We start from the raw sequence: 65,435 nt of genomic DNA, 5'->3' as shown, positions 1-65,435 counted from the left end.
TAAAATAGATAACTAATAAGAACCTGCTATATAAAAAATAAATAAAATAAAATTCAGAAATTCAAAAACAAAACAAAACAAAAAGCGCCAAGAAACAGAAAGCAGTAGAGCACACACCGGAGCACTCACATTCTCAAATTAGCAAATATTCTTGTTTTGTTCTTTGTTTTTTCTCCTGTTTTTAGTACACTAAAAATATTTTTTTCAAGTAAAAACGGTTTTTGGTTTTTGTTTTTTTTAAGTGAAGCTTGTAGGTGAAGGGGAAAGCCCCTGGAGGTGGCACACCTAGGCAGGTCTGTCCTTGCGGCCTCTTGTTCCATCCCAGTTTAATGCATCCCCTGAGGCCGGATGTTTGCTTTAATCAATGTTCTAATCTCTTCCCCTCCCATCCATCATTGGTCCTCTGGGGCTAGGATTTCCTGGCACCCTGGCACAGGGGCCCAGTACAGCCTTTTCTACTTCTTTTTTTTTTCTTAAACTCCTTTTTTTTTTTTTTTAATTTACTTATTTTTGGCTGTGTTGGGTCTTCGTTGCTGTGTGCAGGCTTTTCTCTAGTTGCCGCGAGCAGGGGCTGCTCTTCGTTGCAGTCTGCGGGCTTCTCATTGCGGTGGCTTCTCTTTGTTGAGGAGCACAGGCTCTAGGCACGCGGGCTTCAGTAGCTGTGGCACACGGACTCAGTAGTTGTGGCTCGCAGGCTCAGTAGTTGTGGCGCATGGGCTTAGTTGCTCTGCGGCACGTGGGATGCTCCCGGACCAGGGCACGAACCCGTGTCCCCTGCATCGGCAGGTGGACTCTCAACCACTGACATCTTTTTAATTTTATTTTTACCTTATTTTTAAAAATTTTTATTTATTTATCTATCTATTTATTTATTTATTTAGACTGTGCTGGGTCTTAGTTGCGGCATGTGGACTTCTTAGTTGCGACATGCATGTGGGATCTAGTTCCCTGACCAGGGATCGAACCTGGGACCTCTGCATTGGGAGCGCAGAGTTTTGCCCACCGGACCTCCAGGGAAGTCCCTGTACCACATCTTCTTTATCCATTCATCTGTTGATGGACATTTAGGTTGTTTCCATGTCTTGGCTATTGTAAATAGTGCTGCTGTGAACGCTGGGGTGCATGTATCTTTTTTTTTCTTTCTTTTTTTTGTTGGCCTTGCTGTGAGGCATGTGGGATCTTAGTTCCCTGACCAGGGATTGAACTTGTGTCCCCTGCATTGGAAAGCGGAGTCTTAACCACTGGACTGCCAGGGAAGTCCCTGCGTGTATCTTTTTGAATTGTAGTTTTTTTTAAATTATTTTTTTTGGCTGCGTTGGGTCTTCGTTGCTGTGCACGGGCTTTCTCTAGTTGTGGCTGGGGCCACTCTTCATTGCAGTGCGCATGCTTCTTATCGCGGTGGCTTCTCTTGTTGCGGAGCATGGGCTCTAGGCACGCAGGCTCAGTAGTTGTGGCACATGGGCTTAGTTGCTCCGTGGCATGTGGGATCTTCCCGGACCAGGGATCAAACCCGTGTCCCCTCCATTGGCAGGCGGATTCTTATCCACTGCGCCACCAGGGAAGCCCTGAATTATAGTTTTATCCAGATATATGCCCAGGAGTGAGATTGCTGGATCATATGGCAACTCTATTTTTAGTTTTTTAAGGAACCCCCATATGTTTTCCATAGTGACTGTATCAATTTACATTCTCACCAACAGTGTAGGAGCATTCACTTTTCTCCACACCCTCTCCAGCATTTATTATTTGTAGACTTTTTAATGATGGCCACTCTGACGAGTGTGAGGTGGTACCTCACTGTAGTTTTCATTTGCAGTTCTCTCATCATTAGCGATGTTGAGCATCTTTTCATGTGCCTGTTGGCCATCCTTATGTCGTCTTTGGTTAGTTCTTTTAACCTCAGGATTCGTCCTTTAAAAACAAGGAGGTTTCCTAGTTGCCCGTCTTTGGAAGCTCCCTTAACTCCTTAGCATGTCTAGTCCACATCTCCACGTCACCAGCTGTCTACAAACAGGCCCTGATGGCTGGTTTGTCCCTGCCCAGGACCCATTCTGGATCGCTCAAGTCCTTTGCTCCCTATTGATCTGGAAGCCTCACCTCTCCTTTTAAAATTAAGGTGATTCACATAACACAAAAATTAACCATTTTAATTATTTATATTTAACCATTTTAAAGTGAACAATTCAGTGGATTTTATTTTTTGTTTGTTTGTATTTTTTTTTTTTTTTTGGCTGTGCCACGTGGCATGTGAACTTCCCCAACCAGGGATCAATCCTGTGCCCCCTGCATGGGAAGCATGGAGTCCTAACCGCTGGACCGCCAGGGAAGTCCTCTGTGGATTTTGGTATAGTTGCAATGTGGTGTAACCACCACCTGCATTTAGTTCCAAAACATTTTCCTCACTCCAGTAGCTCCTCATTTTCCCCTCCCTCCAGCCCCTGGCAATGAATAATCTCTATGTCTCTATGAATTTGCATATTCTGGATATTTCATAAAAATAGAATCATACAATATGTGGTCCTTTGTGTCTGAGTTTTTCACTTAGCATAATGTTTTCAAGGTTCATGTATGTTGTAGCACATACCAGTGCTTTGTTCTTTTTTATGGCTAAGACTCCATTGTATGGAAATACCACATTTATTTTTCCATTCATCAATTGGTGGACATTTGGGTTGTTTCCACCTTTGGCTATTGTGAATACTGCTGCTGTGAACAGTCCTGTACCAGGATTTGTTTGAACACCTTTTTCAATTCCTTTGGATACATACCTAGGAATTAATTGCTAGATCAAAAATTTAAATCTAGGGCTTCCCTGGTGGCACAGTGGTTGAGAGTCCGCCTGCTGATGCAGGGGACACGGGTTCGTGCGCCGGTTCGGGAAGATCCCACATGCCGCGGAGCGGCTGAGCCCGTGAGCCATGGCCGCTGGGCCTGTGCGTCCGGAGCCTGTGCTCCGCAACGGGAGAGGAGAGGCCACAACAGTGAGAGGCCCGCGTACCGCAAAAAAAAAAAAAAAAAAAAAAAAAAAAAAGTTAAATCTATGTTTCGCCATTTGAGGAACTGCCAAACTTTTTTCCAGGATGGCTGCACTATTTTACTTTCCCACCAGCAATGTAGGAGGGTTCCAATTTCTCCACATCCCTGCCAACACTTGTTTTTTTCATTTTTTTTTTTTGAAGCCATCCTAAGTGGGTGTGAATCAGTCCTTCACTGTGGTTTGGTTCGCATTTCCCTAATGACTAATGATGCGGAATGTCTTTTCATGTGCTTATTGTCCAGGCCATTTGTATATCTTCTTTGGACCTGCCCTCCTTTTTCAACAGTTGTATTGAAGTAGAATTTATATGCCATAACATACACCCATAGCAGGTACCCTTCAAGGATTTGTAGTAAATTAATATTTATATCGTGCAGCCATCGCCACTGTTCAGTTTTAGAGCATTTCCCTCTACCTTAAAACTTCCTTTGTGTGGTCTGTGTCCATTTCTGCTCCAGCCCCAGCAGCAACTGCTTCAACGTCTGGCTAGAGACACAGCCCCTCAGTGAGGACTGGGCGGGGACAGTGGATGCTGGCTTCTAGCAGGACACGCCCCATCCAGATGGCCTCTCTCCCTCCCCCCAACATCCCCTTTAGCTCCCACGGATGGAAAATTAGATCTAAAGACTCGCTGGGCTTTGGGCCAAATATTGTTGGCTAGAACCCCTCACAGGGGGTGTTAGATGGGCACCATTGCATCCCATGCAGGACCTCGGTGCTGCTGACCCTAACAAGAGGGCAGTGACAGCCTGACTCTGCTCACTCATGTGTCCCCACCCCCAGATGTCCACATTGACACCCCACCCTCCATTCACCTCATAGCATGTACACCAGATAATCCTAGCCTGCTCAGGAATCTCATTACCGCTTGGGAGGTGATGTTTTCCAAACTCTAGCATTTAATTATCTCATCAAGGACTGGGGCCATGTGTTCCCCTGAAATACAGGTTCCTTTGGGGAGGCAGAATCGGTGCTGAATTCTCAGAGTGAGGAGCTGCCTTAAAAGCAGTACCATGGGGGCTTCCCTGGTGGCGCAGTGGTTGGGAGTCCGCCTGCTGATGCAGGGGACACAGGTTCATGCCCCGGTCTGGGAAGATCCCACATGCCGCGGAGCGGCTGGGCCCGTGAGCCATGGCCGCTGAGCCTGCGCGTCCGGAGCCTGTGCTCCGCAACGGGAGAGGCCACAGCAGTGAGAGGCCCGCGTACCGCAAAAAAAAAAAAAAAAAAAAAAAAAAAAAGCAGCACCATGGGGACTTCCCTGGTGGTGCAGTGGTTAAGAATCTGCCTGCCAAGGCAGGGGACATGGGTTCAAGCCCTGGTCCAGGAGGATCCCACATGCCACGGAGCAACTAAGCCCGTGCGCCACAACTACTGAGCCCGCGTGCCACAACTACTGAAGCCCACACGCCTAGAGCCCGCTCTCTGCAACAAGAGAAGCCACCTCAATGAGAAGCCTGCACACCGCAACAAAGAGCAGCCCCCCGCTCGCGGCAACTAGAGAAAGCCTGCGTGCAGCAGCAAAGACCCAACACAGCCAAAAATAAATAAATATACTAAAAAAGAAAAAAAAAAGCAGTACCATGTGGTGACAGATGGGCTTATTTTTCGACTCTTCCTTTTGAGAACCCTTAACTCATGGATAGGGTGGATTCATTTTGTGTCAGTCAATGACAGTCATTGTTTTTTCTGATGCTTGAGTCGTATCATCATGTATGGCTTTTGTGTCCTTTTAACAGGTTTCTTTCGTGCTCCTGGGGCTCACCTGGGGCTTTCCCTGGAATGCTTTCTCCCAGGAGCCCTGGTTCCTAACTGCAGGGAAAGGGTTGAAACTCTGGGCTCTGGTTGTCTCCTGCTCTTTCCCTCCCTGCTCTCCCTGGGGGCCAGAGATTCCCCAGAACTGGGTTGAACTCATGCAGGCTGTGCGGCCCTGGATGACACCTTCTACTCTCTGGGGACCAGTTTTCCCATCCGTGAAATGTGGGCTGCAGTAGGCAAAAAGGTGGCTCCAAAGATACACACATCCTAATCCTCAGAACCCGGAAGTGTTACCTTATCAGGAAAGAGAATCTTGGCAATTGTGATTAAGGATCTGGAAACGGGGAAGTCATTCTGTGTTATTTGGGTGGGCTCTAAACGTAAATTCACATGCATCCTTACAAGAGCGGCAGAGGGAAATTTGTCAACTGTCTTAGTTGGGCTTGGCTGCCATAACAAAATACTATAGACTAGGTGACTCAAAGGACAGAAATTTACTTCTCACAATTCTGGAGGCTGGGAAGTCCAAGATCAAAGTGCCGGCAAGGTATGTTTCATTCTGAAGCCCCTTGTCTTGGCTTGGAGAAGCCTGCTGTATTGTGTCCGCTCACGTGACCTCTTCTTTGTGACCACAGCAAACTCTCTGGTGTCTCCCCATCTTTTTTTTAAATTTATTTATTTTTGGCTGCACCATGCGGCTTGCAGGATCTCAGTCCCCCGACCAGGAGCTGAACCCTGGCCACGGCAGTGGAAGCCTGGAATCCTAACCACTAGGACACCAGGGAACTCCCTGGTGCCTCTTCTTAATGGGACACTAATCCCATTATCAGAGCTCCTCTCTCACGATATCATCTAACCCTAATTACTTCCCAAAGACCCCAGGACCAAATACTATCACATTGTATTTTGGGGTGGACACACTTCTGTCCATAGAAGGACAAACAGAGGAAAAGGCAGTATGAAGCTGGAACAGAGAGTGATTTGAAGATGTGGACCTTGAAGACTGATGTGATGCAGCCACAAGCCTAGGTACCCCTGGAGCCACCAGAAACTGGAAGTGGTGAGGAAGGATTCACCCCTAGAGGCTTCAGAGGAAGTGTGGCCCTAACACTTAGCTTTCATAATTTTGGCCTCCAGAACTGTGAATTAAATTCTTCTAAATATAAATTTATTTATTTTTGGCTGCACTGCGTCTTTGTTGCTGCACACGGGCTTTCTCTAGTTGCAGCAAGCAGGGGCTACTCTTTGTCGTGGTGTGAGGGCATCTCACTGTGGTGGCTTCTCTTTGTTGAGGAGCACAGGCTCTAGGTGTGCGGGCTTTAGTAGTTGTGGCCCGCGGGCTCAGTAGTTGTGGCACATGCGCTTAGTTGCTTCATGGCATGTGGGATCTTCCCGGACCAGGGTTCGAACCCGTGTCCCCTGTGTTGGCACATGGATTCTCAACCACTGCGCCACCAGGGAAATCCCTGAAGTTTTCTTTTAAGGTACCAAGTTTGTGGTAATGTGTTACAGTAGCCACAGGAAACTAATGGAGGAACCATAGTTGTTTAATTAAATTAATTAACTAATTAATTTTATTTATTTATTTTTGACCGCGCCAGGCGTCTTGTGGGATCAACCAGGGATCAAACCCGTGCCCCCTGCAGTGGAAGCGCAGGGTCCTAACCACTGGACCACCAGAGAACTCCCGAACCATAGTTACTTTAAAGCGTGATTTTAGGGGATCTAGTGCCTTCTCTGCCTGGCCGGCATGGACGCTTCTCTTCTGCTTTCCACCTCCTACCATCCGTTCCCGGCTTAGAACACTTAAAATGGGCATCCGATCCTGCCATATTCTAAATCCTTCTGTTAGCTCCTTATAGTGAAATAAAAGCCCAGCCAAAAGCCATGAATTGGGAGTTCCCTGGTGGTCCAGTGGTTCGGACTCAGCACCTCCACTGCTGTGGCCCAGGTTCAGTCTCTGGTTGATCCTGCAAGCCGCCTGGCGACGGAAAGAAAAAAAAGCCACTTATGGTGCTGCTGCAGCCCTACTGTGCTTGCAGCACAAGCAGGATGGAGACCCAAGCGCCGCCAAGAGGAGAACATGTAAACCAACTGTAGGATATTTGTGGGCACGGAGGGAATCAAGGCCACACACAGCCACGTGAATGTGAACGTGGGGAAGAAGGCGTGTGAACACACGGTGTGGACATGCAAATTGTGTGTGGTTCCATATGTATACCGGGAAAGCCTGTCCGGGGTGGGAGAAGTCAGGATGGCGGCGGCTGCCAGGGGCATGGAAGGCTTCTGAGAGCCAGAGACATTCTGTGTTTTGCTATCAGAGCTGGTTACCAAGGGTGCTCACTGTACGTACACTGTGTAGGCTTTTCTCTATATATCATAAGCCTCCATCAAAAGGTTTAAAAGTCCATAGAAACAGAAAGCAGAGTAGTCACTGCTGGGGGCCGGTGGAAGCGGGAATGGGGGGTAAGTGCTGATGGATACTGGGTTTCCTTTTGGGGTGATGAAAATGTTCTGGAATTAGATGAACTGGTGGTTGCACAACATTGTGAATGTATGAAATAACACTGAACTTACACTTCAAAATAGTTAAATTGATGGATTTGATATTACGTGAGTTTTAACACAATTTTAAAAAAAGCTTAAAAAGTAATAGAACTCAAACCTTATCTTGTAGCCTACAAAACTGGCCGGGTAGAGACAGTCATCATCTTCATGCATTTGTTTGTCCTTTTACTCACTGACTGAGTGCCCACTGTGGAGCAGGCCCCGAGCAAGACATGGCAGACGCAGCAGTGACGTAAAGAGCTTGGAGCTCACTTCCTTGTGATTCTCACTAGTTGAAATGTGAAGGAAGAGAAGGAGCCAGCCAGAGAGGGAGGTGGGAAGAACGTTCTGGCTAGAAGGAACGGCAAGTGCCAAGGCTGTGAGGTGGGGACACCAGGTCAGCCTGTACGGCCGGAGCCAGGCCGTGAGGTCAGAGGTCAGAAGGGACAGACGCACCAAGCTCTGGTATTTACGTGTGTAAACACACATGACAGTGCCATGTCAGGGGCTTCCCTGGTGGCGCAGTGGTTAAGAAGCCGCCTGCCAACGCAGGGGACACGGGTTCGAGCCCTGGTCCAGGAAGATCCCACATGCCTCGGAGCAACTAAGCCCGTGTGCCACAACTCCTGACCCTGCGCTCTAGAACCAGCGAGCCACAACTACTGAGCCTGCGTGCCTAGAGCCCGTGCTCCGCAATAAGAGGAGCCACCGCAATGAGAAGGCCGCTAGCCACAACTAGAGAAAGTCCGCGTGCAGCAACGAAGACCCAACGCAGCCAAAAAAAATTAAAAAAAAAAATTGCCATTTCAACGCTTTGTAAGTGTACAGTTCAGTGGCAGTAAGTACATTCATGATGTTGTGCACCTATCACAATTGCCTAGTTCCCAAATGAAACCTGTGAAGACAGAGAAGAAGAGCAGAGTGATGCAGCTACAAGGCTTCCCCAGGAAGTGGCTTTCGGGGTGACACCTGAAGGTCAGAGGGAGAATCGGGAGCAAGCGCGGAGTTTGGGAAGTGAAGCGGCGGTAAGGATGGCTGTCTGCAGGCGGGTGCCTGCAAGGGGTGGTGGTCTGGCTGGACCTCCTACACACTGCTTCACCCCTTGAGCCCTGTCTGCAAAGCCAGGATATAGGCAGTTTCCAGTGGTCCAGGATTGGAAAGGGTGAGATGCCGTGAAGGGTGGACAAGGAACCCAGGGGATGACGCTGGCCCACTGGGAGGCAGAGTCAGGATGTGCCCCTGTCCTGCCACTCACCTCCGGACAGGCTGGCTCCTTGGAGAGGGCCTCGAGGAAGGGTTCTGGCCTGGCCTTGCCCTCCTGTATGCCCACTCTGGCCCGGCCAGTCCCAGGATGCTCCCGTGCACTTCCCTGAGTTTGCCTGAGCCTGATTTCCAGGTGAACCTGCCCGCACAGATGCTGTTCTGAAACAGTTGCCAGGGTCTAGTGAAGGGACCATACCAGGGGCAACCGGAGGACCCAACCCATCCCGAGCAAGCTGTCCAGCAACCTCTAGGCATCTCCCACCACTCTTCCTGTCACTTCTCCCGGTGTGTCTGTCTGCCTCCGGGCCTTTGCACTTGTTTCTGCCCTGAACGGTTCTTCCCTCAGGTGTTTGGGGGCAGCCCCGAGGCAAGTCCACTCCTACACTCTTTACCATCACCTACTTGCTGTGACTGTCTGGCCCTCGACAGCCCCGCGTCTGCCCGGGCAGGGGTGGGCGGCCAGGGTAGGTATGGATCATCTCTACCCCACACAACCCAGTGATTTTGGGGCCCAGCGCAGAGAGCGGGAGGGGGCATGGAAAGTACTCAACAAACATCACTAAAGGGTTCCGCACCTCAGCTTGGGCGCTGCCAGCCACCAACTTTCCCTCCCAATTGTCGGAGGAAGGAGGCGAGGGTCTGCAGCCCAGGCCTCGGGGGGAGGGGCTGAGCCGGGGCGGGCCAGTCAGTGGCGGGGAGGGGCATCGCGCGGTCCGGGCGGGGGGCGCTCCGGCGGCTGAAGGGGCGGGGCGGGGCGGGGCCCGGATTTGGGGGCCGCACTCGAGCTGGAACAAAGGCAGGCGCGGAGACAATAGGCCCGAGTTCCCCCAGGCCCTGCGGGAACTAGAGCAGCGCCGGACGCACTTCCACCACGGCCACCTACACCGCGTGTGGGCGCCTAGGGGAGCTGGGGTGGGGGAGGCTGCGCCCCGCTCCCCTGAAGCTTTTGCGCGGTCGAGCCAGCGGGAGGCGGAGTGGGGCCTGGGGGCTGGACGTGCCGGCCCTCCAGATTCTCTGCATCCTCTCAAAGCTGCCGCCCAAGCCTCCCCCTGGACTGGCAACCGCAGGACTGAGGAGCCCTGTACAGGGACGAAGGACCACCCCAGGCAGAGGCTCCAAGGCACCCATGCCTCAAGTATTCTCTGTGCCTAGTGACTTCAGAGAGGATCCCCTCCCACAGGCCCCACTCCCACCTCCGACGGGATCCCCTCCCACTGATCCTGCTTTCCTCTCCGTCAGGACCCCTCCTCCGCCAGCTCCAGCCTTAGGCCCTGCTTCCCTCCTTCTCAGCTCAGGACTCCTCTCTCCCCACGGACCCTGCCCCACCCCCAGGATTCTCCTCACAGACTCTGCTTCTCCCTCAGACAGGATTCCCACAAATAGACCGTGTTTCTCTCGGATAGGATTCCTCCTCCAGGCCTAGCTTCCCCCATCTGACAGAATTCTCACCAGACACTCTACGTCCTTCCTCAGACGGGAACACCCTCCCCGCACGCAGATCCTGCTCCCCACTGAGGCAGGCTTCCCCTCCCTACAGATCCTGCCTCCGCCCACAGATGGATCGCCCCACGCAGACCCTGCTTCCGCCTCAGAATTTCCCCACTGTTGCGGTTCAGTTCGCCCGCTTGAAGAGCATTAAGGGCAGCGCATTGGCGGGCTAAAAGATGGCAAGGAGCGCTTGCAGGGCCAGGCGGGATTTCAGTCTCGGTGTTCTGAACCCCGTGGGATCTATTTGATTTAGTCAGGTTTCAATGTTTCTCATGTTAAACAATAAAAAGGTTAAAACCCCAAAGTCAGCGTCTCGGTTTAGAAGAGTACTTCCTCCACGGGATGGGGACCCTTCGCCCCTCTCCCCGGGCCCAGCATCTTCCCTAGCTCTCGGCCCCGCCCCCTCTAGGGAACGCTAGTCGACGCAGCAACTGGAGACCTCCCCAGGCGGCCAAAGGGGCGGGGATCGAGGTGGAAGAACGGACTGCCGGCGCGCGTGCGGAGTAAGCGGCCTGGAGCAGGGACTACAATAACGGGCGCGAGCCCGGCCGGTGACCAGGCTGCGGCGGCGGCGACGCAGATGCCCCGCCCCTGCCGCACGAGCGGCGCTGCGGGTGGTGGAGGCGAGGGTGGGAGGAGCCCGCTCAGGCGCGTGCGTACTCATGGCCTCCCCCGCCGCGGCCCGCCCCGGCCCCGCCCCCGGGCGAGAGGCGCCCAGTGCGCGTGCGCGACGGCGTCGGCGCCAGTTATTTCTGTCCCGCCCCCCAGCCGCGGCTCTTTCTGCGAGCGGGCGCGCGGTCGAGCTGTTGTGTGCGTGCCGCGTGGCGCTGGTCTCGGTCCCCGCTGAGAAGGAAGCGCGGGCGGCGGCGGAGGCAGGAGAGCGGGCAGCGGCCGGCCGGGCCTCGGCAGCGCCCCGCGCGCAGCGGGCGGCGACCTAGGCGGCGCGTGGCGGCGCTAGGCCTCGCGGCGGCAGCGGCCCAGCCTTTGGCGGCGAGCGCGTCTGCGCCTGCGCGGCGGGCCCCGCGCCCCTCCTCCCCCCCTGGGCGCCCCCGGCGGCGTGTGAATGGCGGCCTCGGCGGCGGCGGCCTCGGCGGCGGCAGCGGCTGCCTCTGGCAGCCCGGGCCCGGGAGAGGGCTCGGCGGGCGCCGAGAAGCGCGCCGCCGCCTCCTCGGCCACGGCCTCGGCCGCGGCCTCGGCCGCGGCGTCCGCATCGGCATCGTCGCCCGCGGGGGGCGGCGGCGAGGCGCTGGAACTGCTGGAGCACTGCGGCGTGTGCCGGGAGCGCCTGCGGCCCGAGAGGGAACCGCGCCTGTTACCCTGCCTGCACTCGGCCTGCAGCGCCTGCCTCGGGCCCGCGGCGCCTGCCGCCGCCAACAGCTCAGGGGACGGAGGTGCGGCGGGCGACGGCGCTGGTGAGTGCGGTGGGGCCGGGGGCGGCCCCTCCCCCACCCGCAGCCTTTGCTCCTGACGAGGCTCGGGGACTGGGGGTCTGTTCCCAGCGTGACGATGGCGGGGGTCGCCTGGGCGAGAGGATGGGGACCCGAAGAGTGGCCGGAACGTGTGTGGGCAGTGGGCTGTGGGCCGGGCACTGAGATGGGGCGACTGTTTAAAGTTCGGTAAAAGAAGGGTTTGGTTCTTCCTCCGGAGGGTCGGGTCGGCTCGGCTTGGCACGGGATGGAGTTTGGGGCCCAGTGGGGGGATGCGCTCACCACGCGTTGGTTTTGTTTCTTCGTGTTCTTCGTAGTGGTGGACTGTCCAGTATGTAAGCAGCAGTGTTTCTCCAAAGATATTGTGGAGAATTACTTCATGCGCGACAGTGGCAGCAAGGCTGCCACCGATTCCCAGGATGCGAATCAGGTATGTCTCGCCCAAGCAAGCCCCAGGAGGTGTCTGGCCATGAGTAGGGGTCACTAGCCCAGAGCGTGGTACCAGCTCCAGGCTTTACTCTCCCCGTAGTAGAAAGCTTAGGGCAGGTTGTCTGGGCTAAGTAAAGGCCCCGCCTTTCTTCATGTCGTATTTCCTGGTTCTAAATGCACATTTGTTTGGTGGTTCTGTCTCTTCTGACTCTGCCTTTGCTCAGCAGTGCTGCACTAGCTGTGAGGATAATGCCCCGGCCACCAGTTACTGTGTGGAGTGCTCTGAGCCGCTGTGTGAGACGTGTGTGGAGGCGCACCAGCGGGTGAAGTACACCAAGGACCACACTGTGCGTTCCACTGGTACGCAGCGTGCCGGGGGCTGCGCTTGCTGGTCTTCTCTGTGTGCCTTCAGTTGGTTATGGTGGTACTTGCAGATGGTGGGAGGGTCTCAGGGAGTTTCTCTACGGGGTACCAGCTGAAGGGCCTGAGGGCAGAACTCAAAACGGGGGAGGCTGGGGCCCTGGTGGGCAGTCTCTGCAGGTCCAGTGGCCGGGGAAAAGCCACAGGCAGGGAGTCGGGGGAGTTCACAGGGGATCTCATGGTGCCGCAGCGGGTGTATAGAGGGCTTGAGGAAGCTCATCAGGGACCCCCCACCCCCACCCACCCAGGCAGGGGATAGGCCTCCAATGGTAGAGAGATCGGCATGTATGGACGGGGAAATGCAGGGTGTTTGGGGAATGATGTGAGGGACCTCCTGGACCAGAGGTTCCCTGGCACCTGTTTTAAGCCTTTGTAGGGGAAAGTGAGGTCTTTGGGCCTTTGTGTCTTAACAAGCTGGTAGGGTCATCAGACTATCACCAGTGAGTGCTGGGAGTGTTCTTATCGTTGGGTCCCAGGTATTTCACAGCCTAGCTCGGTATTTCCAGCCTTTGCTGTGGAAGTGCTGGAAGTGCTGTGGAGAGGGCCTTGCGCTTGGTTTTTGGCCCAGAACTCCCCATGAGTGGCGTTTTGGTAGTCACGCTGTGGCTCCGCCAGCCCAGAGAACAGTTTTGATGGGAAAACTTGGATAGAGATAGAGCTGGTTCCTGTGGGGCATGAGGAGCCAGGAGAGAAGGGCAGGGGTCTCCAGGGGGTCCCGGGTTCCAGGCAAAGGTCAGGGTGCAAGAGCGGGCAATATTTAGAGGAGCTGAGGCTCGGCTCCTTTGTATCAAAATGTTCCTGTGTCTCACACTGGGCTGGTGTAGTAACGAGACATGATAGGGCTCGGGGAGGAGCGAAGGAAGGATGTTCCCGGTTTTCTAGTGGCAGCAGCCTCGGCGGGTGCTGGGGGGTCAGCGTGGGGTATTAGCCTTTGGGGAGTGTTGCTCTGAGCAGTAGGACCCTTTTCCCGGCACAGGGGCCTGACACCTCTCTGAGGGTCCTGGTCTGATATCGCATCTCTCCAGCCTGAGAAGGCTTTGCAGGTTCCCCCGTGGGTTGTTAAGATGGTGGGGTCTCCTTTTACCAGAGAAGAGAGGGGAGGTCACCAGGCATGGCTTATGAGGAAGAAGTATCTGACGGCCTCTTGAAGCCCTGATTTGCTTTTTGTCTGAGCCGGAAAGCAAATGTGTGTGCTGGGATGCCCCAGTAGCCAGAATCCACTCCCCTGCTGGACAGAATCCTCTGTGAGTGGAGGAGAAAGGGACCCCAGTGGTGGATGGGGGCAGGGCTTCAGAGGTGGAGGAGCTTTCTTGAGTGTCCACCTGGCGGAAGTTTCAGCAGAGGGAACAGCGGGGAGGTCTCTCCTGGCAGAGGCCGTCAGTCTTAGGCTTTAAGCTGTCACCTCCAGAAGCTGAAGGGAGAGGGTTGCGACCCTCTTGGTCAGGCTGAGGGCAGAGGGTTTTGAGAGCAAGGATCTTGGCTCCTCCCTGTCCACTGCTGTAGGCCCTCTGGGTTCTTCCGGCACATAGCCCAGCCCAGGGTTGCAGGACAGGCAGGAAGTGAGGCCCTGATCTCTGTCTGCTCCTCCAGTTGGAGGTGGTGAGGATGAGCTCCCGCTTCATATATTCCCATTCCCCAGGACCAGCCAAGTCGAGGGACGGTGAGCGCACGGTGTATTGCAACGTGCACAAGCATGAGCCCCTTGTGCTGTTTTGCGAGAGTTGCGACACCCTCACCTGCAGGGACTGCCAGCTCAACGCCCACAAGGACCACCAGTGAGTCCTGAGGCTTGGTGGGTGGGTGCTGCCTGTTCCCACGCCGGGCGCCCGGGTCCACCTCTGTCTGCCCTCAGGTACCAGTTCCTGGAGGATGCTGTGAGGAACCAGCGCAAGCTCCTGGCCTCGCTGGTGAAGCGCCTCGGGGACAAGCACGCGACCTTGCAGAAGAACACCAAGGAGGTTCGCAGCTCGTAAGTGTGGATGCCCGTGCTGTGCTGGGGCGGGGCTGGGGGTGGCCCTGGGTGAGTACCTGCCTGAGTGGCCCTGACCTCACTCTGCTACCCAGGATCCGCCAAGTGTCTGACGTACAGAAGCGCGTGCAGGTGGACGTGAAGATGGCCATCCTGCAGATCATGAAGGAACTGAACAAGCGGGGCCGTGTGCTGGTTAACGACGCCCAGGTACCCCCTGCGTGGTCCTCCTCCGTTGGCAGCTCACTGGGCCTCAAGTGGAATCGTCCTGGGGTTTGGCGCCCTCTGCTGGCTGCTGGCGCCTTCCTGGGCGGGGAGAGGTTCTGGTGGCTGTCCTCCCTGACCCCACGTGCCCTCCGCCTGCAGAAGGTGACCGAGGGGCAGCAGGAGCGCCTGGAGCGCCAGCACTGGACCATGACCAAGATCCAGAAGCACCAGGAACACATCCTGCGCTTTGCCTCATGGGCTCTGGAGAGTGACAACACCACTGCTCTGCTGCTGTCCAAGAAGCTGGTGTGTGCTGGTGGGCACCCAGGTGGTGGGTTCCAGGTAGGCGCCTCCCAAGACCCTGCAGCCCTGTTCGCTGCCCGTGTGCTCATGTACTGCCCACCCCCAGATCTACTTCCAGCTGCACCGGGCCCTCAAGATGATCGTGGACCCCGTGGAGCCCCACGGTGAGATGAAGTTCCAGTGGGACCTCAATGCCTGGACCAAGAGCGCAGAGGCCTTTGGTGGGTTTTTGTCTTTCTCTTGCTGCACCCTGCCATCCCAGGCACTGCACTTTCTTACACTGTTTTACTTCTTTACTGCAGGCAAGATCGTGGCAGAACGTCCTGGCACCAACTCCACAGGCCCTGCACCCATGGCCCCTCCTCGGGCTCCAGGGCCTTTGAGCAAGCAGGGCTCTGGCAGCAGCCAGGTGAGCCAGGGAGGGGACCATAGTGGGAGAAAAGAGGCACAGGGTCCTGTGGGAAACCTGTCCACTGAGGTCTGCTTGCTCTGCCCACAGCCCATGGAGGTGCAGGAAGGCTATGGCTTCGGGTCAGGTGAGTGATTCTGCCCCCCCAGTAGGTGGGAGAGCTGCAGTGCCCTCGGTCCACCCCAACCTGTTTTCTGTGTTCCGAGCAGATGACCCTTACTCGAGTGCAGAGCCCCACGTGTCAGGGGTGAAGCGGTGAGTGTGGCTGCCCCTTGGTGGTTATAGGGACAGGGTGGCCATAGGGGTGGGGTGCTCACACCAAGCCACGCCCACAGGTCCCGCTCAAGTGATGGTGAGGTGAGTGGCCTCATGCGTAAGGTGCCACGGGTGAGCCTCGAACGCCTGGACTTGGACCTCACGGCTGACAGCCAGCCACCAGTCTTCAAGGTCTTCCCGGGCAGCACCACTGAGGATTACAACCTCATCGTCATTGAGCGAGGTGCTGCGGCTGTTGCTGCTGGACAGCCTGGGACTGCGCCCCCAGGGGCCCCTGGTGCCCCGCCCCTGCCTGGCATGGCCATCGTCAAGGTGAGCCTGCCCAAGTGGCTGTGGCTGGGAAATGAAGATCTACTGCCCAGGCCGGCACCCCACTGAACACCCCTCACCTCCTCACAGGAGGAAGAAACAGAGGCTGCTATTGGAGCCCCGCCTGCTGCCACCGAGGGCCCCGAGACCAAACCTGTGTTGGTGGCCCTGGCGGAGGGCCCCGGTGCCGAGGGCCCCCGCCTGGCTTCACCCAGCGGCAGCACAAGCTCAGGCCTGGAGGTGGTGGCTCCAGAGGGCACCTCAGCCCCAGCTGGTGGCCCAGGTGCCCTGGATGACAGTGCCACCATCTGCCGTGTCTGCCAGAAGCCAGGTGACCTGGTCATGTGCAACCAGTGCGAGTTCTGCTTCCACCTGGACTGCCACCTGCCTGCCCTGCAGGATGTGCCAGGGTGCGCGGCTGTGTGGGGCCTGTGGGGTGGAGGGCCGGGCCAGGTCCCGTGCAGCCCCTCACGGTCCGTTCCCTCAGGGAGGAGTGGAGCTGCTCTCTCTGCCACGTGCTGCCCGACCTGAAGGAGGAGGATGGCAGCCTCAACCTGGACGGGGGTGACGGCGCTGGCGTGGTGGCCAAGCTCTCGCCAGCCAACCAGCAGGTGAGCGTGGGGCCCACTCCCTTGGTTTGGCCAGCAGCACCCCAAGTCCCGTATGACTCTGATGTTCCCGTAATGCCTGCAGAAGTGTGAGCGAGTCCTGCTGGCCCTCTTCTGCCATGAGCCCTGCCGGCCCCTGCACCAGCTGGCTACTGACTCCACCTTCTCCCTGGTGAGTTCTGGGACTTGGGAGGGTGGGAGGTGCAGGGGCTGTTGGGCCTCACCTTCAGCCTGTGGCCTCCGCTTGAAGGATCAGCCCGGCGGCACCCTGGACTTGACGCTGATTCGAGCCCGTCTCCAGGAGAAGCTGTCGCCCCCCTACAGCTCCCCCCAGGAGTTTGCCCAGGATGTGGGCCGCATGTTCAAGCAATTCAACAAGCTGACAGAGGTGAGCCTGTTGGGGTGGGGATGGGTTGGGGAGGGGAGGCTGGGGGCAGAGAGGTGGGCGACCTAGGACCCATCCACGGTAATATGCCCGGCAGGACAAGGCCGACGTGCAGTCCATCATTGGCCTGCAGCGCTTCTTTGAGACTCGCATGAACGAAGCCTTTGGTGACACCAAGTTCTCCGCTGTTCTGGTGGAGCCCCCGCCGCTGAGCCTGCCCGGTGCTGGCCTGAGCGCCCAGGACCTGTCCAGTGGCCCTGGTGACGGCCCCTGAGGCTGGGCAGCCCCCGAGCCGCTCCAACCTGGCTCTGTTCTCTGTTCTGTCCTGTCACCCCCTCTTCTCTTCCCTCTTCTCCTCCCTCCGGTGGCCTGGTCCCCACTCCTTGGTGGCCCACACCCCAGCCCCTCACGATATGGTTTTTACTTCTGTGGATTTAATAAAAACTTCACCCGTTACTCAGGCCTTGGTTGGTGGCGGCAGTGGTCCTGGGGGCCTGGTCTCTGGCTGTTACCGATCCCTCACCAAGCCCTGTTGGGCCAGATCGGGGTGGGGCACTTGTCTCCAGCCACCTGGGTGTGCAGGGAGTGGGGAGCAGCATCCCTCCTGGGCCCTTTGCGAGCTGGGGAGTGTCTGGTGGGTAGGAGGGTCACCTGGTAGGTAGGCAGACCTAGGCTAATCTGCGGGCAGGCAGGGTGAATCCCCAGGTAGGTGCTGCACTGCAGCTCATTCTCCCCGAGAGCTTCCTGGGCTGGTATGGAACCGTTTCTCGCAACCAGCTCATCGGAGTGAGCTGGGTGGGCTGGGCTAAGCGGAGTTGGGCACCGTATTCCTGGGGGACAGGCCTGGACTCCTGGGATGCTACCAGTGTGTCTGGGGAGCCTGCCGCCTTGGGGGTGCTGGACCAGTGTCTGCTGCTCGTTTTCACGTCCCAAGCCCTGAAGACGGGTGGGCTTGGTCTGTCCACTCGCGCCAAAACGAGAAAACCTCCAGCCCTCTGTCTTATACCCCAACTAATCTGGCACGCGTTACCAAGCCCTGCCTGAGCAACTCCTGTCAGCCCTGTCACTGGACGACTCCCTAACCCAGCCTGCCTCACGTCAGGCCACTCACACAGGCCCAAGACTAGTGGCCAACTTCTTTTATTGCAGAAGGTACAATGAAAATGCCGGGCCCTCCGCTGGCTCCCTAGGGTGGCCGGGGGCGTGCGTGTGTGCGTGCGCAGTCAGTCCCTTCGAAGGTTCTTGAGCCGCTCCTCCAGGTCTGCGTCTGCATCGACTAGGGCGGAGGCTGCGGCCTCTGCTTTCTTCCCGCTGGCGGCCACACTGAGGGAGCCTCCGGTGGAGGGGAGGTCTGCAGAGAAGGGGGGTTAGGAAGAGAGCCCCTGCGGAAAGGAGTCATGCTGGGAGAGGGAGGGTCTGCGCGGTGGCTGAGCTGCGCGCAGGACAGGGCCCAGGGTCTGGACACTCACTTGACAGCTCATCCGTCAGGCTCAACCCCAGCTCGTCCAGGACCTGGGCTACAACAGCGTCACTAGGTTAAAAAAAAAAAGAACTATGAGGGCCAGGCACCCGGAGGGCCAGGCATCCGCCCCCGCCCTCCCTCCTGCCTCCTGTCTCCAAACCTCTCCTCTTCATCGTCCTCGTCACCCATGGCGTCATCAATGGCGTCGTTCATCATCTCCTCCTTCATGTCCATAATCTCCGCCTGCCGCTCGAACTCCATCATGATCTTCTGGATCTGGGGCAGCTTCAGCTGGAAGTGGGAGGAGGGTGAGTCTGGCCCCTGCGGTTAGCGGGGTAGCGGGGGGGGGGGGGGTCGGGAGAGGCGCACCTGTCTGTTCATGGTGCCCATGGCCTTGGTGACGCCCTTCATGGCTTGTGCCATCGAGTTGTTGGACTTGAGTGTCTGGATCTTGAGGGACACAGCCTGGATGTTGGCCCGCATCAACACAAACTTTCGCACGTACCGCCTCGTGCGCACCAGGTCTCTTGCCATGATACGCACAGCGTCCTGCGAAGGGGACAGAGGTGGCAGGGAGCCAGCGTTGGGAGTATGCTCACTGCCACTCCACCATGCCCACTGAGGCTTTCAGGGGCTCCTATGTGCCTGCCCCCAGTGGACCCTGTTCCCTCTCGCCCTCGTGCCTCTTGGGTCACCACTCCTCCGCGGAGTGGAGTGCACAGACGCCTCCGCGGGCAGAAATGAGAGGAAGAAAGGTGGGGCCACCTTTGAGGGGTTCTTTTCTCTCCACGTCTGTAGAGTCAACACCCATTCCTGAATTTCTCTCCTGGCCAAAGAACGTGTGTCTTCCTCCACCTCACACAGGCCCTCACCTCAAGAACAGAATCCTGATTCACACAGGAACACATCCAAACCTCACCGTTTCACTTCCTCCCCAGAGCTCTTCCTTGCTTTGCCCAGCCCAGGAAATGGCACGTCAACCCAGCTGCTCAGGCCAAAACTCTTGCACGTCGAAGGTGCTGCTCCCCAGCAGTTCAGGCTGTGCCCATCTCTTTGCTCACTTGCCCCCAGGGCCAGTGCATCCCATGCCACGTGGGCTCCCACGGTGGCCCACGATTCCCAGCGCTCTGGCCCACGTCCACTCCTCTGAGCTCACCCGTCGCTCTCTCGTGGAGCATCTGCTGTTCTACCTGCCACTTGCATCTTCACGGGCTCACCCTCTTCGTTACTCAACGTTTGGCTCTGATACCACCTCCACAGAGGCAGCCTTTTGGACCCTGAAACTAGGGAAAGCCCCACTCAACCCTTCGTTTCCCTAGAAGCACTTCCCTGTTGGTGCTCAGCCTGTCCAGTTCGCTGCAGCCCCAGTGTCTGAACGAGCAACAGCACTGGCCTGTGTCCCAGGCTGTGCCCAATCGAGCTTACCATCTGGCCCTGCTTGGCCATTTTCTTGATGTCTGCAATGATTTTCTTCTCCTGGGTCTCTAGCTTCTGTCGCTCACGGTCCAGCTCTCGCATGGCGCGGTTCAGGGCGCGCTGGTTCTGCCGCAGCAGCTCCTCCGGTGTCTTCCGGCGCCCAAACAGCAGGTCCATGGCCGCAGGAGCCCACCGGCAGGTCTGGGGCAAGTGCAGAGTGGTGTGAGGCCCAACACGAGGGCATGAGGCAGAGTGGGGTCACACTGTGCGTGGGCAGGGACAGGTGGGGGCTCCCAAGACGGAAGGGGCTGAGCAGGGAGAAAAGGCGTGAACGGAAGGCCACGAGAGTGGAGTCCGGAACTTGGGTAGCCCCAGGGACGTGAGTGGGGACGACGTGCCCACCCCAACCCCTCCTCCATCGCAGTGCCCCCACAGAGGTTCAAGGCTTCCATCTCGTCCTGCAGACCCTGCGATGAGGCCCTAGCGTGTCCGGTGGACTGAGACTGGAGATGGCCGTGTGTGGGCGGACGGGGGTAGGGGGCACTTGGAACCCTGAGCGCCAAGGACAGGGCACTTGGGGGGGGGGTCCCTGACAGGAGGAGGTGGAGGCTGTGAGTGCTAGAAACAGGGTGGATGGGAAGCTGACAGCGTATGGGTGGAATTCGGTTTGGGGCGGGGGTCCTAAATGCTGAGGGAATCTGGGTGCGGAGAATAAGGTTGGGGGGCGTTGTGGACTACTGTACAGAGGGAGGGATGCTAAGTGTTGGGGTGCCTTGTTCACGCAGGAAAGCCTGGGGGGCCATTCGGGGTGTTGACCACTGAAGGCAAGACAGCATGGGGTCCTCTGATGATAAGGCCGGGTCCCAGGGAGGGGCGAGGCCCTCGTACGCCGCCGCCCACGCGCCCACCCGGGGCCCGCGCCCCAGTAGGGGCCACTCACCGGAGTTGCGACAGGGACTCGCTTCCGTTTCCGGGTCACCCTCTTCTCGCTGGGAGCCCCGGAGCGCCCACCAACGACAGGCCCTCGGTTCTGTCGCGTCGGCGGTCGCCGCCGTTTCCGGATTAAACCACCCGACGTCACACGCCCCGCCGGCGCCCGGAATGCTGGGCGGGGACAAGAGCGCGCGTGCGCACGCGCCGGGGGAACCAGGCCGGCCCCAGGCGCATGCGCACCAGCTTCCGTGTCCCTGCCGCAGACTCGGTGTTCCACAGGTTCAAGTCCAGCCTAAGGGAGCCGAGCCACGGCCGGAGTCCTGGTCCTTGCGGGGTTGGCGCCCTTCCGGGCGCCTTCCGCGCAGCCACCCGGAGGCCCTGCACCCCACCGCGTCACCCACTGTAGGGCCCAGCTCATCTCAGGGACCCAGAACTCTCCTTGATGTTTCTGGACCTCAGGCACCCGGTGGCACCAGGCAGCATTCTCCTCGTAAGGCCCTCCCATGGCAGAAGGGGGCAGAACAGGAGATGGATGGTGCGGACTTTCTTGTATGTTGACTTACTGGCCAGGAAGCCTGTGGTTACTGGATCCTGCCCCTCCTTTGTTCCGGAGTGGGATTCATCCCACCCTGCCCGAGGCCTGGGGCTTGGTCCCCTCACGACTCCCAGGGCTGCCCCAGGCACTGGGCAGCCTGCTGACGCGGGGGCGGGGGGGCCCCTAATGCCACCTGTGAGCACACAACTCCTACCACGCTTGCCGCAGGAGCCCTGGTGGACATCACCTGCCCCTCCCACCCCACAAAAGGAAGAGGCAGAGGCCGTGCGGTAACATTCCCCTTTAATAGCCTGGCGGGACCTCCAGTGGTGCAGGGGTGGGGTGCCGGGTACCCAGCCACCCCTGGCCTCCCACCCCAGAGCCCAGATTAGGGGGGCTGGATAGCACTCAGCGTGGGGCTAGACAAGCCAATTCATTTCCCATCGCTGAGCGGGTCGGGGGAGGCAGCGCCGACCTCAATCACATGGTGGTTTAAAAAAAAAAAAAACTAGGAGCGGGTGGCAGGGAGGGGTGGCAGGTCAGGGCATGGGATTCCCCCACCGGCTGCCCCATGCCCCCCCCACCTGTGGCCCCCAATAAATATTTGCAGGGGACGCCGGGGCTGGTGGCCCTGGCAGGGGTGGGTATGCGCCGACCCTATTTCAGGCAGCGCTCGAAGTAGGTGGAGCCGATGTAGCCACCCCGCATGGAGCGCTGCACGTTCTGCTCAAACAGCCTCCGGTTGTTCTGCAGGACCTCGGCGGCTTCCTTGTTCAGTGGGTCTTCAGGGTTGGGCTCCTGTGGCCGGTATGGGTGGGGGTCAACAAGCCCCAGGGGCAGAAGGCCAACCTCCCCCGGCCCCAGCGCCCCCGTCCCTACTCACCAAGAAGAGATACTGCAGGCCATAAATTATGGAGTTTATCGTAAGGACTGGCTTCCAGTCCTCTCTGTGGGCAGAGAACATCACGATCAGGGGCTGGTGAGTGGGCAGCCGCCACAGGCCCTGCTGGGACTGGACAGGTCAGGGCCAGGGCACGGGACAGTGCGGATGGGAGACGCTAGCGGGAGGGTGCAGAGGAGGACAGACCATGGAGAAAGCCAAGGTCAAGCCACGAGGAACACACACCACAAGGGGTGAGGAATGGACAGAGACCGGTGTAGTGCAAGGCCATGAAGGGTGCCTGGCAGGCAGGGCTGGGGAGAGCTGTGGAGGGCTAGTGCCCTCACCTGAGGATGTTGAGGCAGACGTTGCCCTCGAGGTCAATGTTGGGGTGATAAACCATCGTCTCACACTTCACCTTGGGGGGGTCATGCGGGTAACCCTGGCCCACCTGGCTCCAGGAAAAGAGAGGGGAGGTGGATAGGTGCCCCAGCAGTGCCTGGCCGGGGCCTCAGCTGTTGCTTCCTCAGCCCAGAGAGCCACCCCGGCCCACCGAGACTCACCTTAAAACTGAACACAAACTTCCCGCTCTTGTAGAAGCCCTGTGAAGGAAGAAAAGAGGAGTTGGGATCCCATCCAGCAAGGCCTGGCAGGTGAACCAGGTATCCCTACTTGAGGTGGGGCCATCCGCTGTGCCTGGGAGTCCAGCTGAGTGTGCCCTCACCTCATCAGGACAGATAACCAGCTTGAAGTTGAGGAGGTCGTCTGGATCTGAGAAGCTGATGTCGCACGTCTTGGGCAGATTAAGCTCGTTTATGTCTAGGTTTTCACAGCAGAAAAGGGAAACAGAGAGAAAGGAAGAGGGAGAGAGAGGAGGGTGTTCAGAGCAGGTGCAGGTACCAGCAGAGCCTCCAAAGCCTCCTCCAGGACCCCGGCTCTGTCCTGGGCAGTGGGACACATCCCCAACCCTCTCCCTGCTCTTTCTGCTCCCCAGTCTCCAGGCAGGCTCTTCTCGATCTACAGAACACCACAAACACACATGTTCAATTGTGACTGTGCTTGAGCTCCTGGCCCAGGGTAAGTTCCAACTCTTCTGAATCCACAGCCCTAAGTCCCAGCACCCAACAACAGCGGGGTCCCCCCCAACCCAGCTCCTAAATGCCCCCACTCCCATGTGCCCTCCAAGAGCCTCCGACTACCCCACACCCAGGATCCCTGGCCATAACCCCCACCTTCTAGAGGAGTCCCCAATTATCTGCCCAAACTCAAAGACCTTATTCCCCCTCCACACCCTAAATCATCCCCCCACCAATCCCTGGTCCCCACGATCCATATAGTCCTCTTCCTGCCTATCATCCCAAACCCAGGTTCCCATCTGACCCCCAGATCTGTTAGTTCCCAGCCCTCCTACCTTACGCTGTTCTGACTATAAGATTTCCAGCATCTCCAGCACCATGGCCTAAACCCAATCCTACTCCTATCTCTAATCTCTGGCACCCACTGTCCCTCCCTCCTCCTCCTGTCACCCTAAACCCCAAATTGCCATGTGACGCCCCCCCCAGACCCACGAAACCCAGGCCCACGCCTGACTCTGATTCCCACTGACCCCAGCATAATACACTAAATCTCCCACTCGGATTCTCAATCCTCGGCCCCCACTATCCATCTCTCCTCTGCCTTTCACCCAGGCTCCCGTCTGACCCCCCAGGCTCTCGAGTTCCCGATCCCCCCACTACACTGCCACCCTCAGGTTCTCAGGCCCTAATGTCAGACATCTGGCTTTCCAAATACCTTCAGTGCGCCATCCTCGGCCCCGCACTTGACCACTTCAGTGACTACTCCTCCACCCCTGATCCCTCAATCCCCAGGCCCTGATCTCCGATCCCCACATCCGCGGCCCCCCCCATTTCTGACACCTCTGACCCCTGGCGACCGCACTACCCCAAGCCAGGCCCTGACCTCCGACCTCCACCCCCATCCCGACTCCTTACCCTTCTGGATCCGCAGCTGCGCCGCCGACGCCTTCTTGCTGCTGCCCTTGGTGCCGCCCGCCGACTCCTCCTCCTTCTTCTGCTGCTTCAGCGAGAACAGCTTGATCATCCTGCCGCCGCCGCCGCTGCCGCCCCTGCGGGGCCCGGGACCCCGGCCACCCGGCCCCCTGCCGCCGCCGCCCTTGCCGCCTCCGCCACTCGGACCCGCCGCCGCGGCCTCTTCGGCTGGTGCCGCCGCCCGCCCGGCCTGCCGCGCCGCTCCGCGCCCACCGCGCGGCCCGCGTCGGCTCCCGTAGTCGGCTCCGGCCTGGCCCGGCGCCTCGGGCTCGCTCGGCAGCGCTCGGGCCCACTCGGCTGTTCTCGTGTCCGCTCGGCCCCGCCCCCACCCGCCGCTCCCTCCTCCCCCTCGCCCGCTCCGGTGTCCTCAGGCCCAGCTGCGGCTGCGGGCGCGGGGTCCTTAGGCCGCGCCACTGGCCCGTTCACTCGCTCCCTTCCCGAGGGGGCTGCGGCTCGGGTCGGAAGAGGGAGGCGGGGGCTGCGGTGGCGACGGCCGTGTACTGGAGGAGGGTCGGCTTCCGCGGCAGCAGCGGCTTCGGCGCGGAGGTCCGCAACGGCCTCGGGCGCCCCACCTCTTCGGATATTTCCGTCGCCTGCCCGCTTCGGCTCTTTCCGCCCGGCCTGCGCTGTGCGCCTGCGCAGCCGCCGACGCCACCGCCCCGCGTTGCTCCGCGATGGGACTTGGGGATCGGGCTCCTTCGGCTAGGCTCGGGTATTTCCGTTCGTGCAGGCCGGGCCGGGCCGGTCACTTCCGGGGACGCCCGCGGGTCCAGGGAGGGGGGCGTTGTTGCCGCCATCTTTAAGTGGGGCAGATGCGGGCAGCTTCGTTTGCGGTCCAGCCATTCCCACTTGCACTCGTGCAGACGGCGGCGTAGGCGGGCCAAACGAAGTACTTGGCCCCGGGGGTCACAGACTGAGGCTGGGTCAGGTCAGAGCCTGAGCAAGGCAGGGGCGTTGCCCAGAGGGTGCGTGGTCCAGCACTTTCGGTGTCCCACGGCAAACCCAAAGAACCCTCTCGCAGAGAGTCTGGTTGAGGAAACTAACAAATAAAACGTGTATTGTGTCAGAGAGTAGTAAGCACTGTCGAGGTTTACACAGGCTGACACACTTCGGAAGCGGAACGTGGGAAGGGCCGCGCTCTGCACGAGTCTACGGTTCCAGCGGAGGTGCCCTACGACCATCCGTCGGCTGCGCGTGAGATGTGGGCGGGGCCCATCTCCCCTCCAATCACAGCTCAGCGTGCCTCGGGGGGGTGGGGGCGGGAGGAAGCGGCGCGGAGCGGTTCTGCGATTTCAGGCTGTCACCAAGGGAACCGTCAGGCGGTGAGCGGTGCCGCGAGGGCTGGTTGGGGCGGGGGGCCGGGCCCGTGGGGCGGCGGGGGCTCTGTCTCTCAGCCTGCCCGCGTCCGAATGAGGCTCCTGCCGCACGTCCCATCCAGTCGCTGAGGCGACGTGCCGCCATCATACGGAGCACCAAGGGAGAAGTAGTCCCGGCGGCCCAGTTGGGCCCGCGCTGGGGGTGGGCAGGCTTAGTCCATGGCCTCCTCTTGGCGAACGACCCCGGCCCCATCCTCACTGCAGGGAGTCGGCTCTGCCCCTTCGGGTCTTGATTTGGCGTCCATCCCGGCCCCAGCCTCCTCAGAGGCCCTGCCCGGGTACCCTCGGCGTCTCTGGGCTCCGTGGACTGATCCCAGTGGTGTCTGTGCAGCCGCTCCCCCTTTCGCCCCTTTCCGTTCTCTTTCCACCATCCCAGACGGACCTCTTCAGCCCTGTAGTTGTCCTAGCCTTACACTCCCGGCTTCGTTGACTCCCTTGAGAGCTGAGTGCTGGAGAGGCGCCGGGGTGAGGATGGGAGATCGGAAGCTGCAAACGGCTCAGGTTTGGGGCTGACAAGATTGCAACCATCCCAGGGTTCTCAGGCTTCAGACTTGGCTGGTCCTGGGACCCAGAGGGCTCTTCCAGACTCAATTTCCCTCTCCCTGTCCGTTCTTCTCATCCGCTCTGCTCTTGCTGATTATTTATTTTTGTACAGGACGTGAGGGTTGATGACCATACTGCGGTTTCCAGCCAAAGTCTCAGGGGTGGTTTCTCTTGGCCAGCCTGGTTCATGTGCCCATCCCCAGGCCAGTTGCTGAGGCCCTTCCGCTAAGGTCCCACCTGGGGATGGGGAATTGGTTCCCTGGAGAGGACTAGCCAAAGCTCGACTCGCGTGATCTCTGATCTTGTGGCTTCCCCACCGTCCAGTGGGGGAAGACTTGACCATGCAACAGAATGCTAGGCAAAGGGGGCCATGGTTTCTGGACCAGGGAGGAGGGGATGGCCTAACTGAGGCAGGGGGCTGGGTTGGAAGTGGTGCAGCTAAGCTGTATATTCCTTGTCACCTTCGTGGCCACTCAAGTGGCAGAGAGGCACAGGTGGTTTTGGTGGCAAAGGTGCCTGTGGCCCTTGGGCCTGCAGTCTCTTAGGATGCAACCTAGGGCTTAGCGCATGCAGAGGTCCTGAGGGAAGCTGGGGCCAGTGCCTTGGAGGGACTGGGCACAACGTGGCGGGTGAGTTGTGAGGGTGGAAGTGCACGTAGGGTTGTTAGCGTAGCCTCCGGGAGCTGGCACTGGGAAGAAAGGGTCTGTTTGGGGAACGAGGGAGCAGGAGTAGGCAGGGAAGAGAGGCTGAGTGCCGTGGGCCTCCAGGCTGGAGATGGATGGCTGGGATCAGAACAGTGCTGGGGGGTGGAGAGAAGTGGATAGATTCGGGAGGCTAGGCTTCCGGTGAGAATAATTGGATGGACGTGGCATGGGGAGGCTGGGCTTGGGAGTGAACGATATGGGCTCAGGTCCAGACAGTCCAGGGACAGGCTGGCTGGGCACTGTTGTAGCTTTCTTAGATGACCAGTACTTAGGTATTCCTCTCCTGGGTTCCTCACAGGGCTCTGGCCGAGTGGGGCCAAGTGGTCATTGTGTCCAAGCCCTCAGCCCTGATGACAGTATGGTAACACTTGGGTTCGCGACCTGCAGCCACAGGACTGGATTGCAGAGGTGTGCCTGGCCAGCTGCAGAAATGACCTTTCATGGGTGGCCCTCACATAGCTGTTCATGTTGATTTCTTCTCAGAGGGCTGTTTTGGCAGGTGGGTCCATGGACTTCTCAAGGCTTCGGGTGTGGGGCCCTGGCTGGATGTCTCCATGCTTTTCATGTTTGCTGTAATTTTTCCTGTGTGGAATTTCATGTTTTTATGTAGTTGTATCTGCACAGATTTCCCTTCATGATTAACACGAAGATGATCAAAGATGAGAGCTTTCTTGTTTTCTTTGTTTCAGATTATAAAAGTCATACAAGTTGTAAAAAAAAAAAAAAAAAAAAAAAAGCCATGTTACGAGATTTATAAAGTTCCGGCAACATTCCTCCAACCTGAGACCACTGGCTACCTCAGTGTTCATTCATGTGCTTTCCCTGCTCTGATTCTCCCAGCCCCTCCCTGCCTTCCTCTCCCCTCTGATTCTACAGATTCTAGACCAGGTTTCCTAGAATCCCCTTTGTGATCAGAGAGAACCGTGAGTGTGTCAGAGGGTCCGGGGACGCCCCACGCCTGACTGCGCCACACGGGAGTGCCCCTGCACGGGGGGGCTGCTGACTTTGCCAGACGTAGTAGATGCCAGAGTGGCTCTGGTCTTGGCTGGGGCTAGACTAGCGGGGAGGTGGGGAAAAGAGAGGAATAGGGGAGGGGAGGAAGGGGGGCTGAGGCAGGGAGCATGCCTTCTCTAGCATGTCTGTAGGAAGCCTCTGGCCCAGGCTGGCTTGTCTTTCCCTCATACCAGGGCCCAAGTCTTGAGGGGATCAGGGTGACTCAGAGTGGCAGGGGCAAGTCCAGCTGCACTTCTGGAAGAAGCTTGGACATACAGGCCTAGAAGGGCTGTTCTGGAACCTTCTAGGCCAAGGGCAGGCTGACACCCTCCTAGAGTGGGGTTTAAGTCCCAAGCCAGACCCTGCTGCATGAAGATGCTCTCTTTGGAACTGCCTTTCTCCATTGTCTCTGGCACTTACAGCACCCATGGGTGGAATGGGGGACTGTGTCAAGGCTTGAGCAATAGGATGGAAGGGGAAGATAGGGCAAAAGAAGCAATGGCACAGGAAGAGGCTGGAGGGTTCCAGAGACACCGGCCCTCAAGTCTGCAGGACACTGAACTGGAACTGGCAGTATCTGTCCATCTCCATGAAAGCTGCTGCCAGCTGTGCTTCTTGTGACTAGTTACTGAACACACTCAAGATAGAGACCTCCCACTGTGCGGGAGCCCTTAGGGGCTGTGCACGGGGCCAGGGAGGGAGGAGAACACGGCGCATGATGGGACCCATCACTAGAGGGCTGGGGAACTGGCCTGGGGCTTGCAGCCACCTGCGTGTCTTGGACTGGCTGGAGTCTGCGGGGAACAGAGGAAAGTCTCGAAAGAATATGGATTCCCAGGTAAAGCCTTGTAGCTTTTACGCCTAAGGAATGGCTCCCTAGGTTTAAAGTTTCATAAACACATATCCTCAGGCCGGCTCTGGCATGCTGGACACCAGTTTGATACTTCAGCACCTGATGATACTGGCTGGCTGGGGAGAACGCTGCCAGTCCAGGTCCTCATCTGGCAGTTGGCTTGGCCGGCAGATGTGTGGGTCGAAGGGAACATGGGCAAACAGTACAGGAGCCGTGGTGCAAGGAGGGCAGCCCGCAGACGTGGCCAGCCTCTGCCTCTTACCGGAGTCACGTGGTGGCAAAGAAAGTGGTGGACCTGTGGGGCGGGCAGAGAGGGACCCAGGCAAGTGGGGAGGAACTGAATTGGTGCAGACCCAGACGCAGGTTCCGTGTACTGTTTATTGAGCACCTACTGGGCACCGGGCCCTAAGAGGGCTGGCTTGTACCCACGTGACCACAGGCCTCACAGCATCCCCGCGAGGTAGGTGTTCTGCAGTCCCCCCCGCCCCCCTGCACGGAGGAACGAGGTGAGGGCGGAGAGGGGGTGCAGCGCGCGCTGGCTACTCGGCACTGTGGACGCGCTGATGCTGGATGAGCTTGGTGCTCTGGTGGAAGCAGCGGCCGCAGTCCTGGCAGGCGAAGGGCTTCTCGCGCCGGTGGGTGCGCAGATGCTGCGTGAGCGTGGGCCGCTGGCGGAAGGCTTTGCCGCACTCGGGGCATGCGTACGGCCGCTCGCCCGTGTGGATGCGCCGGTGCTGCGTGAGGTTGGCGTGCTGCCGGAAGCTCTGGCCGCACTCCGGGCAGGCGAAGGGTCGCTCACCTGTGTGGATGCGCTGGTGCTCGGTGAGCCGCGAGACTTGCGTGAAGCCCAGGCCACACTCGCTGCAGTGGTAGGGCTTCTCGCCGGTGTGCGTCCGCTGATGGCGAGTGAGCTTCAGACGCTGGCTGAAGCGCTGGCCGCACTCAGGGCAGGCGAAGGGCTTTTCCCCCGTGTGCACGCGCAGGTGCTGCGTGAGCGTGGGCCGCTGGCGGAAGGCCTTGCCGCACTCCCCGCAGGCGAAGGGCCGCTCGCCCGTGTGGATGCGCCGGTGCTGCGTGAGGTTGGAGCGCTGCCGGAAGCTCTGGCCGCACTCAGCGCAGGCGAAGGGCCGCTCGCCGCTGTGCACGCGCCGGTGCTGCAGCAACACCGAACGGCGGCCGAAGCGCTCGCCGCACTCCACGCAGCCGAAAGACTTGTCGCCTGTGTGCACCGCCTGGTGCTCCAGCAGCACGGCGCGCCGTGCGAAGCTCTCGCGGCACTCGCTGCACGGGAAGGGACCTGGGGGCTCCGGCGCGCCAGGAGGCGCGGGGGGTGCCGCGCCGGGGCCCGGGGGGTCGCCGTGGATGCGCTGGTGCTGCAGCAGGTTGGAGCGCTGCCGGAAGCTCTGGCCGCACTCGGCGCAGCGGAAGGGCTGCTCGCCCGTGTGCACGCGCCGGTGCTCCTCCAGGCGCGCGCTGCGTACGAACCCTTGGCCGCAGTCGCCGCACACGAACGGCCGCTCCTCGGTGTGCGTGAGCTGATGGCGCAGCAGGTGCGAGCTGCGGCTGAAGCTGCGGCCGCATTCGCCGCACACGAACGGCCGCTCTCCCGTGTGTATCTTCTGGTGCCTCAGCAGGTTGCTGCGTTGGCTGAACACCTTCCCGCACACGTCGCAGCGGCCACCTCGCACGGCTCCGGCGCCTGTGCTGGGGCGACCTCGACCCCGGCTCCGGCCCCTGGGGGCACGCCAGCGAGCGGCGGCCAGCCCGGGGCCCACGCCCTGGCGGGGGTCGTACGTGGGGTCCTGCTCACCTCCCGGGTCGCCGGAGAGCACCAGCGCGTGTGAGAAGCCACCTTCGAGGGAGGGTGACTCGAGTCGGCCCGTGAGGCTGGCCACGCCGAGGTCCCAGGGGAGGTGGACGTGGGGGCTCACAGTGTCTGGGCCAGCAGAGATGCTGTCCATCTGGAGTGTAAACCCTGCATTGCAGAAGGGGATCCACTCATTCATGACAGAGAACCCACTTGTGCCCAGAGCCACTCCAGCCCTGCGGAAACGGTGCGAACTAGAGCGACCTGAAACTGACCAAGGAGGCAGACAGAAGTGACGTGGGCAGGGGCAGGGGTGGTGTCTGTGCAGGCTTCCCTAAGGAGGTGACAGTGGGACAGACCCTTGCAGGAGGTGGAAGACTGAAAAGCTGGGGACACGCTTTCCAGGTCGGACTTAAGTTTGTGAAAACCGCCTTTCTGGAAGGGCTGTAGGGCAAAGGTGGGGCAGGTGGCCCTTGCACTGTCCGGGTGGGTGATGATGGTTTCCACAAATGCAGAGCTGTGGGTGGGTCTGAGGGAGGCTGGAAGTGGAGCCAACAGGAAGGGAATAGGGCAGGGGATAGAGGCAGGGAATGCAGGCCACCAGGACTTTTGTCTGCCGTGCCTTCCTTGAGATGCCCACGGGACTCCCGCGGGACAGAGGCCACACGCAGGCTGTGGGGCACAGGAGTCGGGCCCAGTCTGCCGGGAAAGGTGAACATGGGTGCTGTGGTGTGTACATGGCCTGCGGAGTCCTGGGCCTGCATGTGATCAGACAGGGGTGGGTGTCTGCGGATAAAAGGAGCAGGTTCCAGCCACGCTGTGAGCACTCCATCATTAGATGCTGGGGGAGGGAGGCGATGTGAGCACAGGCAACGGAGAAGAAGGAAGTTAAAGCAAGGAGACTGGGCGACTGGCAAGGGCTTCAGTAGGTGACAGAAGACCTATCAGATGCCAAAGAAAACTCAGAAAAATTATACTGTGTCAAAGGAAATCATCTGTGCACAGCAAACACCCTCCGAGCCAAAAGACGAGTGACAAACTGAGAACTCTCCAGAGGCAAGGGACTAATTAACCAAAGTAAGGTGCGCCAGTCAATCAACAAGAAAGACGGACAACCTGACAAACGTGAGGAAAGGGCAGGAAAAGGAAAGGAAATGTCACTGATGCTTAAATTCCGTAAAACATGCTCAGTCCCCTCCTAGTAAGCAAAGTGCGTGTTAGGGCCGTACTCGTTACCGTTCCCACACCCTGACTCCAGGAGCCCAAGCATTCGTGTGCACCGCTTGCGAGCATAAACAGAAGCCAGTGTGGCAAAAGGCATCAACATGTCCAGTTTCCCACCCTCTGACCCAACAGCTCCCCGTCTAGGTACTTCACCACCAGTTGTGTTCCCCCTGTGTGAAATGACCAGTGTAGGAGGTTTCTCAGTTCTCACTGAAAAGTAACCCAAAGGAATGTCAGTAGGGGCCTGGATGGATAAACAGGTGTGTCCACGGTGAGCCCCAGTGGGCTCTATGCAGCTGTCCAAAGAGGAGGGCGCTCGCTGCTGTGTGTTCAAGTGGGAAGATGCACGGAAAATGTCAGGCGTGGAACAGTGTGAAGATAAAGCATCCACGTGTGTTTTAAAAACGGGAAATGAGTATGCACCTGAATTTGTGTTTGTTCTTCTATGCAGAGAATCTTTCTGGAAGTACACACAAAAAAACGGTGATGTTGGCTGTTGGGGTGCAGGACCATGTGATACAGGCAGGAGAGGGGCATTCCACTGTATACTCCCCTGTGCTTTCTGAATTTTCTAACACGTGAATGTCCTAGCAATTCAAAATGTTCTCCTGATAAAAGCTCTGGCTGCACAGAAGATGTTCGGTTGAGGGCAAGGGGAGCAGCCAGGAGACCTTATGGGGAGACCAAGGTGGCTGAGGTGAGCTGTGGTTGTCTGTGGAAGAGTGCAGCCTGAGGAAAGATTGGGGCTGCAGAGAAAGAACCTGCCGAGGAGCCTGGGGTGGAACTGCCAGTGTGGCTGGAGAGAGCAGAGAGACTGTGGGGCTGTGGGCCGAGAGAAGCAGGTCCAGGCTGGAGTGTCAGCTACACAGCGTGAGCCAGGCCTGGCCAGCCAGCTGAAGACTGAAACAGCAGAAGGGGCATGTATCAGATGCTACTCTCAGCTTCAACATGCACAACTAACAGAACATAAGAAAAGAGCTTTCAAAATACCTGGGGCAGCTCCAAAGCAAGAAAGGACGGTGAGATTCAGGAATCCAGAGCCTGGTGCACTGTGCTCTACAGGGCCAAGGCTGTGGAGACTGAGGATGAGAGCCAGGCTCTGTCACGACGTTGGGGGTTGAGGACACAGCCTGGGTGAGCCCAGTGCACTCGTGGACCTTTTGCTTTCAGTGAGGCTGCAGAAGTATCTCCACTGAATGGCTAGCGGCCCAGAGGAGCCTTCCAGTTCAGAGTTACGATGGACCTGTGGCAGTCCCTCACCGAGGATGATGCTTAGGGCAGGGACAAAGAAGAAGCCCCCAGAGCTGTGACGGGCAGGCTGTCAACCGTGCACCCAGTGGGAGCATTCACACCCAAGGAAACCGAGCTAACGAACAAGGCCGGAAATAACATAAGGTGCTTGCAAATTCTCAAAGGATGGGTCAGTATCCACAAAACAAGGAGGTTATGAAAAAAGAATGAGTTTGGATCCTTACTGATAAAAAAACAGCAAATGGGGACTTCTGGGTAATAATGGTATCTATTTGAACTTGTTTCATTGTGAAACAACATTAAAAGCCACCATAAAGGTTTTGTTTTGTTTTTTTGAGGCATAAAATCCACAGAGATGAAGAGAAGAAGAGAGGAAACAAACAAATCCCTGATATTTTCTACTCTGGAAAGCAAAATGGGCGATGGTAACTGTGCAGAAGACTGGAGAAGGCGAATAGTAAGTCAGCAGTGGGGAAGACTGAAAGAAATCAACCCGTTTTACCCCAGACGTTGAACAGTTCAGGAGCTGGAGGTACCAGGTACCTCTGGCCACGCAGGCAAAGGGGCAGGGGCACCAGGCGGGCTGGGGAAGCTGTTTCAGAAGCTGAAGCTGGGCGGGGCTACTGCAGGGAACAGCCCTGGGTCTGTCTGCAGAATTCTGAGGAAGTGGTGGGCAGTGCCGTAGCTGTGACTTCTGGACCTCCTCTCCCATCCTGGCAAAGGGCTGGGTTGAGGGCGGGAGAGGACCCTGAGGGGGTCAAGGGAGTTAAGGGAAGTCACACTGGGCGCTGCGACGCTAGCCTCTCTCCCGGGATGCTGGCAAGAGGCTAGGCGTGCCTTCTTAGAACACTCAGAGGAGAGAACTGAAGATCCTCACAGCAGGGGTGCCTTCAAGCAGCCCAGCCAGACTGCCCTACGACTGCTTCAGTGGCATCCACTCATGCTCCACCCACCCACTGATGTTTCCCAAGAAGTGAGTCTCCCTGGGGAGTGAACCCCTCACCCTCCTCTCCCAGCCCTGATTTGTTGTCCTGGCCGATAAGACCCTCACCCATCTGCTCAGAGCTGCCAGAGGGACCACACTGGGAGAAGAAAGCTTAAAAAACAAGTTATTGTTATCCTCAGAGAAATAAGGAAAGATGTTACAACTGTAAGAATAACAGAAAGTGGTTAAAAAAAATGAATCTTCAGGGAAAAAAGACACTCCTGGAAAATTAAAACTCTGCTAGCAGATATGCAAATCTCAAAGGAGGGTCTGGAGGCTATAACTGAAGAAATTTTCCGGAGAATAGAGCAGAAAGAAAGGGATGGGGAAATCGCAGTGAAGAGAACATTGGAGGATCTGTCCTAGAGTCCAATAACCAAGTGACAGGCATTCCAGAAACAAGAGAACAGAACAATGGAGGGGAAGGAAATCAAAGAAACAATGCAAGCCAGTTTCCCACAATTGAGAAATGTGGATTTCAAATTGAAAGGGCTCACCAACAGTGGTGATAAAACCTGTTTTGACCCAGTTTCACAGCAATTAAAAAAATGTTTTGAGACAGAGTTAATAAAAAGAATTCTTCAGCCAAAATTCAGTGTAATACCAATGTGTGTCAGATATGGAACATAGCTCAGAACTTTACTTCCCACACCAGAGTTCACAGGAAGGTTCACCAGAACAAGGGGGTGGGACTTCCCTGGTGGCGCAGTGGTTAAGAATCCGCCTGCCAATGCAGGGGACACGGGTTTGATCCCTGGTACGGGAAGATCCCACATGCTGCGGAGCAACGATGCCCGTGTGCCACAACCACTCAGCCTGTGCTCTAGAGCCCGCGAACCACAACTACTGAGCCCGCGTGCTACAACTACTGAAGCCCGTGTGCCTAGAGCCTGTGCTCCGCAACAAGAGAAGCCGCTGCAATGAGAAGCCCACCCACAGCAACGAAGAGCAGCCCCCGCTCACTGCAACTAGAGAAAGCCCGCGCGCAGGAACGAAGACCCAACGCAGCCAAAAATAAATAAAATAAAATAACAAGGGAGTAAACCGACAAAGAGAAGGGGTCCAGGGAACAGGGAGCCTGGCCGATGGCAGACCGTTGTAGGCTGTGCGGCTGAGGTGGACGGCGCAGGGCATCTGGCCTGAGAGCAGGGTACCGCTCTGTCTTGCCCAGGCCCCACCCTGTGTCAAGGTCCCCCCGTCTGCCCACCCTGTCTACTAACCTGCTGTCCCTCTCTGCCCCGCCCCCCAATCAGTGGGATGCAAGCCCAGAACCCGGGGGCCATCCAGGGTGCCGGGGCTGGGAGCGGACGTGGGGAGCACAAGTCCTGCTCTCAGGAGGTTTTACTGGGGGCGGGGAGCAGCAGCTGGAGGGGCCCTGAGGTTAGTGGGGGGCTTGGCTCTTGCGGGCAGGAGATGCTAAAGCAGGTTGAGCGCTGCAGGCGATGGAGCAGCTCGGGGAATGCCGGAGTGAGGGGGCCACCTGAGCAGGGCCAGGAGTGGGATGGTCAGGGGCGGTGCTGCCCCTGCGGAGGGCTCCACGTTACTCACCCGGGGAGAAGATGCTCCCAGCTTCCTCCTGCCACAGGGCCTCAGCGTGCTCCGTCCATGAGGACGCCTCCGGCCCGGTCTCACAGTGGGGAGAGGCCTGGTCCAGCGCCACGCCACAGCCCTGAAACCGCAGTGGTCACTGCTCGCCTGTGTCTGGCTAGGCCCAGGGAGGGGCCTACCCAACCCCCACCCACTGAGGCTCCCAGAGCAGGGGCTCACCTGGGCCTCCTCAGGTAGGACAGTGGAAGTGGCCTCCTGGGGGTTGGTTAGAGGCCCAGAGTCCAGAAGCTCTGGAGAGGAAGGGTGGGGTCAGGCAGCTCCAGGGGCTCCCCACCCTGCTGCCCTCTTCAGTGGTGTGCCAGCTGCTGGGGTCCAGGTGGGGTGAGACCTGGGTGTAGACTTGGGGCTGGGCATGTCAGGGGGGCTCTAAGTGTCCACACAGGAGTGGCAGAGAGTGTGGGTGGGCATGTCTGGCACCTGCCCGGGAGGCGTATGAGAGGAGGGAATGCTCCCTAGCACTTTGGGGTCCTCCGTCGCTGTGCCCACCCATACCCCAGCCTTCTGTCTGCTCTCGAGCAATCGGCTAATGTCCCCCAGTGGATCTCCTCAGGGAGTGAACCCCACATGCCTCCCACACCAGGAAACCCCAATAGCCACCTCCATGCCAGCTGAGAACATGGAAGGAACCACAGTGGTGACGGTCAGGCTTGGCATGCGAGGGATAATGACGGCCACTGGCTGGGCGGGATGTGGGCACCCCCAGTGCATGGGCACGTTGCCTACCCTCACCTGGATCCTCTGTAGCCCCAGGCTCCTCTTTCACCCATAGGCCCAGTGACGACTCCTGTGTGGCCCCATGGGGCATCTCAAGTCCAGGTTCTGGAGTCCGACGTGTGATTTGAGGGAGGGGCTGGAAGTCGGAGGGCTCCATCTTCTCTGATAGCACCTCCTGGCCTTGCACCTGGACTGTGACCTGGGGAGGTGCCCCCCACCATCAGGAGCTCAGGTAGGGAGTTCATGGGCATCCACCCTATCTTCGGACCCCAGGGGTCCTGACTGACTAGGTCCTCTAAGGACCCAGGTCCACCAGGGACTGAGCAAGGAGTAAAGGGACCACCTGCAGTTGCTCTCCTGCTTCTGACACCCACCCTCTCTCCCCACCCTGCATCCCTTGTCCATGCCTCTAGGTGATGGAGGGATGGGCCAGTGAGGCTGGCCCTGGAACCCCGTCTGCCCTCACACAGGGTCTGCTGCAGGTGACCACTTCCAGACCACAAGGGACCAGTGTCTTGGCTGAGCATGGCACCTCCCAGGAAGAGGCAGAGATGCATACTGTTCCAGCCCCGACCCCAGGGCCACTGACTCACCCATCTCCGGGGCCCTCCTGGCTCCCGGCGCAGGCCCTCGACCAGGGCAGCGGCCTCCTCAGGGCTGCCTGGCTGCTGTCCCCGCACGCGGGCCTGGATCTCGGGGGGCAGCGCGCCCAGGAACTGCTCCAGCACCAGCAGCTCCAGCATCTGCTCCTTGGAGTGCGCCTCGGGCCGCAGCCACTGGCGGCACAGCTCCCGGAGCCGGGCCAGCGCCTCGCGGGGACCCACTGCCTCCTCATAGCGGAAGTGCCGGAAACGCTGGCGTGCAGCCTCTGGGCCGGGATCCCATGGGGCGGCTTCACCCTCCTCCTCAGACTCCTCCAGCTTCACCGTGATGGGCCCCTCATCTTCTGGGGGTGCGTGGCCCGGGGAGCCCAGAGCTGTGGGCCTCATTGGAAAGACCAGGCTGGGGCCCTGAGGCCAGCGTCTCCCCCTGGGGGAGGAATGGGATGAGGACGGTGCTGACGAATGCTTATTGAGAGCCTGCTGGATGCTGTGCTGTTGAATCCCGAGGCCCGCCAAGTGGAAGGAGGATGAGGAAACTGAGGCACAGAGGCGGCCCCGCACCAAGGACCCGTGGAGCTGGTAAGCCCTCGGTGAGTCTCCCTAGCTGCGCCTGTGCAGAGTCTCTGGTAGCCCCCTGTTCCTGGGCTGCTTCTTAGGCCCAGAAGGCACCTCGTCTCTCCCGCAAAGCCCACGCTTCTTCTACATGCACCACCTGACCCCTGCTCTGCACCCCTCTCTCTACCAGGTGAATGCCACCTACAACATCCACTGCCTGGGCATCCGCACCACTACCACCCCTCCCCCCACCAATGCCAGTCTATCACTGCAGTGTCCACTCTCCCGCCTTGTCTCTCACTCAGACCACTCCCCTCCCAGCGCGGTTTCACAGCGCAGCCTGACTGCACCTGCCCCACCCCACACCTGTGCAAGGTCACCTGTATGGCCCAGCACCCAGACACCATTCTCCCCCCATTCAGCCCCGTTCTCTGAGCCCGACTTATCACAACACGCAATGCCCCACCATCTCCTCCGTTTTCTGATTTAGGTGGGACTAGGAGGTAACAGGGGAGTTTTCAGAGGTGAGCTACAAAGCAGCCGAGACCACTGGACTCGGAACCTGCAAGGAAAGTCGGAGATTCTGCCTAGCCTATTTGCCACGTAACCTCGGCATGTCGCTGTGCCACTGTGAACCTCCGTTTCCCCCACCCCCACCACACTCGCGCTGCTCCTTCTGCAGCTGGAGGTACAGTGCGACCTTTGTGGAGAGATCTGAGTTTATTAAGGAAGTGGATTCGATTTCGAGGGCCGCCTGATCCCGTGGGTCTAACCTTCGCTCCTCAAGGTTCCAAGTCAACCTGAAACCCCAGGAGACAGCTGGGCCTCCGTAATCGGGCCGGCGCTGCGGAGCTCCCTGAACTACATTTACCAGAAGCCTGGGCGGGCACCTTCTGCTTTAGGGAGCCGGGGCAGGCCCGGGTGCCGCCATGGCAACTGGGGGCGGGGACTCCAGATTCTGTCGCCGTGGCAACGCGCAGTGATTGACGAGCCGCGCGCGACAGCGCTCGGCCCGGCCACGGGGGGCACCCAGGCACCTGTCCTACGCTCCCGATCCCGCTGGGCCGCCGCCCCCGTCCCCGCCCGAACCTTCCCGGTTGAGGGGCCCCCGCCCTCACCTCCGCGCTCAGCGGGCCGCTCCGCGCTCCTGAGCATGCGCACTCGCCGACCTTCCCTCCCCGGCCGGACTATGTCTCCCAGAATGCTCCACGCACCATCCGGAGCGCCGCCTTGCCCGTCCCCGACCCTCGCCTCAGTTTCCACCCTCCTCCCGCTGTGCCCCGGGGCAGCGTTGTTCGCAACGATCGGGTCACACTCCGGGCCGCGTCTTCCCGCGCTCCCAGCCTCAAATCCAGGCGTCCAGGCGCCCGTCGATGCGAGCACGCTTCTCAGGGGGCAACGGGCGGCCGCACCGCCTTCCCAACCGCGCATGCCCCCACCAAGTCTCCCTGAATTCTCTACGGGGCTTCCGGGGATTAGCAGGGCTCTGCACCAATCACGGCCCTCTCTAGGACGCCGTCAGCCCCCGTCTCCATGGCAACCCCCTGTGGCGACACGGCCACCCCTTCCACCGCCCTCAGGACCGCGAGCGAGCTTCTCCCACTTCGCCTTGGAGAGAGGTTTGGCCGGCTCCTGTCCGGGAGGAGGTCAGCCAGTCCTCCGCGCGCGTGCGCGGCGCGATGACAGTTTTTTTTTTTTGCGCTCGCGGGCGGTAGGCGGGCCCGGGCGTCTTCATGGTAACCAGTGGGCCGTGTAGGCGGTTTCCAGGGCAACCCTGGGTACCGGCCGGCGTCTGAAAGAGGATGGGAGAGGTGGGGTGAGGGTAGAGATGCGGAGCGAGAGAGACAGGACAGAAAGACACAGACTCGGGGGCGGGGAGAATTGTGAGGAGAGACAGTGAAAGTAAGTGAACAGACACAGGGACAGAGACACGGGCAGGACAGAGAGAGACCTAGGTCAGAGAGTCAGGGCTGGGCAGACGTGCGTGTCAGTACAGTTAACAAGAGGGAGAGCGATCAGGGCGGGATGGAGAGGAAAGGAGAGACAAAGATTTACAGCGACAAGACGTGCAGCTCGAGATTCAAGGGACAGACAAGGATCAGGAGTACAGAAGCAAGAGGGGAGAAAGGGACAGGAATTAGAGATACAGTAAAGTGGATCGAGAGTTTTTAAAGACTCAGAGAAAGGTGACAGCAAGAAGAGAGAAAGACGGAGCGGGAGGGACACATGTTAAGAAAACTTATCCAAAACTTGCCATTAAGAGAAAAAAGATGACTAGAAGAACTAGCACCGTCTCTACCAAGCCTGCTTCAGGTCATCTGATTCCCTAAGTGAAGCAACTTTTTGTTAAGTGAACTGCTTTTGATCAGAGTCCAGATACTGTGAAGTTAGATGCTAACGAGTAAAAGGTTGACAGGTTGTAAATGCTTTCTGTCCAGTAGAGAAGGGTACCCTAAGTTTTTTGTCACCCAGTAGGACACTAAGCAGGACACTGAGATGCCTGCCCCCTGCCCCATGGGGCACTACCGATCCGACTTGGCGCTTTTATTTCACTGTTCATTCTTTCACCCTTTCTGTTGTTCCTTGTCTCTCATGTTCCCAGAACCACCTATGTCATCCTGCTAGTTCCCACCGGAGGTAAATAGATATTTGACATGTGCTCACGGAGTTTGTTTTTAGCTGTTTCGAAAATTATATTTTGACAGTCTAAAGGGAACCATTTCTCTGGAATGGGGGACAGACAGGGAGAAAGAGAAACAGTGAGACAGACCCAGGAAAGGACAGGAGGTAGCGAGGATGGTGGGAAAGAGAGAGACCGCGTCCAGGCGCGGAGGCTCCGGCAGGCCTCGCGGTGAGCTGGGCCCTGGCTTGTCCCGCGTGGGGAACGCGAGCCTCAGCCGGGCCTGGGGGCGACCCTCGGGGCGGCTGGTCCAGTCATGGCAGACCCCTGGAGGTCACAACCAAAGAAATTCTCTGGTTACTGCAGGTGCTGGATTGCGGACAATAGGTCTAGTGTTGAAGTTCATGAAAGAGGAAAGACTCATAAGGAAAATGTGGCAAAGACGCTCCGTGAGATGAAAGCGAAAGGGCTGGACAGGGCGAAGGAAGGAGAGAGGCATCAGAGGAGTTCGCTGCAACGGAGGCAGCGGCCCTGAAAGAATACCAAGAGGATTTGAAAAGCCTGGGCTTAGAGGCAGAAACTTCAGAGCCAAGCATATCACCAGTAGTAACCAGCACTATCCCATCCGCCTCTGCATCAAATCAGCAAAAGAAAAGAAGAAGAAGAAGAAAAAAAGACCCTTCAAAGGGCAGATTGGTAGAAGGCATAACCTCTGAGGGTTACCATTACCATGATGATCTTATCACAGGAGCATCTCAGTGGGAGAAACCTGAAGGATTTCAAGGAAACTTAAAAAAGATGGCAGTGAAGACTGTTTGGGTAGAAGGTTTAAGTGCAGACGGTTATACCTATTATCATAACTCAGAAACAGGGGAATCCGGATGGGGAAAACCTGATGATTTCATTCCACACTCTGGCGATCTGCTTTCTAGTAAAGTCAATGAAAAGTCACTTGGTACCCAAGAAGAGTCCAAATCATCAGATTCACGTTGTGATTCTGATGTGGAACACCAAGCAGAAAAAGGGGGGGGGGGAATGGGACTTCCCTGGTGGCGCGGTGGTTAAGAATCCACCTGCCAATGCAGGGGACACGGGTTCGAGTCCTGGTCCAGGAAGATCCCACATGCGTAGCAACCAAGCCCGTGCGCCACAACTACTGAGCCTGCACTCTAGAGTCCGCGACACAACTACTGAGCCCGTGTGCCACAACTACTGAAGCCCGCACGCCTAGAGCCCGTGCTCCACAACAAGAGAAGCCACCGCAATGAGAAGCCCGCGCACAGCAATGAAGAGCAGACCCCGCTTGCCGCAACTAGAGAAAGCCGCGTGCAGCAACGAAGACCCAACGCAGCCAAAACTAAATAAATAAAAGAAAAAGGCGGGGGGGGGGAAAGGAGAGGTCTCTACAGAAATGCAAAAGCTAAAAGTAAAGTTTAAAGAAAAAAAAATAGTGATAACGGAAGTGAATCGGAAACACAGAAAAAAATGCCCAGGGGTATTCATCAGGTCCAAATGAAGAAAAATCCAAAGCTCATAAAAAATCAGACCCACATGGAGGGACTTCCCTGGTAGTCCAGTGGTTAAGACTCTGTGCTCCCAATGCAGGGGGTCCAGGTTCTATCCCAGGGAACTAGATCCCCTATGCCAAAACTAAGACCTGCCATAGCCAAAATAAAAGTAATAATAATAAAGAAAGCTCCTCTGTGTTTTTTTACATTACTTAATGCTAAAATTTTAGACTTATTCTAAATGTATTTTATGTGAATTTAAAATAAATCTTTTTTCATGTGAAATTGATTTTTGTTCCTAAAATGGAAGCCTACCACATTGCATTGTAATACAGTGTATTATGTTCAGTGTCTAAAAATTGCTAATTACATCATAATATAAGATGCTATGTACCTGTTATTTAAAACATGGAAAAGTAAGGCCTTTATTCAATTCTTACTCATGTGAATATACTTGTACTGCACTGAAAATGCATTACTTTTTAAAAAAATATTTATTTATTTATTTATTTATTGATTGGTCTCACCAGGTCTTAGTTGTGGCAGGCAGGCTCCTTAGTTGTGGCATGCGAGCTCTTAGTTGTAGCATGCATGTGGGACCTAGTTCCCTGATCAGGAATCGAACGCAGGCCCCCTGCATTGGGATCATGGAGTCTTATCCACTGCGCCACCAGGGGAGTCCCAAAAATGCATTACTTTTGCACACTGATATTATTCAAGAAATAAGAATTAGACCACGTAAGAGAAGATTCACAACCTGTGATAATTCAGTTGGTGTTCCTTTAGAGAAATTGGAAAGTTCCCATTTCCTGGTTAAATTTCTTAAAAAGTGGAATTTTCTTATTTAATCCATTTGAAGTAGGTACCTTTCCTTTATTATTCCAAATTCTTAAAATTATATTTTTTTGTAAATTGTACAGTAGTTAACATTTGGTAGTAAATATTTGTCTTTTTAAGGTTACTAGTGTACATGTAAGAAAATGATAGGTTATTAAAAACTTTATGAAAGAAGAAAAAAAAAAGAAAGAAAAGAAAGAGACCGAAAGTAGACGGCAGGAAAGACAGGAGAGAGAAATTAATAGGCGAGAAATCGGGCCTTGGGCAGAGGCGGCCTTGGGCGCCCCCGCCTGGACTCTGTGCTCGGCGGCCTCGTCGCCGAACTACGTTTCCCGGTAGGCCCTGGGCGACTGGACGCAGCACCTAGCGGGCCGTCGGGGGCGGGGCCCACGCTGCCTCCTCCAATCCCGGCCGTCGTCCGGCAACCTCCGCCTCCGCCGACAAGATGGAGGCTGGCCTCGGCCGCCGCCGGGAAGCGGCACCTGAAGCCGGAGATGGGGAGAGGCCGCAGCTCAGTCGGCCCACTTGAGGAAGCCGGCCCACGTCGCGGTCCGGAGGTGAGAGCGGTCGGGCGCGCGGGAGACCGGGCTCTGGGGGGAAGGGGCCGAGGCGCCTATACCCTTGGTTCCCGTGGGGGTAGGGAACGGACGCGCGCGAGGGGGCCAATCGGGGCCTCCGGCGGCCCCGCGGCCTTCTGGGAAATGTAGTCTCGAGCCTTCCCCGTCGGCCGGCTTGGGGACTTTATAGAGCGGGAGGGAGAGAATGAATGAATTTAATTTAAAAATGTGGGTGAGGGACTTACCTGGTGGTGCGGTGGTTGGGAATCGAGCCCTGGTCGGGGAAAATCCCACATGCCCGTGCGCCACAACTACTGAGCCCGCGTGCCACAACTACTGAAGCCCGCGCGCCTAGAGCCCATGCTCCTCAACAAAGAGAAGCCACCGCAGTGAGAAGCCCGCGCACCTCAACGAAGAGTAGCTCCCAGTGGCTGCAACTAGAGGAAGCCCGTGCACAGTTACGAAGACCCAACGCTGCCAAAACTAACTAACTAACTAAATAAAATTATTTAAAAAAAAATTGTGGGTGAGCAGGCGAAGGCAGGGATGTGGAGATGGAGGGATGGGCGCGTGAGTGGTTCGGAATTTGGGGCCTCCTTCCAGGCAGGAAGCCTTATCCCATGCCCACCTCCCCTTTAAGCCAGGTGCAGCCCATGGGTCCCTGAAGGTACTCTTCCTCGGTGCCACAGACACTCCCAAAACACAAAGACCTGTCAGGTACTGTCCTTGTTTTTCACACGCATTCCTTCAAAAAAAAAAAAAACTTTTACTGTTTTGATCAGGTGCTACTTTCACATGGTTTGAAATGCAAAAGGGACAAAGCGAGAAGCCTGCCTCCATCACTATACGTCATTAAATAATTCAGTCAGCAAGTGACTGTTGGATGCCTGCAAAGTGCCAGGCTCTCTTCCTGGGCCTGGAGACCAAACAGAGTGCTCAGTAGGTACAGCTCCTGCCCTCAGGCAACGTGTGATGGATGCATAATAAAATATAGGTGGGGAGGGCCTCTCTGATTAGGTTACATTTGAGCAGAGACCTGCAGAAGAGGGAATAAGCCATGCAGATTACAGGGAAGGGCCCCCACTGTGGGCCAAAGAGCCACAGTAGCAAAGGCCCCTGGGTCGGGAGTGCCCTTAGTCTGCCCTGAGGATGTGGTCAGGAGTAGGCAAAGGACAAAGGAGGCCCTCGACAAAGCTGGTGATGATTGTGGACTTTGACTCAGGGAGGTGGGAGGCCTGGGAGGGCTCTGAGCAGAGGAGCCACTGTTTTGTTTGCTTTTTTTTTTTTTTTTTTTTTTTGCCGCGCCGTGCGGCTTGCTGGGATCTTAGTTCCCTGACCAGGGATTGAACCTGTGCCCCCTGCAGTGGAAGCCCGGAGTCCTAACTGTTGGACCGCCAGGGAACTCCCCGCCGACTTGCTTCTTACTGAATCATTCCTTCCGACTGCTGTGTGGGGAGCAACCTTCGTCCTCTATCCCCAGGTACTCCACGGTGATGACAAGAATTAAGGAGGTTACCTTCTCTGTTAGTTTCCTGTGATTGCTTTACCATATTACTACAGACTTTAGTGGTTTATTTACTTTTAAATTAATTAATTAATTATTTTTGGCTGCGTTGGGTCTTCGTTGCTGCGCGCGGGCTTTCTCTTGTGGCGAGCGGGGGCTACCCTTCGTTGCGGTGTGCGGACTTCTCATTGCGGTGGCTTCTCTTGTTGCCTAGCACGGGCTCTAGGCGCGCGGGCTCAGTAGTTGTGGCGTATGGGCTTAGTTGCTCCGTGGCATGTGGGATCTTCCCGGACCAGGGCTCGAACCAGTGCCCCCTGCGTTGGCAGGCGAATTCTTAACCACTGCGCCACCAGGGAAGTCCCAACTTAGCGGTTTAAAACAACACAAATTTATTATCTTAGAGTCTTGGAGGTCCGAAATCTGAAATGGGGCTCCTGGGCTAAAATCAAGGTATTGGCAGGGCTGGTTCCTTCTGGAAGCTCTAGGCTTCAGTGGTCACATTGCCTTCTGACTGAGTGAAATCTTCTGTGTCCTCTTACAAGGATCCCTCTGATTACGTTTAGGGCCCACTGGGATAATCCAGGATAATCTCCGCCTCTCAAGATTATTAACCTAATCACACGTGCAGTGTCCCTTTTGCCCTGAAAGGTAAACTTACTCATAGGTTCCTGGGATCGGGATGTGGATGTGGATGTGGTTAGGAGCCATTATTCAGTCTCCACACTGATGTTTCGTGTCTCTGAACAGCATGGAGGTGCTTCTGCTCATCGGTGTCTGAGAGGTGGGTCAGGATCTCTAGACTCTCTTTGCATCTCCTTGTGGTTGCGAGAGGTTTTCTGGGGGAAGAACAAAGTCTCCCCGCAGAGCTGTTTTTGGTCTCAGCAGCTAAAACTAAACGAAATGCTCCTCTACACGCAAAGTATGCTCGCAAGTGCGTCTGCAGTGTCTTTAGCGTTAGGGAGAGAAGGGACTGGGCCTGCCTCTGAGGCAGTGGTCAGCAGGGCTGGGGGCCTTAGGTCAGAGCATGGGAAGGCCAGGCAGTGGTCCAGACTCTCATGTACTCACACATTAATGCCCATGTGTTCTCCTCTTCAGGCAGAGGCGGGCGTGGCAGGAGAGGCCCAGAGGCCATTGTGGGCACGGCAGTAGCTACCGTGGACGGGCAGTGGGGAGAGAGCTTCTTGAGGTGCATGGCTCGGGGAAGCGGCATGAAGACAATCCCCCACCCGCAGGTGCTGGGGAAGGCGCCCCTTGGGATTGGCCTCCGCCACAGTGCCAAGCGGGACCGGAAGTCCATCACCCTGCATGTGAAGCTGGAGGTGCTTCGGAGGTTTGAGGAGGGTGAGAAGCTGACGCAGATCGCCCGGGCCCTGGGACTGGCCACCTCCACTGTTGCCTCGATCCGCGTGAACAAGGACAAGATCCGGGCCAATTCTCAGGCAGCCACGCCCGTCAGCACCACCCAGCTGACCCGCTGCCGGGGTGTGCTGATGGGCCGCATGGAACGCCTCCTGAGCCTGTGGATAGAGGAGCAGAAGCGGCAGAACCTGCCTGTCAGCACGCTGCTCATCCAGGACAAGGCGCGCCGGCTCTTTGCCCAGCTGCAGCACGAGCAGGGCAGCGGCGCCCAGGCTGAGACGTTCGGGGCCAGCAATGGCTGGTTTGCCCGTTTCAAGCTGCGCCACAACGTGCTGCTGACGGATGAGCCGGCCGTGGCCGACGCCCAGGCTGCCGCACGCTACCCCGTGGTGCTGCGCGCGATTCTGGACGAGGGCTGCTACTCACCACGGCAGGTCTTCAACGTGGACGAGACGGGCCTGTTCTGGAAGCGGCTGCCTGAGCGCATGCTTCTGGCACTGGAGGGGACAGCTGGGCCTGGGGCCAAGGCCTCTAAGGACCACCTGACCCTGCTGCTTGGTGGCAACGCGGCTGGTGACTTCAAGCTGAAGCCCCTGCTGGTGTACCCCTCGGAGAACCCGCGTGCCCTCAGGGGCTGCTCCAAGGCCAGCCTGCCTGTGGTCTGGCGCTCCAACCGCAATGATTGGTTGACGCCTAGCATCTTCCAGGAGTGGTTTACTGGTTGCTTCTGCCCAGCTGTGGAAAGCTACTGTGCCAGCCATGGCCTCCCACACCGCGCCCTGCTGCTGCTGGACAGCGCACCCTGCCACCCTGTCCACTTGGGTGGCCTCTCAGCCCACGTGCGTGTTGAGTTCCTGCCCAAGAACACGTCAGCCCTGATCCAGCCCATGAACCAGGGTGTCATTGCCACCTTCAAGGCCCATTATCTGCGCCACACACTCAGCCAGCTGGTCCAGGAGACGGCGGGTACAGACCGGCCCTCCGTGCGGGAGTTCTGGCACAGCTATACTGTCATGACGGCTGTAGACAACATTGCTAAGGCCTGGGCAGCGCTGCAGCCTGCCGCCATGAACGGCGCCTGGAGGAAGCTGTGGCCCGAGTGCGTGCCCGCTGGTGCCCCCGAGCCCAACGCCGTCCCCCAGCTCCGTCACAGCACTGTGACACTAGCCAGCTACGCAGGCCTCGGGGATGTGGCCGAGGCCGATGTTGCCCACCTGCTGCAGGCCCATGGGGAGCCCTCGCCCTGCAGCATCCCCCAGGAGGTGGAGGTCGGGGATGTCAGTGACTCTGGGCTGCCCTGTGAGGCGGGGAAAGGCCTGGCCTCCAGAAGACCAGAGTCAGATCTCATGGAGGCCATGGAGGGTGTGGAGACTGAGGAAGTAAGTGTGGGTGCACTGCGCCCTGAGCACCTGGCCCAGGCGCTGTCCCACTTTGCTGCTGGCCTGCGAGTCCTCATAGAGAACGATCCCAACCGGGAACGCAGCCTGCGGGTGTCCCGGGGTGTCCACTGTGCCCTTACCCACCTCCGAGAGCTGCAGCGGGAAAGGAGGCGACAGGCTCGGGCAGTTGCGGGGCCTCAAGGGGCCCCATGATGGTGGCAACAAAGGAGTTGGCAGAAAGCCTGCACTCACCCCAGGTGGGGCCCACAGAGGGTGGGCAACTGGCCAAGGGCACAAACCCTCAAGGACAGACCTCTGTGGCTGTCCTGTGTGATATAGGGCTTGGGCCTGACCTCAGATGAGCTTTGTCTGATGATGTTTCGTTTCTGGAGGGGAGACACTGCCACTTCTCACCCATCGTTCTCATACCTCACGCACTGCCATCTTTGTACAGTGGCACACAGAGCATCAGCCTTGGGAAACAAGAGGGGGGTGGTCTCTGATTGGCAGATGAGCTGCGGGACCCAGGAGTGCCCATCCGTGTCAGAGACACACCCTGTAGAAGAGCAGTTGCCAAGCACAGCCCACCAGGGTAGCCTTCCTTGTGGTGAGGGGCCAGGGTTGAGACAAGCCTCTCCTATTTGCCAACCCTGACCTGTCCGTGCACCGTTGTGACTCTTCCTAGCCAACTCTAGATGGGGGTTTCCTACTCTCCTTGCTCACCTTCCGTGCCATCCTCACTCTTTCCGGCTTCCACAGCTTTTGTTGTCTGAGGTTTCTGGTACCTTCCCTGTGCCCGAGCCCATGGGCGTGTGTGGCTTTCCTTGGTTGGAGATGTTTTCTTCCCTGGGTTTCTGTGCTGTGGTTGTCTTGGCTTCCCTCCAGCCTCTGAGGCTGAGCCTTCTGTCACTTTAATGGTCTCCCAGACCTAGAGCTCTTTGGAAAATCTCAGCCATTCTTGAGGGCTCAGTGGCCACCTCAGGGTCAGCTCCGAGCACATTGGCTGTAGCCCAGCCTCTCCCCAAGGTTAGAAAGAAACATGGCTCCGATTCCAATGGATTGGCTCCTTGAACAGTCTTGCTATCTCCCGTCATTCCAGCTTGTTCTCCTGTCCCCCTAGATTGTAACAGCAAGCACGCTGGGGTATCCACTTGACTCTGTAGACATACCATATGGGCCACCAAAACCCAGAGAGTCATCAAGGGAAGGAGTTCTTGTACTCCAGCTAGGTGAGTCACAGGCGGTGAGCCAGGGCTGTCTGGCTTCCTGGACTCCTTTCGACACAGGTACCTGCATGTGTCTGTGAACGTGTGCCCGTGACACACACGCATGCCAAGAGTAAAGCTGGGAGAAAGGATTCCTTCTACCTCTGTCCCAGCTAACACTTGCAGTGCTGGGCCTGCTGTCCATATGTAAAAGGGGCCGGAGGCCAGGGAGGGGTTCCAGGGTCCAGCCTTCCTGGGAGAAAGGCCAGATGAGGTCCCTTGTTTGCTTTCTTGGGGGGAGTGGCAAAAGGGGTGGCAAGGGGACGTAGAAGAGCTTTTCTTAGGAGCCCGGTGACTGACCGGATTAATAAACGGCACGAATGATGAGCACTTGTAATGTGCTAGGTGTTGGGGAGACCAGGGTGGGAGAGACCGGCTTCAGGAGCTGCCGGCCCAAAGGCTGTTACGTTCTGTGTGACGACGGCTACGATGGGCGACTTGTGAGGGACCCAAACCTAGCTGGGGTCAGAGGAAGAGGACATGATACGGAAGGCTTTCTGGGGAGGTGCTGCCCCAGGCATCAGAGAGGGGCCTGTTTTAGGCGGCCTAGCACGGTGTGGCTGGTGAAGCCCTGAGGACGGGGAAGCAGGAGCAGCCCCGATGGAGGCGGAGTGCGGCACAGCAGCTGAAAGAGGCAGGTGACCAGGTGGGAGGAAATGCCACATCCGCCGGGCGGGAGGAGTAGAGAGGCAACTGAGCGGCAACCTGGCACAGTCGAGCGGACGGATAGCGAGGGGATCTGAGGTCGCGCGGATGAGCCCATCTGGCTCCACAGCTCTTTACCTCGGAACCCGGGACACCGCCAGCACCTCCGGGAAGGCGCCGCGGAGCGTCGGGAGTCGCACCACTGGCTCCCCCTTGAAGGCCACTGTAGAACTCCATTTCCCGGCGGCGGCGAGCGCTGGTGCTCGCTGCCTTCTGGGAAATGTGTCTGTAGGTCACCCGGGCTGTTACTCTGGCGGGCCAAGGACTACATTTCCCAGAGGGCCTCGCGGACAGGGCTGGGCTTGCGCACGTTCCACTTCCGGGCGCCGGACGTCGCCAAAGAGTTGCAGAAGTATACTGTTACCTCCCCCTCACCTCCGCGCGCTGGCCTGTCGTGGGGAGGTGGGTGGTTGCTAGGGGAGGGAGGGAAGGAGCGGGGTGGGCACAAGGCACCGGAAGTAGTCCAGCTTCCGCTCGTGGTCCTGGGGCCCCAGGGTGGTTGGTCTTTGTTCCTCCACGGTGTTGTTTGACGCCGTCCGCGTGGCTTCCTGGGGCGGTGAGTCTGGGCGCGACGCGGTGGAGGCGTCGGAAAAGCCCGGGGTAGGGTGTGCAGCTGGCCAGAGGGCGGCAGGAGAAGGGGGGCGGAGGAACACCAGCTGCTTTCCGCGGGCTGCGGCGAGTCCGCGGGGAAGGGCGGCGCGTGGGCTGCTGGGACATGGAGTCCGGCGGGGCTGGGCCTGCCCCGGAAGTGATTCTGGGCCGAGCTGGGCTCTCGCCACGCCTCGGGGGTCGGTGCACGTGCACCCGCGCTAGTCCAGTTCTCGGCGGAATTCCTGGGCTTCTGTCCACCTTTCCACCCAGCTTCCCCTAAACTTTTCACCTCCCCTGGAAAGTCTTTCTGGATTTCTGCAGCTCAGACCACCTCTTTGCTCCTGCTGCACCTGCGTGCGTCCCTCTATAAAGTGAGAGTGCGGGCGGGGTGGGGGGACGCTCCCCGCACAGGGGGATTAAATCCAGATCCTTCACTGGCCGAAGGCTGTGCAAGTTCGCCCAGGCCACACAGCCTTCGCATTTGCTGATTGCGCTGCGCAGACCGTCCTCCACTCTAGCTGTCATCTCAGGGTACTTGGGGGTGAGAGCCGGGGGTTGGGGGCTGTTGGATGGGGCGGCCTGGTTCAGGGGAGCCCTGACCAATGCTTTAAAGACATGCATTGGCATTGAAAATGATCTGTGTTCTTTTTTCTTAAATATTTATTTATTTATTTTTCCTTTTGGCTGTGTCGGGTCTCAGTTGCGGCACGCGGGATCTTCATTGCGGCGCGTGGCCTTCTCTCTAGTTGCGCGCGGGCTTCTCTCTAGTTGCGGCTCGCATGCTCAGTAGTTGTGGCGCGCAGGCTTAATTGTCCCGCGGCATGTGGGATCTTAGTTCCCGGACGGGGCATTGAACCCACACCCCTTGCATTGGAAGGCAGATTCTTAACCACTGGGCCTTCAGGGAAGAAGTCCCAATCTGTGTTCTTTTCTGAAGTTACAGTGGTAGCAAATGGCCTTTGGCAGAAAAATCCAGGTGCTCTGCAGACATTACAAAAGAAAAAGCAGATGTACTATTCCAGTTCCTTTCTCCGGAATTGCCAGCTGAGGCGTTGGTGGTTTTCAGGATCCTTTTCTGAACACTTGTAGCAGTAGCTGCTGTTTTTTGTTTTGAAATTTTAACATTAGTGGGATCATGCCAAGTGAGGAGGACCACAGCTGACTTCCCGGTTTAGCGCCGTAGCGTGGACGTCCCTCTCACTGTCCATTGTTGGCCTTGACTAGTTGAGTTGGGCCGAGCCTCTCAGGCCCCATAGCATTGTGCCATGAGGGGAGGAGCTCCTTCCAGTGTAGGAACCAGCACTTGCTCTCCCCGTGCGGCCACAGTGCAGCCGTCCCCACCACCATCCTGGCCTTCCGGCCGCTGCACTGCAGTCGCCCCCACCACCATCCTGGCCTTCCAGCCTGTCCCCCACATCACTCTTTGTAGTGCCCCACAGACTGCATCCTTCACTTGCACAGAGCCTCCCTGGGATTGGACCCTCCCTTGGCACGGAGCCTCCCTGGGCACCGAGTCTCTGCTCGTTCCCCCAGCACCTCTGCTTGGCTGCTGATGGGGTTCTCTCCGCCACTGAGACACTGGACATGTCCACGCCCCACCCCCGGGAGCAGCCCTCCTACCGGCCCAGTCTGGCCTGAACTCCTGAAGGCTTCCCTGCAGGAAGCGCTCGCTCACTGTCCTAACCAGATTCCCAGTGTGAGGCATCCTCTTGAGGGCACAGATAGGGAGGTCGAGGCTGAAGGTGTCCCCCTGCCAGGCTGTCAGCTGGCCAGGTGTGGGGACAGTTTCCGCCACAGCAAGTGACCTTGCAGGGTGTGAGTCGGTGGAGGGGTGTGGGTGGTCCATGGCCCTGATTGGGTGGGTGTGTGTACCAGGAAGACAGTGTGTGTGGCCTGAGTGAAGGCAGAGAGGCCAGCTTCCCCAGGTGTCGCCATGGCAGCCGACCCAGCGCCCATCGGTCAGGAAGAGCTCGTGATCATCAAGATGGAGGAGGATGAGGCCGCCCTGTGGGATCCTGAACCGTTCTTCAAGCCTCAGCCCCAAACCCTGTTGCCTGGGCTTGGTAGGGACCCCCGGCAGTGCTTCCGGAGCTTCCGCTATGAGGAGGCGGCCGGGCCCCGCGAGGCGCTGGCCCGGCTCCGTGAACTCTGCCGCCAGTGGCTGCGGCCCGAGGTGCACTCCAAGGAGCAGATGCTGGAGCTGCTGGTGCTGGAGCAGTTCCTGGGCGTGCTGCCCGCTGACACCCGGGTCTGGGTCGAGTCCCAGTGCCCCGAGAGTGGCGAGGAGGCTGTAGCGCTCGTGGAGGACCTCGCTCAGATGTTGCAGGAGACTGGTGAGCCGCGGGGGGCTGGGCTTGGGGGCGGGGAAGGTGCAGGGGGACACGAGTCACGACGCCGGGTCCCGAGTGCCCGCCCGCTCTGCCCAGGCCCTGTGTCCTCGTCTCTGGGAAGAAGACTCAGAAGCTGTGACATGTTTGGAGACTTCCGTAGACTCTGAGCCTCCCAGAGGTGTGGGCCTGGGCTTGGCGTAGCATTTCCCCTGCTCAGGTGCACTGGCCTTCTTTCTCTTCCTTTTCTCCTTCCTGGCAAAGTCACGGAGTGCGTGCCATGTGCCAGGCCCTGTGGGTCCAGCAGGGAAGGGAGAGAGGCAAGGTCCTTGGCCTGTTGGAGCCCAGTCTGGTTTGAGCGTTGGACAGTGAGACCTCCAATCACCAGCAGGGTGTCCTTTCTTTAGCGGGGCTGGAGGCCAGAGGAGGTGGGCACAGAGGTCGGCCCGGCCAGGGGTGGCTTTGCAGTTGGTGCTGTGTGACGTCTTCACCTTGGACGTGTGCTTCCGCACCTGTGAGGAGGTGACAGCCGTGCAGCAGGGAGGAGAGATGGCTGGTTACCGCCTCGTCCACCCTGGCACGTGGTCACTTCTTTACTCGTGTATTTGTGCAGTTCCTTTTGCCTGCTTGGCCCCTTGTATCGAGGGGTGGAAACCATAGCACTTAAACAAGCAAACAAACCCCAGCTTTATTAGGCTCTAACCCACGTACTCAAAAAATTGTACACCTTGTGGGTTTTAGTATAGTCACAGGTTTGTACAGTCATCACCCGTGTCTAATGTCATCACCTTCAAATCAACTCCGTGCCCGTCAGCAGCCACTCCCCAGTCTTCCCTTTCCTAGTGCCTTGGCAGCCAGGAACCTGCTCTGTGTCTCTGTACACTTTCTTGTTCTGGACGTTTTATTAAATGGAATCATACATTTGATGGAATCATACATGGCTTTTTATGATGGGCTTCTTTTCTCGAGTGTAATGTTTCTAGCGTTCATTCACAGTGTAGTACCTCACTAATTTTTATGCCTAGTCATATTCCATTGTGTGGTTATACCACGTTCTCTCTATCCATTTATCTGTTATGGATATTTGGGTTGTTTGTACCTTTTGGCTGTTACGATCAACGCTGACGTGAAGTTACGTATACTTTATTCTCTTGGTTATAAACCTAGGAGTGGAATTGCTGGATCACATGGTAACTCTGGCCTTTTGAGGAACTGCTAACACACCACTTGTTTTAAGAGAGGGGATTTAATGTAGAGAGTGTAACCTAGGCATTGAAGGAATGAAAAAGTACAAAAAGAACTCTAAGGTGTCCTGGCGGTAGGAACTGCAGGGAGCTGTGTCCGCTCTGGGAAGAGGTCGGAATTATGACAGAGACTCAAAGGAGGGGCTGGGAGGTGGGGCTGCTGCTGGATGGTGCTGGGGTCTCCCAGGGGGACAGGATGAAGCCCGTTCTGCACATGTTGGAAAAGTTGCAAACTGGATCTAGCCGCTGCTAAAGAAAACCTTGATAATGCATGACTGGTTTTCACCCAGGCATGAACGTGAGGTGCAGGCGAGACACCTTGTACGCATGGGTCCACAGTGCTCCCAGGATGTCTGGCTGTCGTGCTGGGCTGTCCTCTGAGCCATGGGCAGCGTTTGTCGTCTTAGGGGACTGTTCCCTGGTACCAGTTCCCAGCTTCCCCCTGAATGGATGCTTAGGTGATGCACACTATTAAAAGAGATTTTGCATCGTAAGAGTGTGGATGTTGGCAAAGCAGCCTGCTGGCACTGCCCGGACTTAGGCCTGGTGCTCCCGAGGATCCTCTGGGGCATGCATGGTTATGTCCACTCAGCCCTGAAGCCGCATGGTCTCAGGTTGACAAGAAAACTCCTGCCTTTGCTCCGTACCCTTACCTGCTCTCAGCCTGTTGCTGGCCCCTTCGATGCCCCCGCATGGGAGAGGGTAGGGCCTGGCCCTGGCTTTCTCTGGGTGGTTTTGGAGATGACTGCCCTGATGCTATCAGGGAGACCAGAATGATGTCCCAAGCTCTTCCTTGGCTGTCACTGTTGGCTGTGTGTTCGGGGGTCCCCAAGACCCCCCCTTAGCCTCAAGTGATTTGTTAGAAGGAGTCACAGAATTCCACAAGGCTATTATATTCGTGGTTGTAGTTTATTACAGTGGAAGGATACAGATTAAAGTCAGCGGTGGAAAAAGGTGCCTAGTCTGGGAGATACCAGGCACGAGATTCCGGGTGTCCTTTCCTGTGGGAGTCGTGCGGGTCGTGCTTAATTCCCCCAGCAGTGATGTGCGACGACACGCACAGGATGCTGCCGCTGGGGGGCTCACCTGCAGTGACGTCCAGGATTTTTACTGGGGGGTCAGTCACAGAGTTATGGAACATGACTGACCTTAGTTACCCAGCCTGAACTCCCCGCAGAGGTCAGACCTGTACAGTGTGGCCCAGGGTTACTACCGTGTCACATTGTTAGCATGAACTATCTGTGTGACCCAAGAACTTAGGTAAACAAAGATGTTCTTATCAGGCAGAATCTTCCAAGGGCTTAGAGGTCCCCTCCCAGGAGCAGGTCAAGGGCCAGACTTGCGTTTGGAGTGTGGAGGGTTCGGACAGCTCAGGCCTGCTGAGTCAGCCCTTTACTGACCACCCAGCTGCAGCTGAAGGAAGCTTCTAATGACTATTTCCTTGGTGTTTCAGTGACTTGGGTTTCAGGGGCCTTGGGTGTGTTCTTGAGGTACATATGTGTGTGTGCATCAGAAGGGGCTGCCTGTCAGCCAGGGTAGGGTGTTCTCTGTGAATCAGAGGGCAAGCGGCGTCTCGTCTGGCACAGAGTTCCTGGCCAGTGGGACATGTTGGCCTCCGGGTTGATTAGTGGGCCTGGGTGCCTCGCCCCTTCGTCCCCAGGGTGGGCCTGCAGACGCTAACCCTGCTCTTTCCCCTCAGCACTGGCCCAGGCCCCTCCCGAGGACCAACGGTTTGGAGACCTGGCAGAGCCGGCCAAGCCCTTCACGGATGGAGCTCAGGTGAGCTGTGAGTCCTCCACAGTCAGAGATGCCACGTCCTGCGGGACCCCGCCCGCCCCCGCCCCCTTCACCCCAGGCCGTGGAGGGTCACATTCGGCAGCTGTGCCCAGCCCCCCCCCCCCCCACCCCACCCTCAGGCTGAGCTCAGGACCTGCCCTGCACCCTCTCCCAGCTCCTGGCTCTGAGGACGGGGCCTCCCCAGGCTCACACCATTTGAGTACAGAGTACAGTAAGTCCCCTACACACACACCTCCAAGTTACAAACTTTCAAGATGCGAACATGCGTTCGCATGTCCAATCACGTAAGTTAGTTCACGTGTCTGGCGTACATTGTCATGTGCGTTCATCCTCTACAAGTGGTTGTGCTTTTGTGTACTTTACAGTACTGTATAGAGTACAGTAGTACAGTATGTTTATTTCAAGCCCAGGATGTCCGGAAGCAAGCGTAAAAGCAGCGGTGATGTAGCTGGTACTGCCAAGAAGCGCCACGCGATAACGATGGAAACAAAAGTGAAAATAATTGAGAGAGTGGAGCGAGGCGAAAAGATGGTAGACGTCGCTCATTCTTATAACCTGAATCGTTCAACCATCGGCTCAATCGTAAAGAACAAGGACAAGATCATGGAACATGTGAAGTCTGCTATGCCGATGACGTCAACAATAATAACAAAGAAGCGTGGAAAAGTGATGGAGGAGATGGAGAAACTTCTCAGTGTGTGGATGCAGGATCAGCGTCAGCGTCGAGTCCCACTCAGCTTAATGCTGATTCAAGAGAAAGCTAAGAGCCTTTATGAAGACTTGAAGAAGAAGCATGGCGAAGAATCAGAGGGCAAATCTTTTAATGCCAGCCGTAGCTGGGTTCACCGGTTCAAGGCTAGAGCCAAACTTCACAATGTAAAAGTAAGTGACAAGGCAGCGAGTACAGATACAGTAGCTGCCCGGGAATTTCCTGAAACGCTTCGAGAAATTATTGATGAAGGCGCGTATTTACCCGAGCAGGTGTTTAATGTGGACGAGACAGGACTGTACTGGAAGAGGATGCCGGACCGAAGTTACATCAGTAAGGAGGAAAAGTTGATGCCAGGCTATAAAGCATCAAAGGATAGGCTCACGCTGTTGTTTGGTGGCAATGCTTCTGGTGATATGAAGCTGAAGCCTCTCTTAGTTTATCACTCAGAGAACCCAAGAGCCCTTAAAAACATAGCCAAGGGCTCTCTTCCTGTTGTGTGGAAGAGTAACCCCAAAGCCTGGGTTACACAGGCCATTTTCCAGGACTGGTTTTTCCACCACTTTATCCCGGAGGTAGAGAAATATTGCTTGGAGAAGGACGTCCCATTCAACATTCTTTTGCTGCTCGACAATGCTCCGGGCCACCCCCCATTCATGGACGACTTTCATCCCAGCGTCAAAGTAGTGCATCTGCCACTGAATACTACGGCGCTCATCCAACCTATGGACCAGGGAGTTATAGCGACTTTCAAGAAATATTACTTACGTCACACTTTTCGTCAGGCAGTAAAGGCGAGTGACGAATCAGGAACAACGTTGCGACAATTTTGGAAGGACTATAACATCTACAAGGCCATAAAAAACATCGACTTTGCCTGGAGTGAGGTTACAGCCGTCACCATGAACGGGGTTTGGAAGAACCTTTGCCCGAAGTTTGTTCACGATTTTCGTGGATTTGAGAAGTTGGATGAGGAGTCCAAAGAGGTCTTCAGCAACTTAGTGACCCTCAGTGAGAAGCTGGAGCTAGATCTGCAAGAGGATGACTTCATTGAGCTCCTTGCTGTGCAACATGAGGAGCTCACTAATGAAGACCTGATGGAACTGGAGGCCCAGAGAAAGGATGAAGAGGGACAGGAGGAAGAAGAAGTAACTGAAGAACCGAAGAGATTCACGACGCAGGAAATGGCGAGGGGGTTTTCTTTGTTTGAGGAGGCGCTGTTGGTGTTTGAGGCACAGGACCCGAACGTGGAACGGTTCACGAGGGTGGCAGCAGCCGTTCAGAACGCAGTCCGGTGTTACCGTGTCATCTACGACGAGAAAAAACGAGCCGCGACCCAGACGTCCCTGGATCGTTTTTACAAGAGGGTGGATAGAATTAAATCCAGCAAGGAACCAGAACCTGTGCCATCAACGTCCGGCGTGAGTGACATTGCAACTGGCCCTCCGTCTCCTGTTGCTGACGATCCTTCAGCCCTACCATCTCCCACCTCCTCTTCCTCTTCCAGTCAGTAACTCTTCCTGCCTGTTCCCTCGATGCCAGCCTCTGTGTGCCAGCTGTTGTACTGTACTACGGTACTTTTCAAGGTACTGTACTGTAAGATTAAAAATGTTTTCTTTATTTTTTGTGTTTGTTTGTTTTTTATGTATTATTCGTGTGAAAAGTATTACACACCTATTCCAGTACAGTGCTCTATAGCCGATTGTGTAAGTTGGGTACCTAGGCTAACGTCGTTGGACTTACGAACACATTGGACTTACAAACGTGCTCTTGGAACGGAACTCGTTCATACGTAGGGGACTTACTGTAGTTGTAGTCTCTCTTGCACAGAGATAGAAATACAGCAGTCGTTATTAATCCTCCCATTTTAAAGAAAATTTTAAAATGTATATAAAACATGTATATGCATTACAAAGTAATTCAAACGTTAAGAAAAGCGCATAAAGTTCAAACGCCACAGCCAGTCTTCCTCTCTGGAGACGGCCACTGCCACCCATCGTACATCCTTCCTCTTTCCTGTACACACGTGCACTTCACACACATGGGCCTGTGTGTGAACGGGGCACACAGACATTTCCAAAGGAAGCCCCATTAACGCTCTGCACCCTACCGATCTCACCTCGTCTCGCGTTGCGGTCCCTTCCAGTGGCACAGGCCGTCCCAGCCTTTCTGTTTAGTGGCTCTCTTGGAGTCACGTGCCCAGCCCCACTAGGGAGTGTGGGCTGCGGTCGGTTTCTCATCCCAGAGCACACACCCTCCTCTTGGCTGCTGCCCCCTGGCTCTTCCGCCCCTGGGCCTGCCTGTCCTCTGGTTGGCCTCAAGACACAGGGACCAAAGCTTATCTCTGTGTCAGCGGGCGCCTGCATGTCTTTGATCCTGGTGGGTAATCCAGGGGGCTTCCCCCGGAGGACAGGGGGACGTGCTCACACGTGGGAAGGAGGGCAGACCAGCCGAGGAGCGTGGCCGGGGTCTCCTGCCCGGTGAGGGGGGAGAGCGGACCGCACCCTGGCCTTCCCCACCCTCGACTGCCATTCCTGGTCCTCCCGAGACACTGCGAGGCCTGCGGTGGCCCTGCCTAGATCTGCCCAAGTCCGGCTCAGCCGGCGTCCTGCCGACAACTCCCAGAGAACACCCAGGGCTGCTTTACTGTCAAACTCCCATCACCAGTCGAGAGTGTAGAGCTGGGCTCTGAGAGATGCTGCTCCTGGAAGAAACGAGGTGCTCGGCCCAGCCCCCAGTGGAAGGACACTGGGAAGTGGGTCTCCTTGGCCACCTCGGGGCCCCAAGGCGGGAGGCAGGCCTGCTGCTCGCCTGCTTCTTCAGGAGCCCGTCTGGGTAACTGAACCCTGCACAAGTATTTCCTCCATTAAAAAAACCAAAAACAGGGACTCCCCTGGTGGTCCAGTGGTTAGGACTCCGCTTTTCCACGGCAGGGGGCACGGGTCCGATCCCTGGTTGGAGAACTAAGATCCCCCATGCCGCGCGGCTTGGCCAAACCAAAAAATCAAAACAACACACAAAACAAAAACCTTGAGTCCTGACACCCTTAATTACATTGCTCAAGGCCTTGCGAGCTCGGGGCTATGGAGCACGTTGCCTCCATTGGACAGCGTGTCCTGCTCTTCTCCCCAGCTGCCACCAAGCTCTGAGCTGAGGTTTATACACAGTGGCTGCCTGTTCCTGGGCCCGGCTATGACCCTGGTGCTGGTAATTTCTGGTTTCTATATTTGGTCTGACGTCAGTTTGTGGTGTATTACGCCGCCCTGGATGCTTCAGGAGGCCGGCGAGTAGGTGACTTGGGATGGTGGTGTCAGCGGGGGGCGCCCTCGGGAAGCGGTAGTGGGATTTCAGAGGCTTGCTGCGATCCTGAGGGTGAAGTTTATTTAGTCCACGGGGCCAGAATTCATCGAGTGGCCGGACGTGACCCCGAATCTCCCACCTAAAGAGAGAGACTAGTCAGTGACCTCTAAGGGTTTTACCCAGGCCCATCAGCACTTCCGCCGGTAAACGTTGTCTCCCCATTTTACAGCGGGTCAGGGCTGGGGCGGCAGCGGCCCTGAAATCAGCGGGCACAGGGCGGGAACGTAAATATTCTCTTGTGGTGTCCGGAGAGAGTGATGCGGGCCCGAAGCCCCCCCTGAAGAGGCCGCCGAGGGCGGGCCAGCGCCGAAGTGCCAAGCGGGACCGTAAGGCCATCAACCTGCAGGTGAAACTGGAGGTACTGCGGCGCTTCGAAGCCGGAGAGAAGCTCAGCCGAATCGGGAGGGCACTAGGGCTCTCCACCTCCACTGTGGCCACCATTCGTGACAACAAGGCCAAGATCCGAGCGAGTTCCCAGGCGGCCACCCCGCACGCAGCCTCCAAGCTGACGCGCAGCCGCAGCCTGGTGATGGAGAACATGGAGAGGCTGCTGAGCGTGTGGATTGAGGACCAGAACCGGCGTGACGTGCCGGTCAGCGTGGTGCTCGTCCAGGAGAAGGCCCGCAGCCTGTTTGAGGAGCTCAAGCGGGCGCAGGGTGAGGGCGCCGAGGCTGAGACTTTCGGCGCCAGCCGCGGCTGGTTCGCGCGCTTCAAGGCGCGGCACGGGCTGCGCAGCCTCGGGGCCGGAGGCGAGGCGGCGCGCGCAGACACAGAAGCTGCGCGCAGGTATCCGGCGCTGCTGCGGAGGGTGATCCAGGAGGGCGGCTACACGGACCGGCAGGTGTTCAACGTGGACGAGACCCGGCTCTTCTGGAGGCGGCTGCCGGGCAGGACGCTCCCTTCCACGGCGGGGAAGCCAGGCCCCGGGTTCACAGCCGCCCAAGATCACCTGACCCTGCTGCTCGGCAGCAACGCCGCCGGCGACTTCAAGCTGAAGCCGCTGCTGGTGTACCCCTCGGAGAACCCGCGCGCCCTCCGGGGCTTCTCCAAGCCCAACCTGCCCGTGCTGTGGCGCTCACACAGGAAGGCCTGGGTCACTGTGAGCCTCTTCCAGGAGTGGTTCGTGCACTTCTTCTGCCCCGCTGTGGAGAGGTACTGCGCCCGGCACGGGCTCCCGTATAAAGCTCTGCTCGTCCTGGACAGCGCTCCCGGCCGCCCCGGGAACCTGGACGACCTCTCCGACCACGTGCGCGTGGAGTACCTGCCCAAGGACACCACGGCCCTCATCCAGCCCATGACCCAGGACGTGGTTGCCACGTTCAAGGCCTGCTACCTGCGGAGGGTCTTCCGCCTCTTGGCGGCGAGGGCGGGAGGCGCCGGCGAGCGGTCAGCGGCCTCGGACTTCTGGCGGGACTACAGCATCCTGGACGCTGTGCACAACATCTCCGAGTCCTGGGAGGAGGTTCCGCCTGCGACGTTGAACCGGGGTTGGAGGAAGCTGTGGCCCGACTGCCTCCAGCACGACGCCAGGCCCCGGCCCGGGGAGGCCCTCCCGCAGATCCGGCAGGACGTCGTGGCGCTGGCGCACGGCTTGGGTTTCGGGGAGGTGGCAGAGGCGGATGTGGCTGAGCTGCTGCAGAGCCAGGGCGCAGACCTGTCCAACGAGGAGCTGGTGGGGTTGGAGCAGGAGCGGGCAGCCGGGGAGGAGGGTGAGGACTGTTCGACGGCCGCCCGCCAGCTCACGGCCAGGCACCTGGCCAAGGCCCTAGCACATTTCGATGCTGGCCTGCAGATCGTCAGGGACAACGACCCCAACCTGGAGCGCAGCCTCCGCGTCTGCCGGGGCGTGAACACCGTGACCGGCTGCTATCGGGAGCTCTTCAAGGAGAAGAGAGGCCCCAGATGGTGTGTGTTCAGGGGGAGGGGGTGTTGGGAGTCCTGAGGGCTCCGGACTTTGCTGGGGAGAGGGGGTCCTCCCTCCCCATCTTTCACATGGAAGTGACACTGGTCTGCATGTTTCCATTTCATTGCATTAACCCCTCAAATGTTTTTCTGTCAGCAAATAATTTAGTGTCTCAAGTGAACTTCTCAAATATATGGTTTTAGAAGCCTTGATGAATTCTCAAGTGACTTTATTGCATCCTGGGCCCTTTTGGAGCAGTGCATCCTCGGTTTCCTAGTGGAAGCCCATGAGGAAGCCGGAATCCCTGGGTAGCACCCCTGGCACGGTATTCCTGCCACCTTGCTCACTGCACTGAGTTCTGCCTGTATTCAAAGCTGGGGCTCACGGAGCCGAGAGGGGTTCAGAGGGGTTCTGCTTGTTTTCTGGCCCGCTCACCCTTCAGCTGGGTGTCACGACCTGCAGGCGGCAAAGGCTGACCCCAGATGAGCACCCAAAGAGACTCAGGGACCCAGAGAGTGGGCCTGGGTGGGAGGGGTGTCCGGCCACGCACCTCCCATCTCTGTTCTCCCGGGACACTGGATGCGTCTTGTCATCCTGTTCTGTCCTCTGAAATGATGCTGTGCCCCTGCTGACTGGCCGGTGGGGGGGGAGGTGGGGGCGGGAGGAGAGACTACACTAGGCTCCCCGGCCCCGGCGCGGGCGTCCTCACGGCTGCAGGCACCCCTGCAGGCCTGCTGCTAATTCTCCCTCTCTTCTTGTCTCTCTCCTCTGGTGCTCCCTCTCTCCACCAGTTTCCGTTTGACTCCTGCCATGCCCCTTTGACTCTTCTTCCCATGGACACGGGCTCATTCCAGGCAGTGGTGGCATTTGGAGACAAGGCCCCGGATGCCATGTGGGAAGACTGGGAGGCACACGATGCCCCACAGAAGGAGGGGTAAGGATGTGGGTTTGGGGGTAGGGTTGGCCTTACTGCAGGACGCACGGGTCCTCAGGTGAGTGGTCCCTGTCTTCAGCCAAGGGGCCCTGTTAGAGGAAGCCTTCCCTGAGCCTGCCTTCCTTCTGAAGGAGTGGGGGGGGGGCAGGGGGGGGCGCGGGCTAGCCCGGGAGATTGGTTGGGGGCTAAATTTGGCCTGAAGGTTTTGCTGGGGAGCCCAGGTGCCCTCACATCTCCCATCTGCTGTCCATACACCCCGGTGTACACCTGGCTGAGGCATGCCCAGAGCCGACCTCTGATCCCACGCACAAAGCAAGCCCTCCCTGCTGGCTGGACCTCTTGCATCCGAGCAGGTAACTCTTCTGCCCCAGCTCTTGGGCCATCGTGGGTCCCCGTAGCTCTAGGCTCTCCTGGGGGTGGCCACCGTGGGTATACCTGACCAGGGATGCTGGGCTGCTCCTGCTTGGCTGTCTGCACCATTCAGTGTAGAATCAGAGCCAGAGGAGAGACTGACTTTAAAGGACACTTTTGGGCATATTAATCACGTAAGGCTGTACACGGGTCTTCTCTTCCTGGCTGGACACGGGGTGTTTTCCAGCGGTGTTGGGCACGGAACTGGGCCCCGGGCGCTGGGGGCGGAGCCGGGCCCTGGGGCGCTGGGGGCCCTTCGGGTTCGGGCCAACAAAGAACAGCCCGGATACCCAGGCCCACGGCTGGGCCAGCTGGTCTCTCCGTCCTTCTGTCGGGCACGGTGTTCGCCTCCCCCTGCTGCCCCGGCTGGCCTATCTCCTGTCGGGTGGTAAGCTCTTCGTCCCAACTGCCATCACCCGCAGCTCCACACCCCTCCTCCAGCCTCAGGGATGACCCAGGACCCTCCCTGGGCTCCCCCCCTGCCCCCCTTGGTTGGTGTCCTCAGTCCCCCTGTGCAGACAGGTGAGGATCCCCTCCAGATGCTCCCAAACGCTTCACCCCAACATCCTCCCCGGGGTTGGCCCATGTCCTGTCGGGATGTTCCCTGTCACCAAGCCCCAACTACATGGCGAGGGCAAGCATCAGGCCTGCTGCGTGCACTGCTGTGCGTCCTGCTGTATACACAGGCATGACCCTGCCCCAGGTTGCAGTAAAGGCAGCCTTACCTCGGGACGTGGGGAGAGGGGCTGCCCACAGGGCGGACGTCCGCTCTCGGCTCACCAGGCAAGGGCAGCCGGGTTCTCGCTCCTTGGACCCTTTCTCACCCAGCCTGACCAGGACCCGGCTTTGTTCCCACCCCCGTCGTCCCTGCATTGGCCTCGCTCTTGTGAGCAGAGCAGGACAGTGTGGTCTGTGGTCACAGGCTGAGACACACAGACACTGGCTGACCCGCGTGCACACACACTGACCACGTGGAACGGGCACTGCACCAGGGCCCGTGCGGTGTGGGCTCACCTGCCCACAGAGAGGCCGGGCCTCTGTCCTGGCTCTAGGAGGTCACCTTGAGTCTGACGGGAGTGTCTGTGCTCCGTGGGCCTCGCTCCAGGCTGGTCTGTGCTGACGGCGTGATACACGGCGGGGCTTCCTGAGTCCCCCGGGGGCTGGAGGCCGAGGTCGGGCACATGGTGGTCCCCGTGTCGACATGACCAACCCCAAAAAACCCTGCACCTCAGGATTCAGGTGGGCTTCCCTAGGTGGCCACACCCAAGGGACCCCCGATGCTGCTCCTGACTTCTGCCCTCGGCTGATTTTAATCTACATCCTAAGCAACTCTGTGCCAGCTGCAAAGAGAGGGAGCTTGTTCATACACCCCTCCCAGTGCACGGGGCTCTCGTGGACAGGCCCCTCCCAGGATATGGAGCTCACCTGAGCAGGTACCCAGCAGCCCACGGGGCTCTCGTGGACAGGCCCCTCCTAGGATATGGAGCTCACCTGAGCAGGTACCCAGCAGCCCATGGGGCTCTCATGGACAGGCCGCTCTCAGAATATGGAGCTCACCTGAGCAGGTACCCAGCAGCCCATGGGGCTCTCGTGGTCAGGCCCCTCCCAGGATATGGAGCTCACCTGAGCAGGTACCCAGCAGCCCATGGGGCTCTCATGGACAGGCCGCTCTCAGAATATGGAGCTCACCTGAGCAGGTACCCAGCAGCCCATGGGGCTCTCGTGGTCAGGCCCCTCCCAGGATATGGAGCTCACCTGAGCAGGTACCCAGCAGCCCACGGGGCTCTCGTGGTCAGGCCCCTCCCAGGATTTGGAGCTCACCTGGGCAGGCACCCCCGGCAGGGCTGGGCACACAGGAACCGTGCACATAGCCCTCATTGCAGAGCCCCCCAGATCACCTGTCACTCAGAGCTGACCCTGAGCACCTCAGAGCAGGACCGGAACTAACAAACAGCAGCTCCGACAGGTCTGTGACCCTGGGCTTCACTCTATGCGGCCTCCCTCCGCCTGGTCTTCCAGAGGCTTCCACTGCAGCCGAGGCACCAGGCCTCTGTCTGCACCCACCACCCCTCCTCTCCCTGACTCCTGGGTTCCTCTCATTAGGAGAGGGTCTTCTTGAAGTTGTCTCCCACTCATGGGCCAGATAAAAGGATTAGAAAACAAGCCGGAGCTGCAGCCCCTTGTCTATCCAGACTCTCAGGAGCTCACACCTGTTCCTTGGGCCTGGCCGGTTCAGCGAGGTCCATTTTCTGCAATCCTGAGCCCCTGATGGGCGAGGAATGGCTGACCTGGGCAGCCTGACTCGGGTGGCCAGCCCTCCCCAGGTGTGCCTGGGTTGAGGTCAATATAAACACCGCTCCAGGCAGCAAGAGCCCCTGCAGCTGTGCCTGACGCCATATTCTCTGCCCGTCAGCAGTCTCGGGGCTGGGCTGGTGGGAGGGAGTGAGGGCCCACGGCTTTGTGGGTGGCCCGGTGTGAGTGGGGCTCTGCTGAACTTTCTGCAGGAGTTGCCAGGCTGCCACCTGCTAAAGAAGAGGATGTGTCACCCATACCTGTCGCTGGAATTTCTCCCCGGGCAGAGGTGAGGAAGGAAAAAAGCAGTGGGGGCCGGGACAGGAGGGGTATCTCAGGCAGGGAAGTGGAAAGCTTCCAGAAGAGTGCCTGGGGCCAGGACCATCCTGGCTGGCCTGCAGGCACCAAGTCGGCCTGCGTGCTGTCGCTGGTGTGGCTCCACGGCCCTTCCTCTAGGCTTTCAAGTCCTTGCCCACATTCAGGTGTTTTACCTGGGAAGGGTGGGAACAGTTCAGCAGCAGCTGGCCTGGGGCTCAGCTCACGTTTACTCAGAGACGCCTCCGCATGGTCCCCCAGCTTTGCAATGAGGACGCTCCTTGCGGGGGTGCTGCTGGCTGCATGGGAGACGATTCTCCACCTGTGACCAACTTCAGAATTGTTTACCACTGGAGCAAGTGCCCTGGTGTAACTAGGGGTTTCTTAATTAGCAACATGAAGGGTGACATCAGAGGTCCGGAATCAGGATGGAAATCCTTATCCCCAACATGTACAGGCGTAAAAACCTGGGGAGGCCATGTGCAGCCGGCACCCTT

At 57.8% G+C, this 65,435-nt stretch overlaps 7 protein-coding genes and 1 pseudogene across 16 annotated transcripts; 5 read left to right on the top strand and 3 right to left on the bottom strand.

Annotated features, from left to right (window-relative positions):
* The first annotated feature begins 10,846 nt into the window (after nucleotides 1–10,846).
* On the top strand, nucleotides 10,847–17,288 carry TRIM28 (tripartite motif containing 28). Its single transcript, XM_060084040.1, has 17 exons — nucleotides 10,847–11,502; nucleotides 11,835–11,947; nucleotides 12,174–12,306; nucleotides 14,006–14,141; nucleotides 14,219–14,335; nucleotides 14,431–14,545; nucleotides 14,702–14,848; nucleotides 14,952–15,066; nucleotides 15,148–15,254; nucleotides 15,345–15,381; nucleotides 15,464–15,509; nucleotides 15,590–15,842; nucleotides 15,930–16,249; nucleotides 16,327–16,450; nucleotides 16,533–16,619; nucleotides 16,698–16,835; nucleotides 16,930–17,288. The coding sequence occupies exons 1-17, from the start codon at nucleotides 11,154–11,156 to the stop codon at nucleotides 17,104–17,106; spliced, it is 2,514 nt and encodes an 837-aa protein (XP_059940023.1). The 5' UTR covers nucleotides 10,847–11,153; the 3' UTR covers nucleotides 17,107–17,288.
* A 668-nt stretch (nucleotides 17,289–17,956) lies between these two features.
* Nucleotides 17,957–20,877, bottom strand: CHMP2A (charged multivesicular body protein 2A). Its single transcript, XM_060084085.1, is given in 7 exon segments — nucleotides 17,957–18,183; nucleotides 18,302–18,363; nucleotides 18,455–18,585; nucleotides 18,664–18,843; nucleotides 19,720–19,911; nucleotides 20,651–20,854; nucleotides 20,857–20,877. Coding segments are annotated over 7 exon segments (918 nt in total). The 3' UTR covers nucleotides 17,957–18,055.
* A 587-nt stretch (nucleotides 20,878–21,464) lies between these two features.
* UBE2M (ubiquitin conjugating enzyme E2 M) lies at nucleotides 21,465–24,164 on the bottom strand. Its single transcript, XM_060084088.1, has 6 exons — nucleotides 24,050–24,164; nucleotides 22,783–22,877; nucleotides 22,622–22,660; nucleotides 22,406–22,509; nucleotides 22,062–22,125; nucleotides 21,465–21,976 (listed from the first exon to the last, which is right to left on the bottom strand). Exons 1-6 carry the CDS (start codon nucleotides 24,156–24,158, stop codon nucleotides 21,836–21,838), a joined length of 552 nt encoding a protein of 183 aa, XP_059940071.1. The 5' UTR covers nucleotides 24,159–24,164; the 3' UTR covers nucleotides 21,465–21,835.
* A 4,771-nt stretch (nucleotides 24,165–28,935) lies between these two features.
* LOC132480136 (myeloid zinc finger 1) lies at nucleotides 28,936–38,750 on the bottom strand. 4 transcript variants are annotated; one of them, XM_060084060.1, is made up of 6 exons: nucleotides 38,440–38,750; nucleotides 36,758–37,193; nucleotides 36,180–36,363; nucleotides 35,610–35,680; nucleotides 35,391–35,511; nucleotides 28,936–30,652 (listed from the first exon to the last, which is right to left on the bottom strand). In XM_060084060.1, the coding sequence occupies exons 2-6, from the start codon at nucleotides 37,151–37,153 to the stop codon at nucleotides 29,115–29,117; spliced, it is 2,310 nt and encodes a 769-aa protein (XP_059940043.1). In that variant the 5' UTR covers nucleotides 37,154–37,193; nucleotides 38,440–38,750; the 3' UTR covers nucleotides 28,936–29,114. The 4 variants fall into 4 exon arrangements, with proteins under 4 accessions (XP_059940043.1, XP_059940045.1, XP_059940044.1 ...); XM_060084062.1 differs by having other exon boundaries at nucleotides 28,936–30,550; XM_060084061.1 differs by lacking the exon at nucleotides 38,440–38,750 and adding an exon at nucleotides 38,095–38,429.
* A 1,507-nt stretch (nucleotides 38,751–40,257) lies between these two features.
* Nucleotides 40,258–41,586, top strand: LOC132480149 (WW domain-binding protein 4-like; annotated as a pseudogene).
* Nucleotides 41,587–41,857: 271 nt separating this feature from the next.
* Nucleotides 41,858–49,237, top strand: LOC132480536 (tigger transposable element-derived protein 1-like). The gene is made up of 4 exons (XM_060084773.1): nucleotides 41,858–41,865; nucleotides 42,555–42,843; nucleotides 45,095–45,128; nucleotides 45,443–49,237. Exons 1-4 carry the CDS (start codon nucleotides 41,858–41,860, stop codon nucleotides 47,296–47,298), a joined length of 2,187 nt encoding a protein of 728 aa, XP_059940756.1. The 3' UTR covers nucleotides 47,299–49,237.
* A 148-nt stretch (nucleotides 49,238–49,385) lies between these two features.
* LOC132479771 (tigger transposable element-derived protein 1-like) lies at nucleotides 49,386–57,343 on the top strand. Of its 7 annotated transcripts, none has more exons than XM_060083325.1 (4): nucleotides 49,386–49,414; nucleotides 51,522–51,979; nucleotides 54,917–54,996; nucleotides 55,405–57,343. In XM_060083325.1, the coding sequence occupies exons 2-4, from the start codon at nucleotides 51,580–51,582 to the stop codon at nucleotides 57,235–57,237; spliced, it is 2,313 nt and encodes a 770-aa protein (XP_059939308.1). In that variant the 5' UTR covers nucleotides 49,386–49,414; nucleotides 51,522–51,579; the 3' UTR covers nucleotides 57,238–57,343. The 7 variants fall into 7 exon arrangements, with proteins under 7 accessions (XP_059939308.1, XP_059939305.1, XP_059939309.1 ...); XM_060083322.1 differs by having other exon boundaries at nucleotides 49,405–49,457; XM_060083326.1 differs by lacking the exon at nucleotides 49,386–49,414 and adding an exon at nucleotides 49,504–49,611 and having other exon boundaries at nucleotides 55,420–57,343.
* A 1,572-nt stretch (nucleotides 57,344–58,915) lies between these two features.
* LOC132480535 (tigger transposable element-derived protein 1-like) lies at nucleotides 58,916–62,784 on the top strand. The gene is made up of 4 exons (XM_060084772.1): nucleotides 58,916–58,930; nucleotides 59,253–60,988; nucleotides 61,449–61,501; nucleotides 62,519–62,784. The coding sequence occupies exons 1-4, from the start codon at nucleotides 58,916–58,918 to the stop codon at nucleotides 62,782–62,784; spliced, it is 2,070 nt and encodes a 689-aa protein (XP_059940755.1).
* The last annotated feature ends 2,651 nt before the right edge of the window (nucleotides 62,785–65,435 follow it).

This window comes from Mesoplodon densirostris, chromosome 19 (assembly GCF_025265405.1).
Source record: "Mesoplodon densirostris isolate mMesDen1 chromosome 19, mMesDen1 primary haplotype, whole genome shotgun sequence".
Lineage (NCBI taxonomy): Eukaryota > Metazoa > Chordata > Mammalia > Artiodactyla > Ziphiidae > Mesoplodon > Mesoplodon densirostris.
Note: the sequence above shows the minus strand (reverse complement) of the source record. Positions and strands in the feature narration are given on the sequence as shown.

Coding starts and splice junctions, on each gene's coding strand:
- LOC132480136 (XM_060084060.1), bottom strand. CDS start 37,153: ATGAGGCCCACAGCTCTGGGCTCCCCGGGCCACGCACCCCCAGAAGAT. Junction 35,681..36,179: donor TGGGGCTACAGAGGATCCAG/GTGAGGGTAGGC, acceptor CTTCCTCTCCAG/AGCTTCTGGACTCTGGGCCT. Junction 30,653..35,390: donor TGGGAGCATCTTCTCCCCGG/GTGAGTAACGTG, acceptor CTCCTTGGTCAG/TTTCAGGTCGCTCTAGTTCG.
- LOC132479771 (XM_060083325.1), top strand. CDS start 51,580: ATGGCAGCCGACCCAGCGCCCATCGGTCAGGAAGAGCTCGTGATCATC. Junction 51,980..54,916: donor TCAGATGTTGCAGGAGACTG/GTGAGCCGCGGG, acceptor CTTTCCCCTCAG/CACTGGCCCAGGCCCCTCCC. Junction 54,997..55,404: donor CCTTCACGGATGGAGCTCAG/GTGAGCTGTGAG, acceptor ACAGTAGTACAG/TATGTTTATTTCAAGCCCAG.
- LOC132480535 (XM_060084772.1), top strand. Junction 60,989..61,448: donor GAGAAGAGAGGCCCCAGATG/GTGTGTGTTCAG, acceptor CACGACCTGCAG/GCGGCAAAGGCTGACCCCAG. Junction 61,502..62,518: donor GAGACTCAGGGACCCAGAGA/GTGGGCCTGGGT, acceptor GGTGTTTTCCAG/CGGTGTTGGGCACGGAACTG.
- TRIM28 (XM_060084040.1), top strand. CDS start 11,154: ATGGCGGCCTCGGCGGCGGCGGCCTCGGCGGCGGCAGCGGCTGCCTCT. Junction 11,503..11,834: donor TGCGGCGGGCGACGGCGCTG/GTGAGTGCGGTG, acceptor TGTTCTTCGTAG/TGGTGGACTGTCCAGTATGT. Junction 15,510..15,589: donor CACGTGTCAGGGGTGAAGCG/GTGAGTGTGGCT, acceptor CCACGCCCACAG/GTCCCGCTCAAGTGATGGTG.
- LOC132480536 (XM_060084773.1), top strand. Junction 42,844..45,094: donor GCCCACGTCGCGGTCCGGAG/GTGAGAGCGGTC, acceptor GTCTCTGAACAG/CATGGAGGTGCTTCTGCTCA. Junction 45,129..45,442: donor TGCTCATCGGTGTCTGAGAG/GTGGGTCAGGAT, acceptor TCTCCTCTTCAG/GCAGAGGCGGGCGTGGCAGG.
- UBE2M (XM_060084088.1), bottom strand. CDS start 24,158: ATGATCAAGCTGTTCTCGCTGAAGCAGCAGAAGAAGGAGGAGGAGTCG. Junction 22,878..24,049: donor GCAGCTGCGGATCCAGAAGG/GTAAGGAGTCGG, acceptor GTGAAAACCTAG/ACATAAACGAGCTTAATCTG. Junction 22,126..22,405: donor GTCTGCCTCAACATCCTCAG/GTGAGGGCACTA, acceptor CTCTGCCCACAG/AGAGGACTGGAAGCCAGTCC.